This window comes from Malus domestica, chromosome 15 (assembly GCF_042453785.1).
Source record: "Malus domestica chromosome 15, GDT2T_hap1".
NCBI lineage: Eukaryota > Viridiplantae > Streptophyta > Magnoliopsida > Rosales > Rosaceae > Malus > Malus domestica.
Window position 1 is genome coordinate 24,860,323 of NC_091675.1, and position 72,089 is coordinate 24,932,411.

At 37.4% G+C, this 72,089-nt stretch overlaps 2 protein-coding genes, 1 long non-coding RNA gene and 3 pseudogenes across 4 annotated transcripts; 1 reads left to right on the plus strand and 5 right to left on the minus strand.

Annotated features, from left to right (window-relative positions):
* The first annotated feature begins 22,723 nt into the window (after positions 1-22,723).
* On the plus strand, positions 22,724-23,345 carry LOC139192320 (uncharacterized). The gene is made up of 2 exons (XR_011576383.1): positions 22,724-22,864; positions 23,232-23,345. It is a non-coding gene; the product is annotated as an uncharacterized lncRNA (long non-coding RNA).
* Positions 23,346-27,682: 4,337 nt separating this feature from the next.
* Positions 27,683-28,366, minus strand: LOC103401426 (uncharacterized; annotated as a pseudogene).
* Positions 28,367-28,955: 589 nt separating this feature from the next.
* Positions 28,956-33,679, minus strand: LOC103401363 (uncharacterized). 2 transcript variants are annotated; one of them, XM_070813753.1, is made up of 12 exons: positions 33,214-33,679; positions 33,006-33,107; positions 32,682-32,758; positions 32,457-32,566; positions 32,172-32,307; positions 31,869-31,967; positions 31,256-31,361; positions 30,643-31,100; positions 30,392-30,565; positions 30,100-30,297; positions 29,611-29,937; positions 28,956-29,271 (listed from the first exon to the last, which is right to left on the minus strand). In XM_070813753.1, the coding sequence occupies exons 4-12, from the start codon at positions 32,477-32,479 to the stop codon at positions 29,179-29,181; spliced, it is 1,614 nt and encodes a 537-aa protein (XP_070669854.1). In that variant the 5' UTR covers positions 32,480-32,566; positions 32,682-32,758; positions 33,006-33,107; positions 33,214-33,679; the 3' UTR covers positions 28,956-29,178. The 2 variants fall into 2 exon arrangements, with proteins under 2 accessions (XP_070669854.1, XP_070669853.1); XM_070813752.1 differs by having other exon boundaries at positions 32,682-32,762; positions 33,214-33,664.
* A 4,908-nt stretch (positions 33,680-38,587) lies between these two features.
* On the minus strand, positions 38,588-42,988 carry LOC114823271 (patatin-like protein 1). The gene is made up of 7 exons (XM_070814073.1): positions 42,809-42,988; positions 42,473-42,657; positions 42,164-42,338; positions 41,921-42,082; positions 40,313-40,618; positions 38,908-39,083; positions 38,588-38,821 (listed from the first exon to the last, which is right to left on the minus strand). The coding sequence occupies exons 1-7, from the start codon at positions 42,953-42,955 to the stop codon at positions 38,752-38,754; spliced, it is 1,221 nt and encodes a 406-aa protein (XP_070670174.1). The 5' UTR covers positions 42,956-42,988; the 3' UTR covers positions 38,588-38,751.
* Positions 42,989-65,969: 22,981 nt separating this feature from the next.
* LOC103425124 (methionine aminopeptidase 1D, chloroplastic/mitochondrial-like) lies at positions 65,970-69,676 on the minus strand (annotated as a pseudogene).
* A 2,265-nt stretch (positions 69,677-71,941) lies between these two features.
* The window catches only part of LOC103431603 (uncharacterized), a 653-nt pseudogene continuing 505 nt past the window's right edge, over positions 71,942-72,089 (minus strand).

Below are 72,089 nucleotides of genomic sequence, written 5' to 3' on the forward strand. Positions count from 1 at the left end.
TCTTTCATGGTGATCTTAAGGAGGAAGTTTATATAGATCTCCCACTTAGTATTGGAACATCTCCTGGAAAAGGTGTTGTATGCAGGTTACGAAAGACTTTGTATGGTTTGAAACAATCTCCTAGAGCGTGGTTTGGGAGGTTTGCAAGTTCAATGAAGAAGTTTAGGTATATCCAGAGTCATTCAGATCATACTTTATTTCTAAAGCGACAAAATGGTAAGCTAACTGCATTGATTATTTATGTTAATGACATGATAATGATCGGTAATGATCAGAAGGAGATACAACGCCTTCAAAAGTACCTAGCTACTGAATTTGAGATGAAAGAATTGGGTGAATTGAAGTATTTTCTTGGAATCGAGGTTTCACGATCCAAGCATGGTATTTTTCTATCTCAACGGAAGTATGTTCTTGATTTGTTAGCTGAAATAGGTATGTTGGATTGCAAACCTGTTGATACTCCAATTGAGCAAAATCATCATCTGGGCTTATTTCCAGATCAAGTTCTTACTCATAAGGAATGGTATCAGAGGCTTGTGGGGAGATTAATTTATTTGTCTCACACTCGCCCTGACATTGCTTATGCAGTTAGTGTGGTAAGTCAGTTTATGCATTTACCTAGTGAAGCTCATATGGATGTAGTAACCCGTATTTTGGGGTACTTGAAGATGGCTCCTGGCAGAGGCTTGGTTTTCTCCAAGAATGGTCATTTGAATGTTGAAGGGTATACAGATGCAAATTGGGGAGGTTCTATCACTGATCGACGATCTACATCTGGATACTTTACGTTTGTGGGTGGTAATTTAGTGACTTGGAGAAGCAAGAAACAAAAAGTGGTGGCTAGGTCAAGTGCTAAAGTTGAGTTTCGTGGTCTGTCTCATGGTGTATGTGAGTTGTTGTGGTTGAAAAAATTGTTGAGAGATCTTGGGTATAAACCCAAGAGTGCTATGAAACTTCATTGTGATAACAAGGCTGCTATTGAGATTGCTCATAATCCAGTGCAACATGATCGAACAAAACATGTGGAGATTGATCGACATTTCATTAAGGAAAAATTGGATGCTGGAATTATTATGTTTTCGTTTGTGAGATCTGAAGATCAACTTACTGATGTTCTTACTAAGGCTGTGTCTAATAGTGGGTTTTCCAACTTGCTTAACAAGTTGGGCATGCGTGACATCTTTGCACCAACTTGAGGGGGAGTGTTGCGAGTTATATATTACTTAAAGTGTAAATAGTAGTTTATTGTCCCACATTGGTGAAGTACATATGTAATACCAATTGTAACTCCTATATATACTCCACTTTGGAGATTAATGAATATATAAGAAATTCCAAAATATTGTCATATATATTTTTGGTATTTACCATGTTTAGTTTAATATTGGTATTTACCATGTTTAGCTTGATAATGGAAAGTGCAACGTGTACCAAAACTCCATAGAAATCAGATGGCTAAAGTTTTGGTAGACATATTTTTCTCTTCAATGTCAATTAAGTTTGTTTGTACCATACTTGACCAATCCCGAAACTACTGAGCACCGGTCAACGTTATACAGTCAAGGACCCAGAAGAGTTTCCCTCAAACCAGGAGGCCAATCACAGCGCGACACATGTCGACATTAGAAGCCAATCATAGCGCGACACGTGTCAACATCAGAAGCCAATCACAATACGACACGTGTCAATGTTAGAATGAAACTAGAAACTATCTTCTATAAATCGAGATCATTCTCTCACAATATTTCCTAATGTCATTTGTACTAAATCATTCACTAGTACTCACTAAAGGAGAGCTTGAACCTATGTACTTGTGTAAACCCTTCACAATTAATGAAAACTCCTCTACTCCGTGGATGTAGCCAATCTGGGTGAACCATATACATCTTGTGTTTGCTTCCCTATCCCTATCCATTTACATATTTATCCACATTAGTGGCCGAAGCAATCTAGCGAAGGTCACAAACTTAACATTTTCTATTGTACCAAAGTCCCTGCTGATTTTGTGCATCAACATTTGGCGCCGTCTGTGGGAACGACACTTATTCCCACTATCTTCAGCTTTGTTAAGCTGGTTTCCACCATTCGTACACTCTCTTTTGACCAGGCATCCCTTTCCAATATGGGAAGCGAAGGAAGCCATAGCACATAGAATGACACCCTTCTTGCACCTGGTGCGAAGCAACGAAAGAAGGAACAAAAGAAGTTTGCTCTTCAGGCTAAAGTCGATGAGTTGGAGGCTCAGAACAACAAGATAGCGATGAAGAATGAGATCCTCCAATAGTAGCATGAGAAGGTCTTCGATATTCTCCACGAGGCTAGATATACTTAAACACGTGAGCTTATCATCCCTGTAGAAGTCAACCATCAATTGGGTGCCCCCAAACACGGAGGGTCATTTGCCCTTGACATGGGTATTCCTGTTGAGGAACGAGCTACTCATCGAAATGGCGACCAACATGAGACTTCTCTCAACCCAGCTATTTCGACCCGAAGCAGGAGGAGTAGAGGAAGGCACCTCCTTATAAAAGGAGTGGAAAGATCGAAAGCCATCTTTCGCAACTGTCGAGACTTTCTAAAGTAACGTCGAAACAATCTCATCCATGTAAGCTCGAAGATCAATAACCCAAGGGTCTCTAAAAGACTCGGTCCCCTCCCATGTCCCAAGCCAACTACCAATTTGGGGAAGAGGAAACAAGTCCTAGAGAAACACGAAGGTATAGAGGACTCAAAGATGTTCCAACAAACATACCTTGGAAGTCAGTACGGTGAGTCCAGGGAAAAATCACATGCTCTTGATCAAACCTTACTACTTACAAGAGGAGATGGAGATTTACGAAAGAAAGCTTCAATGGTACACGACTCTCTTGCTCTCTTGTCCTACAACTCCTTAAGGAAGTAAACAAGTTGAAGGCCAAACGACAAGCTGTGATACCTGATTGGAACTAACCTAGGCCTGGCCCTCTTACAAAGATAATCCTCGACACCCCCCTCCAAGCAAAGACAAAGCAGAAGCTTGGCTTGCAACTCTATACTAGAAAAGATGACCCGATTGAACACCTTAACCTCTTTGAGTCCACTATGGCATACCGGATGCATACTGATGAAGAGCGATGTTTTCTCTTCCCCTCAACTCTCTCTAGCGGAGCTCTAAACTAGTATTGCCGTCTTCTACCTGAGACGGTAGACTCATTTGAGGAACTGAGGAAACTATTTGTTTCTCAACACATTTTCCAGACCGATCGCTTGCACTCTACGAATGACTTGTACACTATTCGCCAGAAGCCAGACGACTCATTACGTATTATGCTGGCCGCTTCAGCCATGAGTATTCTTGTTGTGCCAAGGCAGACAATAAGACTGCCCTTAAAGACTTCACTGCAGGACTGCGTGACTGTTTCTTTAAGTACATGATCAATGCCAACACTTGGAAGACTTACTGTGAGGTGATGGCATAAGCTTATAACCATGCCTCTGTTGAGGCAAGGACATATCAAGGGAAACCCCTCACAGCCACCCCTTATCAACAAGTATAGAGTGGAAGCCAGATCCAACCAAACAAGAAGACCTCGACCTTCCAAACAGCAACGATGCCTCCCCCTGCCTTACTTAATACTTCACCAAGTCAACAGACATATCAACCTCAGGGCAAAAGGAAAGATTTCCATCTTCACCAGTCTCATTTTAGTAAAAGGAGTAAGGGACACTATCGCGATAACCAAGGGTATCGCCACGATAATGCCCGCCCCCAGGCAGTCAACACAGTGGGCTAAGCACGTGTCAGGACAAGCTCTACTCCAAGGTATGAGACATACATACCTTTGAACGCCACATGCGTGGCCATTTACCCCAGCATAGCACATCTGATACCGAAGCCAATGCTGAGGCAGTCGGGTTACAAGCCCACGAAGAACACGGGCATGTTTTGCTGCTACCACGAGCATAACGGCTATGACGGCGAGAAGTGTATCACCATTTGTGATCATATTGAAGCTTTGGCGCGTGAAGGAAAAATTGATCAATTCCTTTTTCATCCTTCAAGGGATAACCGTAACCAACGCCAAGTGAATGTGATTTATTCCATAAGCGGCGGCACACCCATATCTGAATCTTCCAACAGAGCCATGAAAAATAGCGAACAAGCTTTAAGGCCTGGTCACCAAGTATTTCACGTGGAAGACATCAATGGAGGCCAGTCTCAAAAGCCTAACTGGGATCCAATATGTTTCTACCCTAAGGAAGAAAGAGGTATCATCTACCCTTACAATGACCCACTGATCGTGGAAGCTCACATAGCCAACTTTAAATTATGACGAATCCTAGTAGACATGGGGGCTTCGGTCAAAATCATGTTTGCTAAAACTTTCAGGGCACTTAATGTCGCTGAACACTTGCTCAATCGCTCGATTTCTCCTCTAATAAGCTTCTCCGGTGATATCGTGCAACCTTTAGGGAGCATACATTTACCTTTCACCATTGGTACATGCCCTTACACAGCTACCATTACCACTAATTTCCTAGTGGTTGATTGCCCAACGGCATAGAATGTCATCTTTGGACGCACAGGCATCAATGATCTTAAAGCCATGGTATCCACACATATGTTGTTGATGAAATTTCCAACCCCCTATGGCAATGGTTAATCAGAGGAGATTAACTTAGTGCACGGTCATGTTACAACACTTCGGTCAAGTAACAACACCTGCCTGTGCCCAAGGAAACCCTTTCTATACATGACCAAGTCATGAAGACCAGCCTGAACGAAGCCAACTTGGATCTTCACGGTGGCAACAGTCAACCCGACGATCCTCGAGACAACTCTTTCACCCAGCAAGCACAACCCACTGAAGAGTTGGAAAAGGTTTCTATCTCAAAAAATTATCCAGATCGCATGGTGAAGATTGGCACCACCTTGTCACCACCCATTCGGTTGGCATTGATCTCTTTTTTGCAAGAGAACACTGAGGTCTTCGCCTGGTCATACGAGGACATGCCAGGCATCTCTCCCGATATCATATGTCATCGCTTGAGTATTGACCCCAAGACCAAGCCGGTGAGACAGAAATGAAGATCTTATGACGTTGAACGATACGAAGCAATGAAGGCAGAAGTTGAAAATCTCAAAGGCATAGGCTTCATCCGGGAAGTCAATTACCCAACATGGGTAGCAAATTTGGTCCTTGTTAAGAAAAATCCGATCAAAGAAAGTCTCTTGCTCAAAAAGGTCTTGTGGAGAATGTGTGTCGACTACAATGACCTAAACAAAGGATGCTCGAAGGATAACTTTCCTCTTCTTCTCATTGATAGACTTATAGACTCTACGGCAGGGTGTGAACTCCTGAGCTTCATGGATGCTTACTCAGGATACAATCAAATCCTCATGAACCCTCCGAACCAAGAACACACAGCCTTCACTACTGACAGGGGACTATATTGCTATAAAGTCATGCCTTTCAGCCTAAAGAATGCAGGAGCGACTTATCAGAGACTAGTCAATTCAATGTTCGCCGAACAGATTAGGAAGAGCATAGAAGTTTACTTTGATGATATGCTAGTCAAGAGCAAACATGCTAACCAACACATCGCTAACCTATTTGAAACTTTCACCATTCTGAAGAGGTATCGAATGAGGTTGAATCCCAACAAATGTGCCTTCGGCATAGGCTCGGGCAAATTTTTAAGCTTCATGATAAGTCAACGAGGCATTGAGGCTAATCTCGAGAAGATCAAAGCAATCCTCGACATGAAGGAACCGGTAACTTCAAAAGACATTCAGAGTCTTATTGGCAAGGTGGCAGCCTTAACTAGGTTTATCTCTAAGGCCACAGACAGATATGCTCATTTCTTCAAAGCACTTAAAGGTAAGTAAGAAGTACATTACATAGACTGATGAATGTGCCGAGGCATTCAAGAACCTTAAAGACTACATGAGTAAAGCCCCTCTGCTCTTCAAACCTGAGGTTGGTGACACTTTCATTATCTATCTGTTGGTATCGACTTCAGCAGTAAGTTTCATTCTCATTCGAAATGATGGTAATGTCGAACGGCATGTCTACTATGCTAGCAAGGCCTTACAAGATGCAGAGACACAATACTCCAACATTGAGAAATTGGCTCTAGCATTGGTCATGTTTGCTCGAAAACTTTGCCCTTACTTCCAAGCACACTCTATCATCGTGCTTACCAATCATCATTTTCGACAGATACTCCAAAATCCTTACACTTCGGGGCAAATGATAAAATAGGCGATAGCATTGGGTGAGTTTGACATCTCCTACCAACCAAAGCCAGCTGAGAAGGGCCAAACAGTGGCAGATTTCATCGCTGACTTTATATATCCTGTTAACATTGTTTTTACGCCTAAAGAAGTGGTTTCATTACCCTCGGAAGCTCAGAAAATAAAACCAACAGCCCCAGCATGGAGTCTATATGTTGATGGCTCGTCCAACCAACAGGGTTGTGGAGCAGGACTAGTCGTTACGACCCTTGACAAAGTGGTGATGGAGTATGCTCTTCGTTTCAAATTCAAGGCGTCGAACAATGAGGCTGAATATGAAGTCCTCCTAGCAGGCTTACGTTTGGCCAAACACCTTGGGGTTAAACGAATTGATATATTCAATGACTCCCAATTGGTGGTTAACCAGGTCACCAACAACTTTGACGCTAAGGATAGCTCCATGGCAGCATATCTGGCACAAACACAATTGTTGCTCAAGCACTTCCACTACCAGATAACCTAAATTCCTCGAGCGGCAAACAGTCATGTAGATGTTTTGGCTCGCCTCGCCTCAGCGGTGGAAGACAAGATTGGGGGAAAAATTCAGGTTGAATTGTTGGCAGCACCAAGCACCATGGCTGCGGAAGTGTGCAACTTACAACAGGGGGATGAAGTGTGCAACTTACACCTTACCCTTATTCTCACCAACCAGATGATGAAATATGAAGAAGGAACTCATCTTCATGCCACCAAACAGGTGATGAAATGTACAACCCATACTTTCTTTCATGCCACCAACCAGGTGGTGAAATGTTCAACCCGTACTCTCCCTTATGTCACCAACCAGGTGATGAAATGTACAACCCGTACTCTAATATCATTTGGCAACTTGCCACTCATGCCACCAACCAGGTGAAGAAGAAACTCATCTTCATGCCACCAACCAAGTGATGAAATGTACAACTCGTACTCTAATATCATTTGGCAACTTGCCATTCATGCCACCAACCAGGGGATGAAATGTACAACTCGTACTCTCCTTCATGCCACCAACCAGGTGATGAAATGTACAACCCGTACTATCATTTGGCAACTTGCCACTCATGCCACCAATCAGGTGAAGAATGAATTCATCTTTATGCCACCAGCCAAGTGATGAAATGTACAACATGTACTCTCCTTCATGCCACTAATCAAGTGATGAAATGTACAACCCGTACTCTAATATCATTTGGCAACTTGCCATTCATGCAACCAACCAGGTGAAGAAAGAACTCATCCTCGTGCCACCAACCAGGTGATGAAATGTGATGAAAGGTGATGAAGGAACCCACCTTCGTACCACCAACCAAGTGATGAAAGCAACTCACCATTCATTCCACCTACCAGAAAACGAGCGATACAACTTGTACATGTAAACTCCTAGCATTCACAAATAATCAAAAACCCTCAAGCTTGACAACTTAACTAGGGGAGCACTTATGCCCAACAAGAGTTATAGTCACTAACAAAATCTTATTGCAAGCCAACAACAACTTCAGTGCATGGCATACGAAGATCTAGGTATTCAGCCCTCTTGCATCTGCTCCAGACATTTCTCCTCTGTAACAATGCAAAAGCTACAACTCGTAGAAAGCTTCACACACTCTTGATCAAAACAGTGTGAAGCAAAACTAATTTATGGTGCCAGCAAGAGCTTCATCAAAGGAGTTTAACCACAATTCTCAAAAGCTTCACACACTCTTGATCAAGACAGTGTGAAGCAAAACCAATTTATGGTGCCAACAAGAGCTTAATTAATGGAGGGCAACCATAATTCTCAAAAGCTTCATACACTCTTGATCAAGATAGTGTGAAGCAAAACCAATTTATGGTGCCAACAAAAGCTTCATCAAAGGAGTTTAACCACAATTCTCAAAAGCTTCACACACTCTTGATCAAGACAGTGTGAAGCATAACCAATTTATGGTGCCAACTAGAGCTATGGTGCCAACTAGAGCTTCATCAAAGGAGTTCAACCATAATTCTTAAAAGCTTCACATACTCTTGATCAAGACAGTGTGAAGCAAAACCAATTTATGGTGCCAACAAGAGCTTCATCAATGGAGGGCAACCACAATTCTCAAAAGCTTCACACACTCTTGATCAAGACAGTGTGAAGCAAAACCAATTTATGGTGCCAACAAGAGCTTCATCAAAGGAGTTCATCCACAATTCTTAAAAGCTTCACACACTCTTGATCAAGACAATGTGAAGCAAAACCAATTTATGGTGCCAACAAGAACTTCATCAATGGAGGGCAACCACAATTCTTAAAAGCTTCACACACTCTTGATCAAGACAGTGTGAAGCAAAACTAATTTATGGTGCCAACATGAGCTTAATCAATGGAGGGCAACCATAATTCTCAAAAGCTTCACACACTCTTGATCAAGATAGTGTGAAGAAAAACTAATTTATGGTGCCAACAAGAGCTTCATCAAAGGAGTTCAACCACAACTCTCAAAAGCTTCACACACTCTTAATCAAGATAGTATAAAGCAAAACCAATTTTTGGTGCCAACAAAAGCTTCATCAATTAAGGGCAACTACAACTCATAGAAAGCTTCACACACTCTTGATCAAGACTGCTCGAAGCAAATTCAATTTATATGGTTCTTCCAAACCTTCGACTACTAGAATGTGTGGCTTGCATCACAATCTCTTGCTCAACAGTGTGGAAGCAAAATTTGTATATGTTGTCTCTCCCATATTTTCAAATTTCTAATTTTCCCAAAAAAAAAAAAATGGGAAATTCAACAAAGCTTTATCAATGGAAGACCACTACAAATTCTCAAAAGCTTCACACTATCTTGATTAAGATAGTGTGAAGCAAAATCAATTCATGGTACCCAACAAAGCTTCACCACAAAAGCTTCACCAATAAAAGCTTCACCAACAAAAGTTTTGTTGATGCACAAAACCGGAGGTTTTGGAACAACGTAAATCCGACCGTGGATCTGCAAGTAATGTAAATGACACAAGATGTATCGTGGTTCACCCCAAGGTTTAGGCTAAGTCTATACTGATTGTATTTATCTGAGAGTATTTGTGAGGGAAAGAATGTGATGCGAGAGCTTTGAGAGGATGAAGTAGCCTTAAGAAATGGCATCCCCTAATTGTGAGGGTGAGGGGTTCTTATATAGAATAAGGACTCCTCACTTATTACATATTTGCCCTTTCCTTTACCACATAATTACATATAAGTCCCTCGAGTATTTATACGAGGCCCTAAATATGGTATAAACAGTAGTCCCCCAAGTCTTCAGTCAAGAGAGTCTTTTGGCTAGAGACTTGAAATTCAGTCCATGTGTGGGCCGAAGTAACTAGATGTTGTCTTGAACTAATGCTTGATATAAGGCAGTGCTCAATCTGAAATGACGCTCAGCTAGAAGTAGCACACGCTGCGAGGCTGCTCGGCTCGTAGCTTATGTTTCCTTGGTTGGCTCGGCTTGTGGCGTTTGAAGGTGAGGGAGTCCCTTTTATAGTATAAGGGCTCGCTCCTCAATACATATATATGGGCTAGAGTTGATGCTCGCGGTGAGACGGTTGCTCAGTAGGCAACGATGCTCTCTAATGATGGTGAGGGAGTCCCTTTTATAGAATAAGGGCTCGCTCCTCAATACATAAGTGATGGGTTAGGAGTGATGCTCGTGGCAAGGCGGTTGCTGAGCTGGCGGCATTGCTCTCTAATGAAGGTGAGGGAATCCCTTTTATAAAATAAGGGCTTGCTCATCAATACATAAGTGATGCTTGCGGCGAGGCGGTTGCTCAGTAAGCGGCGATGTTCTGTAATGATAGTCAGGGAGTCCCTTTTATAGAATAAGGGCTCGCTCCCCAATACATAAGTGATGGGCTAGAGTCCCCCAAGTATTTTTTATGAGGCCCAGTTGAGGCCCAATATATGGTACATAATGTAGTCCCCTAAGTCTTCGGTCAATAGAGTCTGTTAGCTGGAGACTTCAAATTGAATCCATGTATGGGCCGAAGTGGCGGTCGTTCGGAGGTGGTATTTGTATACCCTGCACTGAAGCTTTGTAGGTGAAGCTTTGCAAGTGAAGCTTTGAAGCTAGAGCTCTGTAAATGAAGCTTTTGAAGCTAGAGCTCTATAAATGAAGCTTTCAAAGTTGGAGCTTTTGTAAATGAAGCTTTTGAAGCTAGAGCTCTGTAAATGAAGCTTTTGAAGCTAGAGCTCTGTAAATGAAGCTTTCGCAGCTGAAGCTTTTGTAAATGAAGCTTTTGAAGCTAGAGATCTGTAAATGAAGCTTTTGAAGCTGTTTGACATGAGTGATGCTCATGAATGTTTATGTTGATTAACATGAGTGATGCTCATGGATGTTGTCATGAGTGATGCTCATGAATGTTGACATGAATAATGGTTATGAATGTTTATGTATGATTGTCATGAGTGATGCTCATGAATGTTTATATATGAATGACATGAGTAATGCTCATGTAAAATTTGGAGTACTGGGCGTACTTTTGATCACCTGGTTGGTGGCATGAAGGAGAGTACGGGTTGTACATTTCATCACCTGGTTGGTGGCATGAATGGCTAGTTGCCAAATGATATTAGAGTACGGGTTGTACATTTCATCACCTGGTTGGTGGTAATAGCGGCAGGTTGCCGAATAATTTTGGAGTACTGGGCGTACTTTTGATCACTTGGTTGGTGGTAATAGCGGCGGGTTGCCGAATAATTGTGGAGTACTGGGCGTACTTTTGATGACCTGGTTAGTGCTATTTCAGGCTTATGGGCCTTCGCACTCCACAACATGCCAGCCCATTTGTTTTAGGCTTTGCCGTTTTGTTTTTTTTATTTATTTATTATTATTATTATTACCCTCTAATGGGGTTTATACATATTACCATCTGATGGGGTTTATACAGATGTCTCCAAAAGATAATAAAAATAAATCACATCATTCTGGTGGGATGTTTATTTCTTACTTTTGCTTTCTGCTTTCCGTCGTACTCTCTCTATCTCTTCACCTGATAGACAAAAGGAATCGTAATAATAGGAACCTTATAATTTTGCCCCGTTTCTTCTTTTCTCTTTTCCTTTTCTGCTTTACTTTCTCTTTTTCTTTTGCGTTGTCTGCCATGTGCTCTCTTCTCTGATTTTTCTGTCGACAAGGTCCTCTTTACCACCTTGGGTCCCGTCTTCAACTGCTCCAAACTCCATGTGCTATCTTCTTTTTGCTTTTTCTTTCTACTGCGTCTGAACACTAGCTTGTGTACTCCAACTGTAAAATCTGTGAGATCTGGAGAAAGCTATCTGGAGAAATGTAATAGCTGATGCACAAATGTTAATGAACCATATTTTGGGATTCGAATGACCACCATGTTTCGAGGTTCAGTTAGTGGAGATGAGGGGCTGGTGGTTGAACTCTGTGAGGGGGGGTCGACCCAGGTGGTAAGGTCGGAGGGATTGTAGAGAACGACGTCGGAGGCGAGGAGAGGTATGGCGAGGTCAGATTTGGCGGTGGAAGAAAGATGAGGCTGCTGGGGAGATGCGGTCAACCCAGCTCCTTGCATTTAATGACTTCCTTTGCACTTAAGGAATTCTTCGTCTAGCTGTTTCAAAAACTGTTGGATCTTCTCAACTTCTTCCACTTCAAACCCCAACAATAACAAAGCAGGTGGACTAAATATCATTTCATCTGCATTTAGATGAACGAATTTTGAATCTTCAATCAACTCACTAGAAACTCCTTCTCCTTCATAAGAGGCTCTTGGGGTGCTCTTGAGGAGCTTCGACTAATGGCTTATTGGAGCCATTGGAGGTTTAACACTGTAATCCTCCAAAAGTTTGATCACATCATCGTTTTTGTAATAAATTGCATCTGCAAGAGGTGTGCTGCCCCAACAATCACACAAGTCGACCTCGGCGCCTCTTTAGAGCAAGAGCTGGACAACGTCGGTTTGGCTCTGGCAAGCGGCGACATGAAGGGCGGTGTGGCCGTCGATGTCAGTGAAATCGGCATTGGTGCTGGAGTCGATGAGCTCTTGGATGGCGTCCAAGTCGCCCTCCTGCTGATTGCTGCTGTTGCTATGTCATGGGTTCCATGTGTGGAAAATGATAATTGGAATTGGGTGTGAATGAGAGTAAGGTTGAACCTGTGCTTGCTTGGGTTTTGTCTTTTTCCACATTATGCAACTCCTTTTCGGGCACCCAAAGGTATGGCTTCCCTCTTTTGCAGATGTACTTAACCTTTGATGTGTATATGTCCTCCTTGCTTCCTTTAGCATCAGGTTTGATGGCATTGAGTTGCCCTTGCTAATTGGAAGATAGTAAACTCTTGCATTTCTCGGCAAATGTTAAGACGGTTGCCTTGTTGGCCTTCGTGGGTTTCGTAGTATTGCACCCCAAGTGCTCGACGAAATTACTCAGGGAAAGAAAGTGTTCGCGAGAAAAAGAGAGAAAGACAGAATATGAGCTCTGGTCAGGGTCTTTTGCAGATTTTTCAGATTCACGGTGGTGGTGAAAAAATGAAAGAGAACCGACATAGTTTTTTGTATCGTTTCCCACTGACTGCGCCAAATGTTGATGCACAAAATCGGAGGTCTTGGAACAACATAAATCCGATCGTGAATCTGCAAGTAATGTAAATGACACAAGATGTATCGTGGTTCACCCCAAGGTTTGGGCTACGTCCACACTAATTGTATTTATCTGAGAGTATTTGTGAGGGAGAGAATGTGATGTGAAAGCTTTGAGAGGATGAAATAGCCTTAAGAAATGGCCTCCCCTAATTGTGAGGGTGAGGGGTTCTTTTATAGAATAAGGACTCTTTACTTATTACATATTTGCCCTTTCCTTTACCACATAATTACATTTAAGTCCATCGAGTATTTATATGAGATCTAAATACGAGGCCCTAAATATGGTATAAACAAGCTTCAATAATGGAGGACAACTACAAATTCTCAAAAGCTTCACACTACCTTGATTAAGATAGTGTGAAGCAAAATCAATTCATGCTACCTAACAAAAGCTTCAACTCCAAAGCTTCACCTACAAAGCTTCAACTCCAAAGCTTCACCTACAAAAGCTTCAACACAAAAGCTTCACCTACGAAGCTTCAACTCCAAAGCTTCACCTACAAAAGCTTCAACACAAAAGCTTCACCTATAAAGCTTCAACTCCAAAGCTTCACCTACAAAAGCTTCAACACAAAAGCTTCACCTACAAAGCTTCAACTCCAAAGCTTCACCAACAAAGCTTCACCACAAAAGCTTCACTAACAAAAGCTTCACCACAAAAGCTTCACCAACAAAACCTTCATCAATGGAGGACAATTACAAATTCTTAAAAGCTTCACACTATCTTGATCAAGATAGTGTGAAGAAAAATCAATTCATGCTACCCAACAAAAGCTTCAACTCCAAAGCTTCACCTACAAAGCTTCAACATAAAAGCTTCACCCACAAAAACTTCACCAACAATAGCTTCACCCATAAAAGTTTCACCAACAAAAGCTTCATCCACAAAAGCTTCACCCACCACAAAAGCTTCACCCACAATAGCTTCACCCATAAAAGTTTCACCAACAAAAGCTTCATCCACAAAAGCTTCACTCACCACAAAAGCTTCACTCACCACAAAAGCTTCACTTACAAAAGCTTCACCCACCACAAAAGCTTCACCAATAAAAGCTTCACCAACAAAAGCTTCACCCACAAAAGCTTCACCTACAAAAGCTTCACCCACCACAAAAACTTCACCTACAAAAGCTTCACCAACAAAAGCTTCACCCACCACAAAAGTTTCACCTACAAAAGCTTCATCAACAAAAGCTTCATCAACAAAAGCTTCACCCATCATAAAAGCTTCACCCATAAAAGCTTCACCTACAAAAGTTTCAACACAAAAGCTTCACCTACAAAAGCTTCACACTATCTTGATCAAGAAAGTGTGAAGCAAAATCAATTCATGGTACCCAATAAAGCTTCAACCTCAAAGCTTCAACTACAAAGCTTAAATATATATATATATATATATTTTTTTTTTTCGGAAATTCGAAATTTCAAAAATTCGGAAATTCGGAAATTCGGAAGAAAAAAAATCGCCTAGGCCTCCTCTTCTTTGGGCCTAACAACTTTCATAACAAATGTATATGAAAAAGGAGTTTTGGGCTACCACTTAGAAAGGAAATGCCTCATTCGTCAACTCCCTCGACTGGAGACTTGGGGGACTCCTACCATATGCAACTGCACCTTGATACTCGGAAGTCTCACGACCACTCAGTGACTTGGATTTTTCAAGTCTTTAACCAAGAAGTTTTCCTCACTCGGGAAATTAAAGGAGCACTACCTCAACATACATGCTACACTTACAAAGCTTCAACATACAAACTTCAACAAAAGAAAAAACTTAAAGAACTTAATGAAGAAAGCCTTGGTGTATTTAACACAATACGTTGAAATGAAGCAAAGCTTGTTTATTGATATCTCAGCTAAGTTACAAATATGTACATATATATGAATCAAAATAAACAAACAAGAGGGAGCCTTCACAAAGTTTGCTCAGAAGAAGTCTCAGCAGTCTGCAGAGCCCCAGAAAGAGAAGGCACCGGAGGGTGATTATTCGGAGCCTTAGTACTAGGTAGAACCCTAGAAGGAGGAGGCACCGAAGGTTGATCATTTGGAGCTTCATTACACGGTACAACCCCAGAAGGCGAAGGCAATAAATGCCTTTGGAACAAACCCACAAACCTCTGATGATCAAGTAAAATCTGACCATCATTTGGAACAAACCCACAAACCTCTGATGATCAAGTAAAATCTAACCATTAGATTCCTGCAGCTGGTTGAGCTTCCTCTTCATGTTTGTAGCATAGTCATGTGCGAGCATGTGCAACTGTTTATTCTCATGCTTGAGACCTCTGATCTCCTGTTTGAGACTTATCACTTCAGTCGCCAATGATTCAACTTGGCGGGTTTAAGCAAATATGCGTTGGGCTATATTAGACACAGAACCTACACACTGAACACTGAGAGCCAGAGAATCCTTAACAGCCAACTCATCAGACCGTTTGGAAAGTAGTCTGTTATCTTTGGGAGTGAGAAGGTTCCTGGCCACCACCGCAGTGGTCATATCATTCTTCATCACAGAGTCTCCAACGGTAAGAGGACCAGTAAGGGATAAGAAGGATGGGCATCATATGTTGTCTTGAGAAAGCATGGCTGCCTCTTCATCAAAGTTCAAGTCAAAACAACGGTCGGATGGGCTAGACATTCTCAAAAATGATGAAGGAGAAATGAGGTGCAATAAATCTTTGAAGTAAAGGGAAAATTCCTACAAGCAATGACTCTCTGAACATACTTCTTGCACATAATTGGTGCCCTTATAAAAGAAAGGGCAACAGGGTCGTTGGTTCAAAAATCGAAGAGACACCACTCTCCGGATTTCGAGAAACAGATTTTCCTGAGTAAAATATGTCGACAATCCTCACACGCAACATCAGCTCCTCGGGTACCACAGATAACTTTGCCAAAGATCTCTGACAAAGTTTAGACACATAAATTTTGAAGGTCCAGCTACCCTACTATTACCCATAAAGGTAAAGGAACAGCACCACTGCTTGATAACTGGAAAGTCCCTATGTGTGTCAACCTCCGTGCTCCGTGGCAAGGAAAACTGGCAAAAATGCCCAACCTTTACTCACATTTGAGAAAACACTCCCAACAAGATTGCTTTCTCAAAAATCAAAGAGGCATAGCTCTCTGAATCTCGAGAGCCAGACTCCCGACAGGATTACTTGCTCAAAAATTGAAGAGGCACCGCCCTCTGAATCTTGAGAGCTAGACTCTCAACAGGATTACTTGCTCAAAAATCGAAGAGGCACATCTCTCCGAATCTCAAGAGCCAGATTCCCAACATGATTACTTGCTAAAAAATCGAAGAGGCACCGCTCTTCGAATCTCAAGAGCCAAACTTCCAACAGGATTGGTTTCTCAAAAATTGAAAAGGCACTGTTCTCCGAATCTCGAGAACCAGATCCCCGACAGGATTGCTTGTTCGAAAACTGAAGAGGCACCGCTCTCCGAACTTCAAGAGCTAGATTTCCTTAGATAAAGCTTGTCTGTAATCTTCACACATAACATCAGCTTTCCAGATACCACAGACCACTTTTTCAAAGTGCTCTGACAAAGTTAAAACACGTGAATCTTGCAGCTCCCACTACATTGCTATGACCGAGAAGGGTATAGGAACAGCATTACCACTCACTGTTGGGACAATTCTTATATATGTCGACCTTCATCTTCCATAGCCTGGCAGACTTGCAAATAAAAAAAATGCTCAACTTTTCTTCACATCCGAGAAGGCACTCTCAGCAAAGTCTCTCGAAATACTCAGTTTTTTTCCCCCCGATAATACCTCTACAAACAAGCCACACCAGAGTAAGAGTATCTCATATCATCAGGGTTAAAAGCAAGAGTATCCCATATCATGCTTTTTCCTTGTCTTTTCCTTTGGCCTTATTCTTACTTGCAAGACAAGGAGAAAGTGAACAATCAGTCAGCACTTGGAATCAAGCTTCCAGTCATGAACTGACTGCCTGGAACCCCTTGGCTAATTACTTACCTGGCATTACTCTCAAGTACTCATCTTCAACATCTTATGCTTCTAGAGAAGATACCACATCTGCCTAAGGAATAGATAGGGCAAGTGAGAAGGATACAAGGAAGCATGTGGAGACAAGCGTAATAGAACACGTGTCAATACATCCACTACTTTGTCAACAACAAAAGTATCTCATATCATCAAGGTCAAACGTACTCTAGATTTGATGGACTTGTTTTGACCCTCAAATTCTTGAGTCGGCCTTATACTCTAGAGGAAACCAGAAAACCCTCCAGCCCAGTTCAAGAATAAGCCTGTGGAAAGTTACTTCTTTAAAAACAAAAGTATCTCTTCTCCATTTGCTTCTTCTTATCCTTGTTGTTGTTTATGACACAAGGAGAAGAAGAACAATCAACCGGAAGTCGAAGTCGAACCTCTGATCCAGGTTGCTTGCTTGGAAGTCTGATGGCTTACCTTGTCTGTTACCTCCTTCAGAAAATCTCCTAGCTCGGCGACTTGGGGGACTCCTACTATAGGGTTTGTATCGCACTTGACCAAGCCTGAAACTACAAGTAAGCTTCAAGTGAAATTGATACATTACCTTGTGCATCTTCATCGGTTAAAGATACCACCCTTGGATGGAGCAAAAGTACTTCCAGAGAAGATGCCACATCTACATATGAGACAGATAAGGTAAGTGAAAATGATACCACACTTCGGTACTTAGAAGTTTTTTTATTACTCAATGGCTTGGATCTTCCAAGTCCTCAACCGAGGAGCTTCCCTCACACGGGAACTTAGGGGAGCACTGTTTGTACCATACTTGACCAATCTTGAAACTACTGAGCACCGATCAACGTTATACAGTCAAGGACCCAGAAGAGTTTCCCTCAAACTAGAAGGCCAATCACAATGCGACATGTGTCGACATCAGAAGCCAATCATAGTGCGACACGTGTCAACATCAGAAGCCAATCATAACACGACACGTGTCAATGTCAGAATGAAACTAGAAACTCTCTTCTATAAATAGAGATCATTCTCTCATAATATTTCCTAATGTCATTTGTACTAAATCATTCACTAGAACTCACTAAAAGAGAGCTTGAACCTATGTACTTGTGTAAACCCTTCACAATTAATGAGAACTCCTCTACTCCGTGGATATAGCCAATCTGGGTGAACCACGTACATCTTGTGTTTGCTTCCCTATCCCTATCCATTTACATACTTATCCACACTAGTGGCCGGAGCAATCTAGCGAAGGTCACAAACTTAACACTTTATGTTGTACCAAAGTCCCTACTGATTTTGTGCATCAACAAAATCCATCAAAATCTACAATTTAATATATGAGAAATGTTACTAACACTCCTTTTTTTTAACAAATGATAGCGTTAGTAGGTTAAAATGTTAAATATATAGGGAGATGGAGATCGGTGGGAATCAAATCCGCACTGAGATACATAAATGTTATTGTTTTTCACCACTGAAATAAAGCGTCATCTGTCATGCATTGCACCTCCTTCATTTTCTTTATTTTGTTTAGTTGAAAATCTTCGAAATGCAATAAAAATCCTTAATGAAATGCTTAATTGAATTAATAGTCCTCATGGTAACAGGATAGTTGGAAGATAGCCCATGTGGTAAAAAAAAACTAGGATTTAAGCCCATGTGGTGAAGTTTGTTAGGATTTATGCCTAAAATTAAAATTTTTGTGAACTTTCAGTTAATTATTAACACGTAAGCCAGCCCCACATGCTAACAATTAACAGAGAGTTTCGTTTTAGCCTAATATGTATATAGAGAGTTTCGTTTTAGCCTAATATGTGTGGCTCACGTGCTAATAATGAACAAAAAGTTTATAGAATTTTTAACTTTGGGCATAAATTCTAACAAACTTCACCACTGAGGCTTAAATCCTAGTTTTTTTTTTTTTACCACAAAGGCTATTTTCCAACTAACATGTCACCACGGGGAATAACAATCCAATTAGGCCTTAATGAAATCATCAAAATGCAATAACTTGTGAATAGTACATAACTTTCATGAACTCTATTAAGTCATGGTTAATACCTTAAGGGCCCGTTTGTTTGACCGGATTAGGGATGACTAGACTGGACTAGACTATAGTCCCTTGTTTAGTCTGCACCAGGATTGGGTTTAATGACCTTAGCACGGACTCGCTCAGATTATACGCCTCCTTAGCAGTTCTTAACGAGGATCCCCAATTTTGGGCGGACTCGTAAGCCAGAGAAAACCACGAGAGATTCAGTCGTCCAAGAACCCCCCAACGTCGCTCGTTCTGCTCGTCCTCATCTCTGCGTCTTCCCTCATCGTTGTCCTTGCCTTGCTCCCTCATCGTCGTCCTCCTCAGCCTCATCTCTGCGTCTTCCCTCATCTGCTCCGAGTTGTTCGGTAAACTTCAAATCTTCGATTTATTTCATCGATTTGTTTTGCAGATCGTGATATGACAGAGCTTTATTTGATTTTGTTGTTTTGGGTTTGAGAAATTTTCAATCATAGAACTCTGTACTTGAACAAATTAGGGTTTTGATTTTTAGGACAAATTGAGATTAGAATTTGGGGTTTTTTCATATTTCAACTTTTCTTTCAAATCCAAACTCAGAAACATGGGTGACTTTACCTGTTTTGTAGCCCTTCACATTGTGGTTAAAGTCATATATGTTTTGTAACATGAAGTACCACAGATGACTGGTCTTGCAATCATGCTTGTTTATATTGATTATCTATTTCTTGCTTCACTAAGTTTATGTTACGTCTTTAAGGTATGTCAAAAGGGAATTGCAATGAAGTATTTGATGGCTTTATAATGTTTTAGGATTGTATATAGACTATAGAGCAATAATCTCTAGTTATATCATATGTTTGGCATGTTGTGCCTCGAGATGTTGAATTAGGTCTGGATTGATAGTCTAGTGAGAAAAAATTACTTGGTAAAGTAGGCAGGGCACAGTAAGTGAAGCGAAATATCTACAATTTATGTATGCCTTAGGCATTATCTCCTATATTCCAGAACAATTTAGTAAGAGTAAACTAGGCAGGGCTTATAGGGTGAAACAACTAGAAAAAAAATCATTTTAAAGAAAAATGGTTAACAGTTAACTGGAATGTAGTGAGAAGGATACCCCTTTGAGAAGTAACCAAGAAATGGCTATCAGATTTGCTAGCACCTCTCCTTAAAGTAGTTTTGCCGGGTTTAAAGAGACTGGTCTCCAGTGCATCTATGGCTTACTTTTCAATATGATCCCAAGGCTACATATAGATAAACACCATAAAAACCCTCATATATGCTATTGATATGATTAATACAGTAAAAAACCTGAACAACTGGTTCACTCAGAGGGTTTAGACAGTGTAGAACATATTCTTCATACTGCTCAGTATTCACATTCTACTACATCTGCTACGTGGTGCTTGTTTCAGTTGAATATAGGATTAGCATCATTAGTAATAAGGTTTGGGTGCTTACTCATGTCTAGTTCTAACCTTCTTGATTATGTTAGTATACAGTAATTATGCATGTACTTTGTAGTCCTGCTGCTGTTTGAGCTTTGTCATTGTAATTTTCATTTTAAGCTTCGTAGTTGGCTTTTCAATTTGAAGTATTGAAACTCTACACAAGCGGAAAGCCGCATTTCATTTCAGATTTAGTCTTTTGAGCTATGGCTTTTATCTTGAAGCTCTGTTTGTCAGTATGCAATAGTTGAGACCATTCATGCTGGTTTTTCTATTGCATCATAGTTCTTAGCTATAACTGTTAAGACTAGAGGAAGACAATGATCTTTGCATATGCTATAGTTTCAAGTTTTTGTTTTTGGCTTATGAACTAGTCTTTGCATATACTTACTTTTTGGTATCAGGTTGGACCAGCCATTTAGGAAACTTGAAACTCTAGTGGGAAAGTTGCCTGTGGTAAGAGAGATTTACACTCACTTCTACGACAAGATAGAGTGCAACTGCTACCCAAAATGCAGGCCAGATGAAATGAAATGTAGCTAAAAAAGTATGCAAATGCAAAGCCAAAAGGACCCAACTACTGAGCCTATATCCATGATGTTCCATTCCCTGATAAGCTAAGCTTGCCGAAACTAAATTCAAATGGTTCTCTTATCTCATCCAATCCATGCAATAGAATGTTTCAACTTAGTTTGAAAGAGTCAACGATCTTGGAAGTATGAATTTTGTAATTTATGTATTTAGTTCTTAGTTATCTGTTATGTTTTAATTTGAAGAGTTTGGTTTCATCTCAAACTCTCTGTCAACTCTATATATATAATGAAAATAAACAGATGGCTAATTCATCTAGCCTAATTATACTTGAACAGAGATTTCTATCTTGGCATCATCCCTTTCTGCGTCTAACGACAAACCTCTCAACTTTTACCATAGATCTTGTTAATCATACAACCTTAGGATATGGGTGTATTTTGTTCATCCAATGCTACTCTTGAATCATTTATGTTTCCTTCATTGGAAAGAAAATTTGGTTTTTGTGTTTTTATTGAATCTCACTCTCATCCAATATTATTAATTTTAATAATATCTTTAATAAAAAAAAAAGCAATTACAATAGAACAATAATGTAGTCCTAGTCTGAGCAAACACCAAACTGGTGACATTACTGTTTTCATTATCCTGCTTCTTAATCCGACACTACACCAAACACTTCACTAAGCTAGTCCATCTTAGTCTAGTCTAAACCAATCCAGCTTAGTCCCTGAAACTAGTCCAGTCCGAGACAGTCTGGTGCAACAAACGCACCTTAAGAACTTCATGGAATGTTTAGAAGTCATTAGAATTTATCCTAATTAAACACCACAACGCTTTTATAGACTCTTTAAAAATCTACATTGAACGCACATAAATTTTCAAACTCCACCAAATTCTTTTAAGGGAGACATTGGATGTGGTCTCTAACTATGAATATTCTTTAACTGAAATCTTGTTGGTTTTCAATTTTTGATCGAGGTCTCTGAAATTAATGTGATAATTTATTTCTATGTATGTTACTATATTTTTTAAATTAGAAATTGAAATTTATAGTTGTTTATATTAATGAGATTTTAAATAAAAAATCATAATTTGTGGGATTAAAAATATTAAAATATAAATATACTATTGTGTATGTGTGTGTATAAACATGGGTACATTCATCAAAATTAACCAAAAAATTATTGTACCAAAACATAGGTACATTCTTCAAAATCACAACAAAAAAAAAAAGATATTAGGCTTAATAACATTAGTAAATTTCTTCAATTAAACTTGACATAGATACATTTTCAAATCAAAGAAAAAAGAATGTACACATATAAGTTTAAAAATGGATTAGAAAAAAAAATGAATAGATTTTATATAAGAAAAAAAAAGGGGGTGGTACATTTTACATATAATAAATTGGTATATTTAAGAATGAGTACATGGATTCATAGTACGTTTCTCAAATGATATAATTAGGGGTGGAATTTTTTCCCGAAAATCCCGAACCGTCCCGATCCCGTCCCGAAATTTGACCGAAAAATTCCCGAACCGAATTTCCCGAAACATTCGGTACCCGAAACCGAACCCGTCCCGAAAGTTTCGGGTTGGGATTCGGCCACAGCTTTGAAAGCTTTCGGTAATCCCGAACCGAACCGATTATTATATATATATATATATTTATTTATTTATTTATTTTCAATTTTTAATTAGAAATTACTTGAACCGTTGGATTTGTTAAAATCTAATTCAACCATCCATTAGTTAGGTCATTTTATTAGGTTGGTGATCAGATCTCTCGGACTCACTCACTCTCGGTCTCTCCGCTCCGCTCTCGCTCACTCTCTGCGCTCCGCTCTCACTCACTCTCTCCGCTCTCACTTGCTCACAGTCTCAGTCTCCCTCACACACACTCTCACAAACAGTCTCACCGCCCGTGCTCCTGCCGCTCTACTCCTCCGTCGAATCCACGCTGCTCCTCATCCTCCACGACTCACGCAGACGCAGGAAGGAACCAATTGAGTCCCAAAATCCAGGTTAGGGTTTTTAATTTTCACTGGGGTTTTGTCCTTCTCTCTCTTTAACTCTTCAGATAGCATTTCATAGAAACCCAATTAAACATATGAAAATATACAAGCAACAACCTATAAAATTTAACATAAATAAACAATGGTAAACTACAATTAACATAAAAATTGCTCACAAAGAGAGAGAGAGAGAGAGAGAGAGTTCTTACATGAGGTGCTGCAATTGCTTGAGAGAGTTCTTACATGTGGCTTTGTAGCTAGTGTGGATTGTGACCTACTTATTTGTGTGTTTAGATACGCAAGCTAAGTGTAGCTGCTTGGTTTCGTATCTGTTTGAGATTTTTATTTTATTTTATTTTGCTGTCATGATGTGCAGGACAATCCCAATTTCGAGGGTGAAACATGTAGGATATGCATGAATGCAATAATTGACAAGGGTGTTCTCAATTGCTGCCAGCATTGGTATGCGCTTTAGTGTGGCTTTGTGAAATTGAAACAAGTGGGCTGGGCAGTGGCTGTGTAACCTTAATTTTTTTTGTTTTTTGGGCAGTGACTAGCTGCAATCTTAAAAGCCCAACATTTTGGGCTTCAAGGCCCAATCCCGAAGTATCCCGAAAATCCCGAAACACTTTCGAGAATCCCGAATTTCGGGAAATGCACATATTCGGTTCGGTTTCGGGATATAAAATTCCATCCCGAAATGTTTTGGTTTGGGATTCGGGAAAGGAGTTTTGGTTCAGGATCCCGACCCGAACCAACCCTAGATATAATGTAACAAGTTGAGGCAAAATATTATATACATCAAGCAACCGAGAGACAGGCTGAGGACAATTTGCTCTAATTCTCCACCATTCACGTTCTGGAAAATATTTTTTTTCATATTACAATTCTTTTTTTTTAATATAGAGTAATCATTGGTAGATTAAATTTGTATATTAAATTTACAAACTAAATGATGTATCATCAATAAGAAATAAACATATTAATTAACACTTAAGTAATAATCTAATCATCAACTTTCATGTCATTTAATTTATACAACTTTGTCTCTAAATTCACTCTTAAATACATTTTGTACTTCACCAACACAAAATGTTAAATCTTTTCAGTGAGACAAGCTCATCTGCTTTACAACCGAAACCCCCTGACATTGCTGGAAAAAACTACTATATATATTATTCGTATCTTACCTGCAGCCAGCCATTTGGTTTCATTTGTTTGCGGAGGAGTGAAAGTTTTAGTGGAGGATTCTTTTTTTTCTTAATTTTTTTTTTATCTTCTTATTTGAACCGTTATAATTAAGTTACATTAACAATTTATATTATTTTTTAATAAAAATAAAAAACAAAATGTGAGACGAGAAGAAAAAGATAAGAGTAAAAGTGAAGAGAATCCTACTCCAAGTTTTAACGGCTAGCTATAACCATGCACGCTGCCAAAAGTTTCTTAGTACTTTACAGTCGGCCTCTCCCATGTGTTATAAAAGGTACACCCCTTCACACTTCGAAAAGGCCGACCTCCGCATGCCTGCCATGATGAAGTATCTGCACAAGCCGTCGTACAACGATTGTGCTTATACATGTCTCATTTTCTCACAAGAAACATGACAAGTTGCAGTACTCTGCCATCATGTGTTGAGTTTATATTTGGAATTGCAAAGTCTCGGGGGAATTAAACAAGTATGAAATCCAAAGATTCTTAGGGTTGGTTTTGGTTTAATATTTAAGTGAGTTTATATAGGTTCCGGAGTGCATTATACTCCATATTTGAGTCCATGTGCAAAACACATTGTTAAACTAATTTGGCTATGAACCAAATCCCGTATTAAGTCTACGTAGCTAGTAACTTCCACACCACATATATATGTTATGTATGTGAAAAAGAAAGTTATTGTTGTAATAGTAGGTAAGTGAAAATTTTGCGTGCGTGGGAAAGTAGGTCAATGAAAAATTATTGTTTCACTCTTAGCTATGGATTTTTTATTTTTTGTCAAACGATAGATTTTATTATATTAGGTGTTAAAATAGCTAACGATATGGTTTAAACCCACGCCGTCATGCAATAACTCAATACTTTTCCATCATTGTGATAAAAGGTCACTTGCATGAAAATTATTATTAAACTCATTTAACTAAAAGTGGTATATGTTGAGTCCCATATCGGCCATTGAAAAAAAGAAATAATAGTTTAAATATCTTAACCCCACTCCAACTAATACTGAGACATTTTGTGATAAAACCTCACACATGTCGGATTATGCAGGTGGTAATTACCAAGTTGAGGACAATATTAGTGTTGTTGAAAGTGGGCCCTTAGCCCACCTCTCTAATAATTCTACATGTTATCAGAGATAGGGAGCGGGCCCATATTATACTTCCAAGTGATGGGTAATGACCCATACATTAATATTTGGAAGCAAATACTAAGATAGACCCAAAATTATTTCGGAAGATAATCACCAAATTCCTTTGCTTAGACAATTTCCATGATAAGATTAATCTCAATTATTTTATTTTGGCTGCATCTAACATCTTCGCTAGACTGCCTACGTACCCTACGAAGAGATCAAGCCATTTATAGTTCACAAATTCAATTTCTAACTCATTTCCAAAATCATTCAAGTGACTAACAATCACTAAGTTCAAACAAGTGATTCACACCAATTGCATATCAAATCTAGATTCAGAATATCAAAATTAGCTTAGAAAGGCACCATCGGCTCACTATCCGCGTGTGGCGGTTTCCGGCAAACGGAAACCTCAAATTTCGACGAACTCTAAAAATTACCAAATTTTATAGGGTTGTAGAGTTAAATGAGAGGAACAACTTTCATACCTAGGCCGAAATCCAATTCAGCCGGGAAACACCTCAAATCAGCTTCAAACCACCGGAAACCCTTAAATTGTGTGTTCTTGATTCGACTCCAAAACCACTCTGACATCCCAACCAATGCTTGGGCTTTGTTCAGGGGCTCAAGGGGAGTCTAATGGTGGTATTAATTGGATAAAATCATTTCAAAATTTGTGGATCTTGGGCAAGAACTGCCGCACCCATCAATGCTGTTTTCCCAAATTCAAAGTCAAATCTCTTGCTTTTTTGGGTGTAATAGGAAGAGGAGATGATGTTGAGTTGGTTCCAAGTGGTGGGTGGCTGCAACTCACCGGAAATTGGCTAGGAGACTACCAGATTTCATGGCTGCCGCTGGTCCCCCCCCTCCAAATTTTTTTTCCTCCCTTCCCTCCTTGTTCTCTCATCCGATTGGGCATCACCCTCATTTTCCCTCTTTTCCTTTCCATCCCAGTCACACACATGGCTTCAACTCAAAGCTCCAGATTATTTGGAGTTTTCCAGATTCAAGGCACAATGACAATTTCGTCCTTATATTTACTCACCTATAACTTCTTCGTTATAACTCCATTTCACGAACGGTTTTGGTCCACATGCTCGTGGTATCATCCTCCATCCAAATATGTCAAAAAACTTGACAAAATATTTGAGGATAAAATACGTCCCCATAAAATTACGTTTAGTCAACAAGGGGCATTTTTGTTTTTTCCCTTTGTCGATAAATTTTTCCACACAATCATATATTTTAAAATTTTCAAGGCATTACAGGTGGGTTCCCTTGGCCCCATGTGATGATGGTGGGTTCCTTGGCCCCGCATGTAGGGTGAGTCTCCTTGGCTCCACATGATTGTCGATTTATGGATCTCCCACTTGTGACCCACTAATTGGGTCCCACGTGAGGAGGCGTGTTGAGTCTCACATCGACCATAGAAAAAAAGAAATAATAGTTTAAATATCTTAACCTCATTCCAACTAATACTGATGTTTTTTATAATAAAACCTCACACCTGACATATTATGTAGATGGTAATTACTAAGTTGGGGACATTATTGATGTTTTTAGAAGTGGGACCTTGGCCCGCATCTCTGATAATTCTATAGTATAATGGCCAATTTATCCTCCTTGGTTGAAAGAGAAATTTATAATAGTACATGTTGGAACCAAATTTATGCACCATCGTGGATGGACGAGTGCAAGAACGACTACCTACAAAAGAGAACATATAACCATGAAGTCTTAGGTACCAGTGTGGTATCAGCCAAATGGTCTCCCAAGTTCAAGTCAATAAAAGTTTTAGAAATCAAGCAGTGGGCTAGAGAGCGAGAGAGTGACATGCAATGCAGAGAGCACAATATCAAAATACCTTTTATGAATTCCAGATGGGTGTTATATACTAATCAAGAGAGAACCCTTTTAGGATAGTGAATCCGTATAAAGCCGGGAGAATCCTAAATAATATCTAGCATAAGATATTATTTTCTTTCAGGAGTATGATTACTTGTGACTCAAGACAATCCTTAGATTTTAGGAATCTCCAAAGATATAGGAAACTAATCTGATCCCAATTGGATTAGGTTTGAGTATCTTGCGGAACTAGCATGATCGTTCTCGGCATGGCCTGTGAGCCTTGCCTACTATTCTGGAATCAGAGAGGGTGCGGTGGCATCGTTCACCCGTTTATGCGGCTCGACTCAATCAGAATTGTCTAGTCCATGCATGACCAGACTATGGAGGCACTTATATTCCAATCCGCCTACTTGGGCTGAGGAAAATTCATGGTCCCACAATACTAATGGTTGGAGCAATGATAATCCAAATTTCCAGTTTTTTAGGGTCACAATGGACAACCCCTTAGGTAGCAATATGGTTCACACTGCTTCACATTTGCTACTAGTTGTCACTAAAAGAATAAGCTTTCTGCTAATCACATAACAGATTACTTCATAATAGAATACACCTATCGGCAAGGAGTAATAGACCTATACCTGATTAAGCATCCACTTGAAGCCAGTTGCGGCAAATCACTCATTCTTCGAAGCACTACTGTACCAGTCCAAACTGTAAACTTTATTCAGAGTCTGTACAATTGAAGAAATATTTTCCCTCCTTTGCCTAACCGAGAATATCTCCTCGTTAGAGCTAACATTTTACGACTATTTAACAAGCTCTCAAACCATCCACTCACCGATCTCTGCATCGACAAGATTGCAAAGAATATTACAGGATTGCGTGCACATTCGGCCCTACAAATAGACCAAAACAGATACTTAACAGAGGAGATCTCTTGGGCATTGCTGAAGATGCCCTTATCCAAAAGAACAATGCTGCCCGAATTCAAATCTAAAGGGTACTAGATTTCAATTACCTGCTAAAAGTTTTGGGCATTTCTGGTAGTTTGATGTCGTGCAAAGGCCTTTCGATGACTTTGATGCTTTGAAATATAGTCATGGTTCGGATACTGATCTGCTTTAGAGTTTAAGACATTGAGCAGATATAAACGCCGAATACCATCTCAAACACTAGGACTGTCATCCTCGATAACAAAGGAGATTTCTTGGGAGGCTTTATGATCAAACTTTCCTGTGAACCAAAATTTCGCAAATAAGCACCTTAAAATTCTATTTCGCAATTGCAAATATTAGCCCCGTTTCAAAAATGAAAAATAAAATACCTTGGTGATGCCTTTTCTATAATTTGATTCTTTTAAGTGTTTTCTCACCGACTTTATTTGTTGTCAGCTAAAGTAGAATCCAATATTTTTACTTAATTTTTAAGTCATGGATTCATTACATAAAGAAACTTCCGAAGTCAAAATCACCAAAGTAAACTGTATATTCCACTTGGAATTATATTTCCTGAAAATATTTGGTATTTCAGAATAATAATAACCACAGCAGCCTATATCACATAAACAAGGTTTGAGGTTCCAATTGTGTCTTCACTGGATGGAAGATAATTGTATTTTAGCTATTTGTTTTAGTGAAATTTCATAATACTAATCTTTTCCGGACACGACAAAAAATAAAAAACAAGCGAAAATTTTATTGTGCCTGAGTATAAAATATTCCAGATATTTTCACTGTTAGATATTAGTTTTATGATTTTGACCAAAGATGTGACGATTAAAACGTCCAGAATACCCGAGACAACAAGGCACCATAGAAAATTCTGAAAACAAGACCTTTCCCTTTCCTGCGCATCTACGTACCTCAAAACTTACAAACAATAAAATAGAGAAAAAATTCCATGAAATAAAATCAATCCAACCATCCAACAAGCACCTCTTCCTCTTTAGATCAACCAAGTGTTTTAATAATGTACAAGAACAGCCTGTGTAAGTGTTAACAATAAATGCTACTCTGTTTCAACAACTACGCGTATGTGTCTACCTAAATTAGAAACTCTATGCACAAATTGAATCAAATAATAAGCAAAAATTAATTATACGTAGCTGCAAAACCGGCTACAATACAAACTATGCGAATATCTGTTGAATGACGGTCTCGGCATTTCCGTTGTATTGTGCAAGAAGATGGATAGCATCGGCCCTGGGCAAAGCTAGAAATTCCTGCAACCACCCACACAGTGAGATTAGTTGAAGTGAACGAACCAGTGTTTGAACTTAGAAGATGTGGTTTATATTAAAACAGACAAATATCATTGTCTAGTTGCAGTCAAATTATATTTATACAAGTGCAAATAGTCGAATTGGATTAAAAGAAATCTTATGCCGTACGGCTGACTGAACATGCTAATGACCATAAAGTGCACATGTTTATTTTTGACGAGGCCAAGTGAAACTGTCGCGTTCGTCGAAAGGGAAAATTCACTACAAATAATTGAATATGCTTCCACATGGAACAATTTAGAAAGATATAGATATGCAAGTTCAGTTCATAAAACTCACCATTACTTTTAGTATGGCAGTTTCATCACACACAACATCTCTAGACGACACTTGAGTCAGGCTGCTACCATCTTCCACCATCCTCGTGCTTGAAGATACTGTTACTTGGGAAGACCCATTAGAGCAACTATCTGCATTTGACTTAGAAGCAGCGGCAGCAGCAAGCGAAGGAGTATTAACTTCTTTCAAGGAATCAATCTTTAATAGGCTTTCGAAGTGGTCTTTACACATTTGAAGTTTAAACCACTCATTATGGGTGTGAAGGGTTGCTCTCATTATTTTCATAAGCTGGGGCTCGTCAATGCCAAGCCTCCTACCAATTGCAACCTATCACAGACAGAAGCAAATGTTTAGTTCGCACTTATGGCATGGTACATTGTATAAATCACATTTAAGACTCATATCCAGATAGAAAAACGATTTAATGGTGGTTATGTTAAGCATCGGCAGTTCCTATTAATTTTAGTATGACAGCAAGTCATGGCATACCTGGAGTGAAGTTGCAAGAGCATGTAAGGGCAAGCCTTTCCCAAGTGCATCTTCATTAGGTTGGAGCAGTGCTAACAAAGTCTCCTTCAAGGGCTTCAGTAAAACTGGATCACTTGCAGCTAAAGGACCTAAATGAGAGCATGCAACCCTCAGAGCACTAGAATGATCACCTGAGCTGACAAGCTTAAGGAATTCAACCTACAGTTTGTGAAATTATCAGAATGTAAAATTTTGTATATTATAGTATGATTTAAAAACAATTCAAGCTATTTACAATACATGAGCTAAGTACCTGCTTAAGTTGGAAGAGTAAAACAGGATTTTGTACAAAAAAATTTGGGTCCATAGAATTAACTTCTTCCACAACCTCCGCAGCCATTCCTTTGCTAGCTAGTTCCTTCATCCCAATCACAATCTCATACTTGTCCTCCACGTTGTCAAGGCCTAAACTTAAGCATTCTGAAGCCTGCAGAGCAACAACATTGTCAAATAACAACCAATACTACCACTACTACATGACAAATAATTCGAACAATACAGAACCTGCTGTTCCCTTGATGAATACGTATCAGAAACTGGGTCAATTATGCTAAGCTCTTTAGAGTCTTTACTCATCTCCTTACAGGAAATGCCAGGAGTAAAATCAAGATCATCTTGTCTTCCCCTCCATCGCTTGCGTTTACTTCTTTCTGCAGGTGCACTGGGTCTTCTTTGTAAAACTCTGAGTTTATCAGGCTGATGTGATCCACTGGTGCTACAATCTTCATTAGTGCTCGATGGCTCACAAACGTAACGCATTTCAATATCCATTCCTTGCATGCTCGTCACATCAGAATTCTTTCCAGGGGAACCACCAAGATTATCATTACTAACGGAAATCTCACCATCAGAATGTTTGCTGGCTCCATAATCGACCTCATGAGAACAGTCTCTTGACGGAGAATGCCCAATCACCGGTTGATCAACTTTCAAAGATTTGGAAAGGCTTTGCACCCCAGACACTGCATTGGATAAGTAGATCAGTAGTAGTCAGAGTCTGACAAGTTAAAATATAAAAAATAATAATAATTAAAATAAAATTAAAAAAACAAGCTCACAGGCTCACTCAACAAAACATTAGAAAATAAGGAAGAAAGAAAAAGTTCACAAGTTTCACCAGAAGAAGTTGCAAAACCGGAATCCACAATGCCCCTGTAAACGCAATACTCATGCACCAGCTCGTCAAGCATGGCAACATCAAATCTCATTCTGCATAATTCATTCTGCAGTATAAGCAGAAGTTTTAATGTTAGTGGACTCAAAAATATCCAAGCCAACCATTTATAACATTTCAATGAACCTCTTAAACAAGTTACATGATATATGAGCAGGAAGATAATGTGCATTGGCATCATTAGGTGCATTCTCCCAGGGAAGCACTAGCATGCAAGCATAACAAGGCCAAAATCATGTTTCTAGGGTTGGGTAAAAAGTAGTCGAGTAACAGTACTATAACTTCTATATTTTAAAATCAGATCAGTCCCTACTCTTTAAATATGCATTTTTCATTCATCCAAACAACTAACAGTATGCTTCTTGTTCTTTTACTAGTATGTATGAATGTATGTCTTGCATGAAAATTAAGAGCTATGAATCAGGGTGGCAAAAGAAAAAGCCTGCATGCATGGCCACTTTCCCACGAATTGTGAATAAATGATGTAATAAAATTAAAAATTAAAAACAAATTTGAGGTAATTATAATAATAAGTACATCATATGTAATTATTAACCTGAAACGCCTGAAATAAATCACCCTTAGCAAATCTCAAACTATCTACAGCTCCCTGTCTCGTGAGCTCTACAGCATGTGCAAGGGCTTGTATATCAACCTGGTTTTCCAATACAAACATGATTATATAAAGACATGGTTAGTAGTGTAATTGATGGTTTTAGTACTTAATTGTCAAACACATGAAGATAAGAAAAAAATATGTGGATATATGTATCACCCGCAAGATGCTGACCTATATGATAATTCAATTTTTACCTCCTGTAATGTCTATGAAAAATGTTCGCATTTTAGATAATCTCACCTCATCAAATGGAGGTGCTTCAAACAAGCTCTCCTGGGGTGTTGCAGGGGGGTCACGCTCCTCAAGAAGTAATCTATGTGTAAGATCTGAAATAGGCGACGAAATTCCTTGACGAAAACAAAATCCCTTGTGGATGCTGCATAAGACAGGAATAACTTTAAAAGACAACAACAATGAATCTAATGCCTGTGCTGCATCCCCACACACAGGCACTCAATCACCCACGCCCAATGAACATAATAATATTTATAGCAAGTAACTAAACCAAAGTCAAAGAGGCAACACCTTATCAAATATCTCAAGGTCATCGAGAAGATCGGATCATAAGCATGTAAATAAGCTCTCAAGACAGTGGAAACTAATCCGGCAATGTCAAACCTCCTCTTTTCAGACCACTGAAAAGCATAATGCAAACACCCCTTTTACCTTTAGTCTAAATGTATGGTATGGGAGTAAATTAAAAAATAATCTTTGCTCACAGGTGCGTATACATTACAAATAGTATCACACCTCAGTTGCTACCGGAGAAGATTGGTCTTCTTTGTCATATATAAAAGCAAGCAGTACATGCTTGAATTCCTCATAAGCTTCCTTAAAATGCAATAAAACCATCCATCAGAATCCATAATCAAACCGACAGAAGCAACAGGCGTCAAACATTTAGTAAAACAGCACAAGCCCAGTTTCTATAATTGCTAAATTTTGAGATAAACGTTATATAGAGCTATAGCTAACCCCTCTAGTCTCTAGTAATAAATTCCAATACAAGCTTAATGAAAGCAACAAACCATACAAGCATCAATACAAAGAAGAAAGAACTAAGTTTTTAAGTACCGGATAAGCGTCGAGGGCACACGGAGCAAGAGCATTCCTCAAGCAATTGATTGCAGAATCACGATCCTCTGCGGTCCCTCTCCTCAATAGCTCAATAAACCTCTTCAAAAGAAATAGCCAAATGTTAATAATTCCACAAATTAAACCCTAGAAATTGCAATTGACAACACTTTCCAGCGTTTTCTCGGCAGCCAAACAGCTGGAGTACCTGTTTCTGTAAGCGGAAGAGGAGCCTGTGATCGTCGAGAATGAAAGGGGCGTGGGAGCGGAGGAGACCGATGGCGGCGTCAATGTGACCGGCCTCCAAAGACCGTCTGATCTGACGAATGATCAATCTCGAGTGGTACGACGAGGAGGAGATAGAGGAGGGGGAAGAGGAAGACGGAGGGGAAGAGGGCGGGGAAGACGACGTCGTAAAAGTGGAGGAGGAGTCTTCGACTAGCTTCTCCGATTTGGCGAAATCGATGATGAGAGCGTCTAGGGCTTCCCAGTTAATTGGCGTCGAGTCCATTTTTGGAATTTTCCGGGAAAAATTTAGGCTGTTTGGTTCGAAGGAAAATGTCTAGAGAGGGAGAGGGAGAGAGAGGTGGTGGAGGCGCGGAGGGGAAAATCTTCCCTGAAATTAAGGAGGACACGATGTAGAAAAAATGTGGATGAACTGGAGGTCTTTCTTTATGGTTTTGCCACGTGGATGCTAATTAGAGGACAGAGGGTTCGGAAATGCTAGTGTTACCCATGATAGCAAGTCCACCCCTTACCCGATAATTGCCAGACAATCAGATAATAGGTAATTATCACGATCAGGAGCCGTAATTGATCAAATGCATTTACAAACCCTAAAATAAATTGTTCAGATATTTGTGATTAAAAAAATTAATAAAACTGTAATATTAGTTTGTTATTATTTTTATCTTTTTCACCTTTTCCTTGCCATCGAAGCTTCTCCCCTCCTTTTGTCTCTCCTTTTCCCCCAATCTTTATGCAACCCACACTCCCTCCAAATTTGGACCCAATCGCCATCATCATCACCAGTAGCACCAGCAGTTGCTAATCACAAGGCACCCGCCATCATCATCACAAGTAGCTCAGTAGCACACTGTTGTCGTTGCTGGAGGCAAACCGGCAATCACTGTGGCCAACGTAGGTGATGCGTACCCATTTGAGCGCCTTCTCAATTTCCATCCGTATCAGTCCCTGTTGTTAAAGTTGATGATGAAATGGTAGTTTGGCTGGGAGCTGTTGTGGGACCATGATTTTATGGATCCATGATTGATGGCAAAAAGGATCGGAATACACGAAGCCCATTGAGCGTAGTCCGACAAGTTAGGGTTAAAACCTATTAAAAATATTACTTGTCCCTCAAGTAAGGGCAATCCTAATTATGGTCAAATTAGGTAACATGATCATGATTCTAAGAAGATTGGATATCTTATCCTAGATTTCCTCCTAAATAGTAATACGGATTTGATGAAGATTACTTTCTCTGCAAGAACTCTCAAGATCCCTATTAAGACACTACCATGGGTATTTATCGGGGGAAATCTACTTCTCCCTAAGTCTGATATTCTCTACAACACACATATTCTCTCAATGCCTAGCAGAGGCTCTTACGTCGCCATGTACACGTAGACACGTCAATGGAGAACTCATCTCCTTAACACCCTGCCATAAGCTACTCGTCAGGATAGTTCCTTCCATTCTTTCATAGAACTACATGCATGGTTTGATTCTCCTTCCCGGAAATATGTAAGCAGTCTTATTCAGATTCAACCACACCCCTCAAATCAACCCCATTCTCCCTTCATCGGAGATCATGGGCTAGTCCGATTAAATTTTTCCAATTGATGGATGTGCGCGAATTTGGTTCCAACAATTGGTGCTTTCATTGAGAGAACTCATATTCCCCCAACCAAATCACTCTACCATGTACAAACGAAGGGAATTGAAACGGACGTCTACGCTAAATTGAAGCAATCCCTTTGCACGGCGACTAGCTCATGATTAATACATTACAAATACGCATGATATTAATTATCACACTCAGATGAGTTGATTTGTCTTTTTCTACCAATTTAATCGCGTCCCTTGCATAAAATTGTACATGAATTTGATTCAAGAGATAGCCAGCGGTCTCTTAGCGGCAACTAGGACACTTAGAAAATCAAAGTTGGGAAAACCCATAGGAAGGCTGCGATCTGCACAAAATAGGAAGCAACTGTAATTCAGACCCAGTAAGTGTCGCGCAAGTTGAGACGATGTACCCGACTCACATCAAAGCAATTCCACTTCTTGATCCATAGATTCTGAACCGACATGACTCATTCCATCATCCATTCGTTGTGACTTGAAGTATCTAGGTACATCCCTGCAACAAACTCGCCTAACCTACATTATTTATCCGACCCACAATTCCAATTTAATCTGTTTCTTCAATTCATTTTGCGTTATCACAACACTTCATGCCTGAATTATAATAAAATACCAGTGACCAACGAATATTGTTCTGTCAAATAAAGCTACGAATTTGAAGAATATGCCCTCTATATAAGCTAGAAGATAAGATTTACAACAGTAGCAAAAACAAAAAGAATGAAGAGTAAATGGAAAGTTGGCAGTGAATGGAAAGACGAAAGTTGTTTTCTTCTTTCTTTTTTAATTCTTCGTGGTGGAAGGTAGCAAGACTAGTGAGAATACTTAAAGGAAGGAAAAGTTACAATGAAGATTCACATGGACAACATGCCCATTAATCATATGTGGGATCGCAAAAAGGGAAGACATGAATCATCCCATCTAAACAGTGGGAGTTATTTTCCAAGAAGTTCCGACATGTTTGCAGACCTCTGAGAGACAACATGAGCGATCAAGGTTTACATAACAAGAGCATCTGGTGAAGCCAGTAACTTCGACAACAAGATGATCCTAGGATTCATGGAGAGTGTATCTATGTGAATTCACCAAACCTGGACCTAGTTCATAAAGAGCTTTAAGCTAGAAAGCAAAGACATGTTTGGCTCCACATGGACCAACGCCACCTCGCAAGGTTCGACTCGTAAACCTCTCACCTGAAGTCTACGTGCAACTCAGTTCAAGTCCATCAACAATCCAACTGAGCAAGTGCTCGCATAATCGAACGACCATGAACACTATTTAGGATACACACATTCAAAGAGGGTTTGTTTAACTTTACCTTATAAGTTACCTCTTACATATGTATATAACCGTTATCTATGGACTCATTAATGAGATTAAATTGGTAATTTACCTATAGTGATCTTGCCCCATGATTAGATCATGGACTAATCCTTGTATTACCTTAAGCAATCCACTAATCTTTATTGCTTTTAGGCATACATCCAATATTAGCAACAAAAGCATTAGAACATTGAAGTCAAGCATATCTGATCTCAAGACACTCTTGTTAATCTCTTCACGAAGTTATTATCAAAGTTTACTTTTCAGAAGCTTGTTCAAAAATTTGAAATGCCTAAAATTTTAGATTTGCATCACTAATAGTTCTCATAGGGAGTTTTGTCGAACTTAGGGGAAGTATATTGAAGCATGTTTGCATGGTCTTAATGAGCAATTTTTCCTACGATCATGAGCAATTTTTCCTACTGGGTTTTTGCTAACTTTATGAGGTTTTAACGAGGCACCTCTTATGGGCTGGTCGTACCCTTGTGTGTATTAATGATCATCATGAAGATGTGAAACATCAACATACTGCATTGACTCACCTTTTCTCCTTAGACTATGAGTTTGCTCTATTGGGTTTACCATAGCTAGGTTTTTGTGAGATTCTTCTAATATGCACCCCACAAACAGACTCGTTATAAGCAATTATTGTACCTGCCAAAAACTAACGACAACAACCATCATCTCCTAATCATAAAGACTTGATGCAACTACTTCTTAAGTTGTACACACTTAAGGGGGAGTTTTGTAAACCGTGTGTTTAGTTAGGGATGTGATTGTGTAAACTTAAAGTAGAATCCCAATAGAATTTGGTGATCGAATCCTCGTAGACTTTGTATTACTTGTAAGGCAAGAAAGCTCATCATGATAGTATAAATAAAGGTACAAGGCCAGGGGCAAAGACATAATTGTCATACACTTGAAGCCTTCTCTCTGTGTGTGTTGACCCTCTCTTTTTCACACTTCTCTCAAAGTTAGTTTTACAACAATTAAGAGTAATTAAAATTGTCATATCTATAAACTTACATAGATTTATCTATTAGTCCGGCTACAGGAGAGACATTCATTCTTTATACAACAATGGTTATTAATATATTATTGATAATGTGTTGATATTAATATTATTGTTGCCAACAAAATATACCAACATGTTTTCAATATATTTCAATAAAAACGACACCTTAAACATAAAATTCTATTATTCTCAATATCTTCTACAAAAGAGAACTATTACTAATAGGGGTGGGTTCGGTTTAAATCGGTTCGGTTTTTTGCCAAAACCGAAACCAAACCGAAATTTCGGTTCGGTTTTTTTTCGGTTCGGTTTCGGTTTTTTGTTTTTTTTTTCAAAAAATGAAAAACATTGAAATTTTAAATTTTAACATATCCAACACAATCATAACATAAGCATTCTAACTAGAATCAAATACAATGAAAATAAACATTTAAAGTTGAAGTAAAATCATCAATCAAGTCTTCCAAAGTCCAAACTAATAACCTCACAACACAAAAATCGTATAAATGACTTAGAAAAGTTAAAGTGTATGATGTTGTTCAAAGATCAAGGTTGTTTGCTTGTAACTGGATGTTGACAACTTGATTAGTAAAAAAGTAATGCGTGGGTGGATTTATTTAGTGTGTGTTGGATTCTCTTCCATCACAAATTACCCAAGTAATCTACCCGAAATAAATGTTTATGGATTCTGTTACATGTTATATGAGAGTAGATTTGGAAAAGAAAGTTGGGGCAGAAGTAGACAGTGCTATGGAGATGGATGTAGGTACTTCAGGAGGAGGTTTGGTTCCGGAACCTTATATGGGGAATAAATAATAGGTTAGGGTTTAGAGTTTTTATAGGCTTTTTTTTTTAATATTTTGAGCTTAAAGTTTGGCAACACATTGGGTTTAGCACATTTTAACTTACAAATTGGGTTTAGAAAATAATACCCAAAACAAATAATCAAATAAAAAAAATTAATTTGGTTCGGTTTGGTTCGGTTTCTAGATCACTAAAACCGAACCGAACCAAAAGAATTCGATTTGGTCGGTTTTTTCAATTCGGTTCGGTTTTTTCATTCGGTTCGGTTTTTTCGGTTTCGGTTCGGTTTGGTTTTCGGTTTTTTTCGATTTTCAGTTTTTTGAACCCACCCCTAATTACTAACACTCTAAAATAGTCATTCGACGTTCATTTCTCTTTTATTTTATTCACTAAAGATAAGTGCAGAATGACTTTTTCTTACTGAAAGTAATAGCTCCCTTTCAAATATCTTCCTCTGTATGACATGCATCCTCAAATAAAATGGAGATTTGTTGATCTTTATAAGCTAGCGAAAGAAGGGTAGTTGAACGTGAACTCACAACATTTTCAAATAAAATGGAGATTTGATGAGTAAGAACAAATGGAGGATATAAGAATTAGGTTAATAAACTTGCACCAGAAGTATGAAGTCACAATATATATGATTCTGCTTGGATTTGGGCTTTAAATATTGCAGTTGAGTTCTAATATAACAAGTTGTTTGACATAAACACAAATAATTAATATCTGTTTTAATCAATTGGAGGACCACCGTTGTAATCTTTCCTTGCGCAGTCTTCGCTCCTCTGATAGTAAGTTTGCAAATCTGCCATGTCAAGTAGGGAATGTTGCATTGGAAAAATTAAGGTCTAATTGTTAAAGATTATAAGAAATTAAATAATACTAATATACCTAGTGAGGGCTTGCTCATTGGTGCCTTGATGTTGCGCTGGTTCAAAAATCCCTGTATCAAGATTCATCCTTGAAACAGGTTTATGCAAGAGCCTCTCACCAATCCTCACAAGCTCCTTCATGTTCTTCTTTGTTGCCTTGTCTGTCGATGGTGTGTGCCCACTTAATGTGTCATCCTACACAGGAACCCAATTTTTTTTTTCCAATTTTGGTCCGACTCGTTAATTTGCATAAAGTACAAAATAGTTGGAAAATAAAAAAATGGGGTCCGTAGCTTTTGTTTCGTGATTTTTTTTGTATTACATTATTGATCACATGTCCAATTGAGACACCTGCATCTTTCTTATTATGTGAGTAAGTAAGTGACATATAGTAAAGATCTCTCTAGCTAGGGTTTAAGCAAATATATATATGGGAAAATTAGGTTCACATCCTTCTTTTTGTTACTCTATTGATTAAAATCCTATTCATTTTCACTTTTTGATCAAGATCCTTGGGTATTAATAACATCATTAATTATTTGAATAATAAAATATTTTTATTTTTAAATATATTCCTTTAATGTTAAAAATGTTACAATTAGTATATTTATATTTATGGCTAATTTTTTTATCATATATTTTTATTTTTAGTTTGTACATATTTTTAATTTGCAAATATTTTTCATTTGTACCAATTTTCTTTTCATTTTTAATTTGTACCCATATATTAGTTTCTTTTTGTGCCGCTATTTTTTTAAAGTTTTATTTGTGTTTGTACCCATATGTATACCGTCAAGTGACATTGTATATTTAATCAATGATAGAAAAATTACATATTGTATATTTATGTTTTATGCCTAAACTTTGTATCATATATTTATATTTTTAGTTTGTACCCACTTTTAATTTGCAACATTTTTTTTTAATTTTTAGTTATATTTTGTACTCATGTATTAATTTCTTTTAGCGCCTATATTTTTAAAAATTCATTTGTATTCATAAGTTTTAATCTTTTATTTGTACCCTAATTTATTTCTAATGTACACATTCTTCTTTATTATTATACCATTTTGTTATATTTGAAATGTACCAATTTTTTTAACACTATGGATACATTCTTTTGCCATTTATTATTTCTTATTTTTACATAGTTTTTATCCATTTATTCAATCAAAATGTTTGAATTTTTTTATTGTAACCGTTTCTAATAGAATTATAATGAGAAATTTTAAATTTATAGGATTATAAATCTTATAAAATATCAAACAATTAATGTCAAAACTATAAAAATATAAAAATTAATAGTAATATAATGAGGTGTACAAAGTCAAGGGACCTTGATTAAACTTTGAATACTATTAAGGTTTTAATCAAAGAATGTTAAGGATTAGGGACCGCATCCAAAATATCCCATATATATATACCTGAATACAAAGGTAGTTCTGCTCACATTTAATGGACCTGAAAATCATGGACATATGGAGATCTACCGTGTCTCCACTAGCAAATGTAAAAGCATCAACCAAAGGGGAATGACCATTATCCCTGTAAAGCCAGCCCAAAATCCCCCACTTTGAGGCCACTTTAGCATCGTACTTCTTCTCTATTTTTGAAGTCCCACTGCCTAGTGAAAGCATGATGTATTTCTGATAATCTAGACTTTGTGGTGCTGCAAGAGCATCTGGACTCCCCGGGAACACTGTCCCTGTTGGCTTCATTGCTAGCAATGCCTACACCACAATATTCCAAATGATTATAATACTTTTTGCATTTTGTAAGCTATATATATAATATCGTATGCATGCAATCACGCATCGGTACAACTTCAGCGTTAAACTATTTGTACCATATTTTTTTTTTTAAATCCGAATATTTGTACCATATTTACTATCCTATTGTTGACCATGCATATATCTCGAGCATCGCACATCTATGACGAGAGATTCTCACATGTATGATGAGAGATGATATGTAAGTTAATCCTAGAAAATTTGTTTTAGAAGCCAAAGGCAATATGCGGGCAACAAAGAGGGCAAGATTAAATTAGGTTCACATTCTTTTTTTTGTTACTCCATTGATTAAAATCCTATTCATTTTCAATTTTTGATCAAGGTCCTTGGGTATTAATAACATCATTAATTATTTGAATAATAAAATATTTTTATTTTTAAATATATTCCTTTAGTGTTAAAAATGTTACAATTAGTATATTTATATTTATGGCTAAATTTTTTTATCATATATTTTTATTTTTAGTTTGCACCTATTTTTAATTTGTACCAATTTTTTTTTCATTTTTAATTTGTACCCATATATTAGTTTCTTTTTGTGCCCATATTTTTTAAAGTTTTATTTGTATTTGTACCCATGCGTATACCGTCACGTGACATTGTATATTTAATCAATGATAGAAAAATTACATATGGTATATTTATGTTTTATGCCTAAACTTTGTATCATATATTTATATTTTTAGTTTGTACCTACTTTTAATTTGCAACATTTTTTTTTAATTTGTAGTATTTTCTTTTTAGTTTTATTTTGTACCCACGTATTAATTTCTTTTAGCGCCTATATTTTAAAAAAAAATCATTTGTACTCATAATTTTTTAATCTTTTATCTTTACCCTAATTTATTTATAATTACCCATTCTTCTTTATTAATGTACCACTTTGTTATATGTGAAATGTACCAATTTTTTTAACAATATGGACACATTCTTTTGCCATTTATTATTTCTTATTTTTACATAGTTTTTATCCATTTATTCAATCAAAATGTTTGAATTTTTTTATTGTAACCGTTTCTAATAATATTATAATGAGGGATTTTAAATTTATAGGATTATAAATCTCATAAAATATCAAACAATTAATGTCAAAACTATGAAAATATAAATATTAATTGTAATATAATGAAGTGGACAAAGTTAAAGGACCTTGATCAAACTTTGAATACCATTAAGGTTTTAGTCAAAGAATGTTAAGGATTAGGGACCGCATCTAAAGTATCCCATTAATTTATTTCTTACAGGATTGTTTGCTGCCACCCCACCATCAACAAGGTGAAATTCCCTATCATTTCCTCTTGAGTCCTTAGTTTTGAAATAATGAGCTGGAAGATAAGTTGGAGCTGAGGAAGTACCGATGCAAACATCTGATAGCAAAGCATCCTCAGAAGTATCAATCTCTGCCTGCATATAAAGATCATAATTTTATATTAAAAAATGAACATTTTCGATCATACATATATACTTAATCAAATGATTATGTACCTCAAAGGTTGAGAAGACATGGGGTTGTAGCAATTTGATGTCAAATGTTGGTACAACAATTCGTGTCACAGTTTCATGCAGTCTTCGATATCCAAGTATCTTTCTAAGTAACTTTCTGAGATACTTGCCATCATATTTTGGTCCCCTTAAGGCATTCATTCTCATGATTATTCCTCTATATTGTCGCAAAGAAAAAGTATTAGTGCCCATCTATATGTTAAATGGAAATATGTTCTCTTGCGAGACAGTAAATTAGCCGGAATAAAAACTGTCAAGTATGCATTAATATCAACTCTATGTATAAATAACCTGGATTGAGGGAATATTTTGGGACAATGTTTGAGATAGAATGGAACAATAATATCTTTGGCCTCAAAAAGAGGTCGCTTGTTTTGATCAGGTGCTGTCATCATGGCTGTTATAAGGCCTCCTGTGCTAGTTCCTGCAATCACGTCGAAGTAATCTGCAATTCGGACTTCTTCTCCATCCAGCTCCTAAAATGAACAATAAAATTTTACTACTACTACTACCACTACTACTCCCACTACTACTCCCACTACTACTCCCACTACTACTCGGAGTTGTGCATGGAGAGCGACATAGAGACTGAGAATCATGCATGGCATGAAGTATTTGTATACGTACTTGTAGTTTGGATTCAAGGAAAATTAATACGGTTGCAGGGAGAATGCCTCTAATTCCTCCACCATCAATGCTTAGAACAGTGATCCTATCACCATAGCTTGATGGGTTTATTTCATCACGGAGAGAATGTTCCTGCCTCATCATCATTTGTTGAATTCTAAACCGAACAATGGATTATGGAGGACGATATAAATAGGTTAAGTTTCAAACTTTCAACCCAAACCCCATGCTTTATACTTTTAAAGAGGATTAGAAATTAGGTCAAGAGGTTTGGACTTGCCAAACAATCATAAATGTACATTTCCTCAAACGTTGAGTAATACATAACATGTGTTTAAAGTATATGCGTATATGGTCTACAATCTACTTGGACAATTGTACACACAAAACAAGTGTATTGAATTGAACATTATCTGTGCACTTGAGGTTTGGTGTTCGAATCTCCTTTTTTAGATATCGTTTGTATCAAGAAATAAATAGTAAAAGTTAATGAAAAATACTTGGTTACTTACTCGGAGGAGGAAGGCATTTCTCCTTACATAGGCAAATCACATCTTTTTACATGTACATATACTCTTTTTCTTTGTGCTTCTAATGAATTATTTTTGTATATATTTGTCTAAGTATGATTTGCAGTTTTGCACAGTAAATCCTTAAAGAAAAAGAACCAAATCGTATTCTACTTAAATTCAACGTCACGATAGACTTAGAGATTCTGGTCAAAATCTAAAGTTTTATGGTCAAGGCTTAGAGAGATTTTTCAATGTGCTGGGAACATTGCCCGATACACTAAGTATCATAATGCAAGTGGTTGGAAATTTTTTTTTCAAGTATCCAACTACTTGCATTATGATACTTCGACACACTAAAAAATTTCTCCATGGCTTAAGGGTGTGTTATAACCAAGGTATTAAATATCGGTAATATCGGAAATATCGGTAGTCTGAAAACACGGAAATATCGATGGAAATATCGGGATAATATCGATATCGATAAAAATTACATGGAAACCACGGAAATTGTAAGAAAAACTTGGAAATTTTTATTGAAACTTTGCAGGATGTTTATTTAGTCAATTATCTATTAGTTTATCACAAAAAATTGGAAGGAAATGCATTGCATGATGGATTTAACATTATCAAGTTGATTATATAGCGAGCTGACAAACATTGTGAGTGTAGAAAATATGTAGTAATTAATGAAAGAAGTCTAAACACACCATAATCATTTATATATAATGAATTAGTACAATATTTTACACTTTATACATTGCATGGTAAGATACATGAGTGACTTAGTACCACATAGAGTTCCTATGAGGTTTAAATTTTTCACTATCTTCATCATCTCTATGTCCATACCTAAATGTTTCTCTATCATAAATAACTAATGTAGCACACATAAATCATCACCAACCATCAAGGCATGACTACATCATAAATCATAATATATTAACATATGAGTATACTATGTTAGGCATACCATTGTTGAAATTAAGTAAAACCAAACGATGAAGATAATTGGATTTTTTTTTAAGAGATTAAACAAGCATCGGTTATCAAACCATATTATAATATCCTTTTCAATTTCACACCAAGCACAAAAGCATATAAGTTCCAAAACTTACTCTATGTAACAAACTCAAATATCAATTTTACACCAGCCATATTGGAGCCTTCACACGTTCCAAATTATTTAGAAGACTTAAATTGTTTTATCAACAAGATAATGAGCATTCAAATGTAAATACCTAATGTAGCAAATTAACATAACTACGTAGATAAAACTTGGATAAAATCAACTACCTAAATCATAAAACACGCCTCACAAAAATATAAAATTCATCCTATATATTTTGATCACCCTCTAATCTTATTTAATTAAAAAAAAACTACTCCCCCAAAACTCACACTGCCATTTGCACCAAACCACATTATCCATCATTCGAAGAAAACAAATTAAAACACACAAACCAACAAAAGGTCGATGACATATCACTGAACACTCCAGCTCCTCTCTCACCATGCAGACTCTCACTCTCCACGCATCCAACAGGTGTCCCTGACTCCCTCCACGTGTCCCCTCCACCGATGTCTTTCTTTTCCTTTAAACCCAAACCCTCATCCTCATCTTCTTCTCACTCTCATTTCTCGACCTCCGCCGACAACAAGCACAGATCTCCCACGTCTCTCGATCATTCTCCCACACACACATACACACACGCACAGAGACCCAAGGTCTCTCGATCCTTCTCCCACTCCCACACACACGCACAGAGACCCACATTAGCAGATCGGCTTCTGCTTCTCCCTCGTCGCCGCCGCCGTCGTCTCTCTCCTTTCTCTCTGCGCCGATGGTCCAAGACCCACATACACACATGCACACCCATCATCATCAGCATCCTTCTTCTCCATCTCCTTCTCATCTCTGCAACTCGGCGAACTCCGGCGAGGCCGTGCGTGTCGACTCAATTTCCGAACACCTCCGATGGTTTCACGGCAAATTTCATATATACAAATGTTCATCTCGTCTTCTTTTTCATTTTCATACCTAGATCGGAGTCTAGGGTCCTGTTTTACAGTCGGCCGGAGCTTCTACAGCTCCGGCGTTCTTCTTCGAGCGGTCAGCCATCGATATTATCGATAAATTCGATAATATCGCGATATTATCGATAATATCGATAATATCGCGATATTATCCCGAAAACCAGTTGGATATAGAAAAAAAAATTGGTATTCCTCAAAACCGATAATATCGGCGATATATCGCCGATATTATCGGCATTTCGGACCATGGTTATAACTTTATATCCATAAACATAAATAATTATTGGAATCCAATTAAAGGTCTCATTCCCAAGACTACAAGAAAAATTTATGTGTGACTTGACTTGCCACTAGACTTTGTTAAATAGCACTACAAATCCATTCAAATTCGCCACGTGGCAAATCTTAAATAATCATTCATTTGAACCACATTATTGTTAGTCCATTATGAAACTTAGCCGACTCCTCCATTTTCTTAGTGTAGATAATATTATTTTTCAAACAAAAAATCTCATAATTATTTTTCCTAATAATTATCATACACTACTATGAGATCAATCTAATAGTTCATTTTTTTACTTCTTTTGCCACTCTTTTTTCTTCCCAAATACTCCCTACAGTGTATGTTTTGGCGGACACTTTCTTCTCTCTCTCACTTCCTTCGCTTGCTTTTCTTAAAAACAAAACAAAAAAAGGTACATAAAAACCTTCTCCTGCTTTTATCATGGGATACAATCAAGGTAAGTTTTTTTTTTCGTTATTTATGCAATAGTTGATTTGATCATGTGAATTTGACATGAATAACCCACATATATATATAGGCGTAATAGGGTTAACATGTTAGTCTACTATTTGTTTTTTTGTTTGTTAATACATTAGTCTAATGTTGGGTTAATATGTTAATACGAATAATCGACATACACTACTACAAAATTATCTATAATTGGCGGTTCAAAAATCGACAAAAAATGTATATTACTGTCAGATTTTAAGCAAAATCCGACAGAAAATGGATGCAGTGGTGGATATAATAAGCGATAGAATTGACTGCGTCAGGAAATGAATTTTTCGACAGAAAATACTTTAAAACCTACAGAAATTATGTCGGATATAACCGACTGAAATTGTGTCGGATATAACCGACAGATAATAAATTAATAATAAATAAATAATAGCATTTTCTGTCGGATAAAACCGACAGGAAATATATTATAATAAATAAGACCGTTTTCTTTCGGTTAAACCGACAGAAAATAGATGAATAATAAAAAAAAAATATAACAGCATTATCCCTTCTTCTTCTCGTCATTCTTCTTCTGCTCGGAATGACCCAACAAGCTTGAACCAGATTCTGCAGTTCATCCTCGATCTCATCTGCAGAAACCGTAGGAGGTAAATTTCTTACATAGACAAATTTCAGAAAGCGTAAAATATGGCTCAAAAGCTACCTTCTTCCTCCAGTGCATAACCTTCCTCTGTTGCTTCTGCCCCAGACTCGGGCACAAATGGCTGAGCAGAGTTGGATTGTTCAACAGCAGGCTGAGGTGTGTAACTCCACTCTGATGAAGTTTGAGCACTTCTATTATAAGGTTGTGGAGCTGCTATTGGTGCAGACGGTTATTTAGCAACCCGCAACTATTATTTTTCAGTCATATACAACCAAATATATAGCACAAGTTACAAAAGCATATTCAACAAAATAGAGCTTAACGGAATGTAAGATTGCTGTGCAACTGCAGTATAGTCGAAGCAGTTTCCAGCTGATGCACAAAAGAAAAAGTCACTCACGCAAAGATGTAGAGAAGGCCATAAAGACATGATCACACAACAATGGGTTTAGGCACATACAATAAAAGCATAAGTTTTCTAAAATAACAGGACAACGTGAACAAGAAAAACAACAAAGGAAAATTAGGTAGCCTAACCAATAAGTTTACAGACAAATCCTATCCGGTGTCTGATATATACGCAATTATTCTAAAAATTCTAGCAAAAATACCAAATCCCATTCAACCAATGGCATCATGTCACAAGGTTGACATAGCTTTGAGACCACGCAGTGAATTCCAGAGAGGCACCAAGAAACGTAAACAAATGGCAGGATTTATAGACCACAGAAGAACAAAGTAAAATGCTAGAAAAAGAATGAGCACACTACGATTACACTGCAGTACTGCAACGTCATTAATAGTACTCAACTGTGAATCAAGAAACAAAACGAACATAGTATGTTTCTCACTACTTGTAACAAATATTCCTACTTTGATAATTACTAGAACCAAAAGAAAGAGAAAAACTTGAAACCCCTTGGGCGGGAAAAATGAAACAAACCTTCAGTTTTGGGTGCATTCTTGTAGTCGTCTAGGGTCAAGATGGGCTGTATCTCTTTTTTAACTAGATGCTGCCTTCTTTTAGTCTTCACCTGCAAGCGCAATACGAAAACCAGCTATCACATTACGCATACCCTTCAAAAGGCAAGAAAGAGAACTTAGGATATAATTCAGATCACCAAAAAAACATGTATATCTTCAGCTATACCTTCCTATCAACGTATGCTACATAGGGACAAGTTGGACAGAAGAATCTCGCATCGTGCATATTCAGCAGTTCATACTGCAGCATGTTACCACAACCTGGGCAGAACTCCATTTCCTAAAGCCTCTAATCACAAATCTCCCCCTTTCTCTGAAATTATTTTCGATTTCGAGATGTCATTACATTGTGCATGCTTATAAACTACCATCAACAAGCGAGAAAGAGAAGGAAATGAGGAGAAGAGAAAAGGGGGAAGGGAGAAGCACCGGCGCAAGGAAAAAGATGGAGGGGTTTTATTTTGGAATATTGTCATTAATGTCGGTTAAAACCGACAGAAAAAAATTGTAAAATAAAAATGGATATAAAAGTTTCATTACTGTCGGTTATAACCGACAGAAACAAAATGGCTGCAAAAATCCCTCCAAAATTCCCTCCGAAAATTTTAAATTCACCCCCCCCCAAAATTTTGTTACGATTTTAAAAAATAAAATTATAATTGTTTGGTTTAATAAATAAATAAATAATATGTATTTAAATAGAATACGTTTTTAAAAATTAAATAAATAATTGTTTGGTTTAATAGATAATTTTTACACTTTTGGTTTAATAGATAATTGACACACCCCGATCCTAAAATCAAGGCGTGCTGGCCGTTACGTGGGCGTGACATAACCAAAAGTGCGACACGGAAGCAATAGATAAGAGAAATACGAATAAACAAAAACCAAATACTAGTAATAATAACCAAGTAACGCTGCTAGAGTAAGTTTAAGTGTGAAACACACATATTCAGAGCCTAAGTACAAGGTGCAGTCAAGTAGGTACATTACTGAATTACAACACCTGAAGGTGAGTCCTACATGAGTAGTCTGTCAGAATGCCGTGGGAATCCTCGTGGGCCACCAACGCTGCTAACTAGAACCTAGAGGGACGCAAAACAAAGTTGAATAGGTCAATAAAACAAAGCTTTTCGAAAATCATTTCATTTAAAACATTTCTAACCCCTCGCTGTAAAACCTGTATACTTTCCCAGAAAATAACATAATATGCATATAAACCTTCAAATATCACAAATCACAATTCTTTATCAAAACTCAGAAAGTATGCCATGCATAAATGTCAATAACAGAATAAGGATGCATCAACATAATAGGTGAAATAATGAATCAACCGGAAACCCTGCAGTTGGTCCTGTACGGTTAATTCCATAACTCAATATCCAAACCAACCGGAGTCACCACAGTGACCTGTACGGCACTACTCTGCACATAAATCGAAACTACCTAAAGTAGTCTATACCATAAGAATGGTGTAAGAATACGCTCTAGTGCTTCTCTCATCAACAGCTGTATAATAATCTAAAATCGCCTACAGTCGGAACCACTCTATGGTCTGTACGACATGTCGGAACCCTCTAATGGTCTGTACGACATGCACCTACTTGGATCCAAGGTGAGCGTGTGGTGCGGGGTGAATAATATAAGCACTAACACTAGGGTGCAGGTTATGAGCTCTCAACACAATTCACATCATCAATAAATCATATAAACAATATAACTCACCTGATATTCACATGTGCGTCCACAGCACCATTTCACATATATATGCCTCAATTACTAATTCATATAATTCATAATATGCATGCTTGGCATTTTAAAAACATACTCTTATTTAAATTCAATTTTTGGGAAAATTGATAGTATATAGGTAATAACAGAAAATAACTGCCCACTCACTGGTAAGTCGAAGGGTCGTAACCCCTGTGATGTCCTTGGATGCGCTCGTCCTCGGGATAGGTATCACCTATATGCGAAACAACTATAAAAACGTTAATTAAAGCACATAACCGACAATTCGTAATAACTTCTCATACGATGCTCAATTTGGGTATATGAATATACCACAGTGACCTACTTGACGTCACGGACGTCGAGGTATTTTTAGAAATTTTTTTCGAGGTTGCACGCGCCCCCACGCACATCACCTTCTTTGTCCAGTCACCGGACTGGTTTCGCCGGCGACGGAAAAGTCGCCGGTTTCTGGGGAATTTTTAAATCGCCATAACTTCCTCATTTCTTCACTATTTTCAACGCTCTTTATATCAAAATGAAGATCTTGACGAGATAAACACATCCATACCTGCCTCGACCCCTAACTCGCCGGGGATTCACCGAAAAAAGCTTCGAAAGTTCCGGCCAAAATTGAAAAGTTCCGTTCTCAGTCCTCCGATGTCCAAATCTTACCAACGACGTACCCCGAAGCTCGTGAGGACCTCCTTAAGCTCACTATGAGCTTGAAATTCCCTGAAACACAATATTTTACGTGTGCATGAATAGTGCCCATTTTCGGAGTTATGATTTCACAATGATATCGAAGATTTTAAGTTCTAAAATTAGTATATTTGAACTCAGGGACTCAAGAGGAGTTCGATTCTTACCTTAGAACCTTCAATCTGTGAAGATTTGAGGGTCCTTGGTTTTGTCCGTACGGTTTTGAGAGAGAGAGAGAGAGAGAGAGAGAGAGAGAGAGAGAGAGAGTGAACTGAGAGGGAAGAGAGAGAGAGGGTACGGGGAAGAGAGGGAGGAGGTGTCCCGTGTGTGGTCCAACCAAAACATCACAATCCAATTTTCTTAAGTCCCTAACCACACAAAATACATACAACCTTAAATCCAACGTAAATTTTCCAAACTTAGGAAAATATGCATTATTCACAACATGCCACACACATACCTTAGTAACCGTCAAGGGTACTTTCGTCATTTCACAACCTCGATAAATAGAATCTTGGGACGGGCTGTGACAATAATAACCCATGTAAAATATGCGATAAAGAAACAAAAGAGAATTATACAATGTAAATGTCATCACACAAACTAAATATTGTCTGATCAATACTTGAAAAACATAAATAAAAATTTAGCAAAAATTACTTTTCCCACTTCAAAATTTAGGCAAATTTAACGGAGATATGCATTATATGAAACTAGTTTCCATGATCTAACCGTCAAACTTGTTTGTAGATACTACAAGATCGCTTACGTAAAAAATTGCAAAAAAAAATTCAGAGATTAGGTAACAAAACAAAAGTTTTCGACGGTTGTGAACGAAAAATCACAATTTAACGGTTATTTTAGCTCCGATTTAATGATTTTTTACAGCAACACTACTCGACCCTATAAATTCGCATTGAACGAATTTGATCTTCAATTTAAAATATTTACACTAGTGGATACCACAAATCTTATTTTATACTTAATGGAAGTATAATATTAACTCTAAGTGTTTGTTTAATCTACCGTTTTGACGCGATATGCATCCTACAAAACTTTTTTCAACGATCCAACCGTCAAACTTATTTGTACACACTCTGAGATCGTATACGTAAAAAATCACAAAAAGCAAACATTTAGAGATTAGGTAACATAACAAAAGTTTTCGACGGTTATAAACAAAAAATCACAATTTAACGGTTATTTTAGCTCCGATTTTGATGATTTTTTACAGCTACACTCCTCGACCCTATAAGAATGCATTGAACAAATTTGATCTTCAATTTAAAATATTTACACTAGTGGATACCACAAAATCTTATTTTATACTTAATGGAAGTATAATATTAACTCTAAATGTTTATTTAATCTACTGTTTTGATGCGATATGCATCCTACCAAACTTTTTTCAACAATCCAACCGTCAAACTTATTTGTACATAGTCTGAGATCACATATGTAAAAAATCACAAAAAACAAACATTCAAATATTAGGTAACATAACAAAAGTTTTCGACGGTTATAAACGAAAAATCACAATTTAACGGTTATTTTAGCTCCGATTTTAATTATTTTTTACAGCTACACTCCTCGACCTTATAAGAATGCAATGAATAAATTTGATCTTCAATTTAAAATATTTACACTAAATATTTTATACTTAATGGAAGTATAACATTAACTCTTAAGTGTTTATTGAATCTACCGTTTTGACGCGATATACATTCTACGAAATTTTTTTCAATGATCTAACCGTCAAACTTGTTTGTACAAACTCCGAGATCGCATACCTTAAAAATCACAAAAAACAAACATTTAGAGATTAGGTAACAGAACAAAAGTTTTCGACAGTTATAAACAAAAAATCACAATTTAACGGTTATTTTAGGTCTGATTTTGTTGATTTTTTACAGCTACACTCCTCGACCCTATAAGAATGCATTGAATGAATTTGATCTTCAATTTAAAATATTAACACTAGTGGATAATTTTTTATACTTAATGGAAGTATAACATTAACTCTTAAGTGTTTGTTAAATCTATCAATTTGATAGGATATGCATTCTACGAAACTAGTTTCAACGAACCGTCAAATATGTTTGTATATACTCGGAGATAGTATGTGTAAAAAATCACAAAAAAAAAAAAACATTCAGAGATTAGGTAACGGGACCGTGAGTGAAAAAAAAAAATATTTAAACCATTTATTTATTTATTTTTAATCAATATAACATTTTAAAATATGAAGCAAAAGAATTGAAAAACTTACAAAATGAGGGGAGAAGAAGAGAAAGATTGAAGATGAAGAGAAAACAAGTAAAATGAAGATGAGGAAGAAAACGAAATCTGAAAGAACAAGAAGTTGAAAAGCTTTTGGTGTAAAGTGAATTTTTATTTGTTATAACCGACACAATACTAAAATAATAACCGCCAGAATACTAAAATAATAAATTTCTATCAGTTATAACCGTCACCATTATCCTAAAAACCGCCACTAGTAACTTAAAAACCGCCAGAATATGTCAAAATAATTTTTTTTTTAAATTCAAAAATATTGTCGGTTATAACCGACAAGAGTTTTAAAATATTCGTCAGTAATTATCTGCCAGGAATTTATGTCGGATATAACCAACAAGATTTTTCTAATATCCGCCACTAATTAAATGATGTGTCGGATACAATTTATCCGACAGTATTTTTCTAAATCCGCCACCTAAAGCTAATATTGTAGTAGTGATATTTATGCAATAGTTTTTTTTCGTTCTTTATTATGAGTCTTTAATTAATATGTAAGTCTATTTTTAACTCAACAATTAATATGTTAGTCTTGTTTTTTTTCATAGATAGGTTGCTACCGAATTTGCTTCTTTTATCTCAAAACAATCTAAGTTTGGTATTCTTTCATCGAGCATCTTGATAAATATCATGTACCTCTCCGACAACTCCGATGCATCACCCTTAAAAAATAGGACACTCTGAATATCCTTAGCTCAATGGGATAATGGTCACTGCTTCAACATCACCGTGTCAAATTCAATGCTTTAGAAAATTAGAATTTGTGTAAAAGAGTTTTCCAATTGATATCTACATGTGGTTCAATATCATAGTGGATAGGTTGTTGGGTTTCTATTCATGCACGCTGGTTTGAGCTTCCCCTTCCTAAATTATTGTAATAGTTTCGAACTCTTCCCCCTCTGTTACTAATAATAATTTTTTTTTTTTAATTTCCAACTGATATCAATTCAACTACATTGATGTGAACAAATAACAACAACAAAATCTTAACTCACTGATGCAAACAAACAATTTAAAAAAACAAATGAGCACACAGGAAGTACTACCAATTATTTCATGAAAACAGAAAACAGTTTTCGAAAAATAAAAAATTGAAATCATGTGTGAGTGGAGATGCTAATCAGAACTTCTTTCGTGCTTTTGAGAAGAAAAATGAGAAAGACGAGAAGAAGAAAAAAAAAGAAGAACAACCATTAGATTGATCTCATGGTATATATTAATTAGTTGTAAAAGTTATTATGATAATTTTAAATATAAAAAATAATAGGATTAATCTCAATTTAAAGTTTCATTGTTTTCAACATTTAATACATGAAGTTTTTTTCATGCCAGAGTGGTGGTACATAAAGTCATAATTTTGGGACACTTTCATACATCCGTTAAGCTTGCTATTAAATCAGCCATTAACTGGTGACATTATGCTCACGTGAACAATGATTGGCGCCATCAAAATAGGCCCACGTGGAAATTTAAAAAAAAAAGAAAAAAAAATCATCATCTCCTACATCTTTCCCCCACCCCCAATCCCAGCCAACCTTCCTTCATTCTCTCCTACCTTACCCCCTCCCATCGTGAGAATCATAGCCACACATCCCTTAATCAACAAACCAAACCTCCAATTTCTTGTAGGATAATATAAATGATTATGATCATAATACACATGTAAATTCAATCAATTAGATAATACCCAAATGCATCAAACACATATATCAATAAATAAAGCAATAAAAAGGAAAAGGTAAAGAATGATCTGGTTTGTGATATCAAGAGAGGCGTGTTGTCACTGTCCTAAAGCCGTAGACGCCTCCCTACGTGCCAGTTATAACGACTATCTACAACTCCAAGATACAACCCTTGAATTTCACAGAGTGTCTAATCCATAAGCACGATTACGGTAGACAAGATGCTAAGTAGTGATCAATTGCCCATTGATGATCAAGATGAGTAGGAAGATAATAAGAATTATATATGAGTACTGTAGTAGAGAGAGAATGAAGACATTTTAATCCATGTTAATGTCTTTGTTTTGTTTGAGGAGTTCGCTATTTATTAAACTCTACATACCCCTTAATAAAAGACATGACTTCTCTAATAAATGTGACTCTTCATATTTTTTATTTAAAATAATAATAAATAAAGTTTTGAATCTTTAAGAAAATAAAATAAATAACCAACAATCCCCCACAAGATTCAAAACTCCATAGAAATGTAGAAGAAGTAAATATATAGATATGAATGGAAGAAATTTGGGCAACTTGTATACCATGCAATAGGTGTAGGTGTCTTTTGGACTTGAACCTACACTTAGTGTTAACAACTTTCATCTGAATGAATCATAGTGAACTATGTCTTGAACTAGACTCCTTTTGACCAGAATACTAAATGTAACACACATGGTATCGATAAAAAACTTGGCACGGGTTAGTGCTATTTATGGCCATGTGCTTAATCTTGATTCTCATGAGAGTTATTAAAGAACAGCCCAATCCTCACAGTTGCGGCCTCACAACTACTCTCACTTAGGTGAATTCTCCAAGAGTACATGTGACATGTACCCTGTGGGAGATCGCCCGCCTCGAAACTCATTCAAGGTTAATACCCTTCCTAACGTCACATAAAATTGCACTAATGTCATAGGGATGAGCAAAGATATCTCATGGATATCTTCATTATAATATGAGTGCTATAATGAGTCACGCAATATGGATTGTTTCTACCACATTGAACTTCCTTCATGGGATCTCCAATCACAGAAGTTGGGTTTCTTCCTTAGGTGACTCCCTTATGGGCTTAAGTACATCCCCCTCGACAATTTTGCATTTAGCCTCCGCGAGGCATGCAGATAAATGACTAACAAGTCATTTTATTAATTATGATTGCCTTCACAAGGCATATATAAGTTTTATGGTCATATATTTGCTCGTCAGCGCTCTTAAACCTGCATGTTATAACTAACTGCAAGCTAAAAAATATTTTAGTCATAATTTCACATATAAGTTGTTTAAGGTGCATAATTAATCATTGCCTTCACAAGGCATATATAAGTTTTCTGGTCATATATTTGCTCGTCATCGCTTTTAAACCTACAAGTTATAACTAACTGCAAGATAAAAAATATTTTAGTCATAATTTCACATATAAGTTGTATAAGGTGCATAATTAATCATTCATAACTTCACTAGAATAAACATGGGTACGAGCAATGAAACATACCCCCACATTATGGCACTTATTAGAAAATTAATTTCATGAAAATCTCAAATCAATTTCATTATATATAAGATATCAAAAGTAAGAGTAATTATATGCACATTGAAGAAAAATTCAATATTATTTGTTTGTTCTAGTGAGCATTGACATAAAAGAATTAGTAAATATTTTTAAATAACCAAGAGAGCATCAAACAGTATCTATATTTCCATAGTATGCTTCAACATTAAGTATAGAATAGTATACACACATAACTATTTTATAATTGACAACAGATTCAATCTCATGATAAATCTCACAGCCACATATATAAATATGAACATCAACCGTAAAGAAACTGCACGTACCTGCATAGAAGTTTAACATGTTCGCCATTTTGTCTCATGCTAAAAATCTCAATAATTTCACATGTGTAATCTCTAAGATGAAAACAAAATAACCCATGTTACTTAAAAATGATATACACGGCCCTTTATTTTTTTTCGCTTTTCTTCTTGTTTCTTTTCTTCTTCCTTTACTTATTATATATATATATATATATATATATATATATATATATATATATATATATATATATATATATATATATTGCACATAATGCATATCAGATCAAACTAATGGAAGTCAAAAGTATAAAGTGGTGAAAATACAATAATTCAAGAGAGATATGCAGTCTACAAACTATTGTCAGGCATGAGACTAAAGTACTTACATGAAATAAATAATATGCAAATGCAAGTAATGTAATGTGATAGTCTAGGAATGGAACCATTTCTTGATTAAGAGAAAAGATCAAATTGAATAATCCCGCCTCTCTTCTAGAGAGAATTATCAATAAACCCATATCTTAAATAATCAAATAACTCATTAGTTTTCCAGTAAGAAATTCTTATGCAAACACAGTCAATATATTATAAGTTAAATCACAAAATGCATAACAACTCATATACCGACAATCTCATTTGAAATTTTGACAACTACTTAACAATGAAATTTGTTCCCTTTGCCTCAACAATGTTGAGATAACATGCATATACATGATGATGAACCGATATTTCAATTGCCAAATGAAAACAAAATTCAGTTTCTGGGTCAAACTTCATTTACCCTTTTATACATTTGTAAATTATACTCTGCAAGAATATGATAAGGTGCAATCAAACTGAAACTGAACTTTCGGTCAATAGCAAACAGGTCTAGTTTTATACTGCAATTTCAAGAATGAGATATTTAAGTGACATTTTTTTTCAGTTTCTATTTTTTTTTTTCCAAAACACAATGCACATTTAATTTGTTTCAAGACAAAATTATATATGCAGACTCATGCATATTCGGTTTTTATTCGAAGAATAATGAGAATGTGTAGAGACAATGTCTGCAAACACATATAATCGTAACAAGAATTAATATTGAAAACCTATCTTCAGAAGATCGTTGAAAGAAGAAGCAATCACATCAATTGGTTATTGTGTGCTATACAAATATATACATTATTTCCTCATAGAATTCAAGCCATACAAATGCAAATTGGAAAATTAAACAAGTAAGGTGTTTATAAAATGTACAGTAAACAAATCCATGCAATTAAAACGTTTTCTGCGTTTGTAGATATGCATATAGGTACCAATTAACAACGCATTTATTCAAAAAATTGTGACTGTAATGATAATATTTATGGAAAAAATGCAGAGATTCAAATATGCAATATATGCATATAGGTAAACCAATATGCATATATAGAAAACTGCATAGAGCAAAACTTTTCCCTTTTGACGATATAGAATCTGAAACCCAAATTAACCCAAATTAACATGTTTTCGTCCAGAATTTTCAGATTCTAAGTCATTGTTTAACATGATCATAACTCAATCAATTCACAACGAAATTTAGCAAATAATATATGGATTTTATAGTACTAGGAAGGATCTGCAAGACTACATTATTCTTGTTGGCATTTGATGCCTATATTTACCAGGCAAGAAAACTGATGAGTTCAAAAAAAAATTTTTCCCAGATAATTCTAGAGCAAACCCCTAATCTCAATCGTTTAAACCACAATGCTAAGTGAGAGAGAAATAAGATTGCTACAACAGTGTAGAAATTAAAACAAGTTTGTCACTCAAAAGTTTTAACAAATATAGGATAAACTATACCACTATATAATAACCACATATCAATTAATAATGAAAGGTATGGTTGACCTATGCGTAAATAAATGGTTTGGACGGGTCAAAATATCCGAATGGATAAAGATGGGCGTGCACACACAGTTCACGAATTGTATAAAACGTTTCAGATCACGCTGGTTTTTTGTGGGTTATAAACTGGTATTTTAAATTGATCAGATGTGTCCTTTAGAAACTGTATCCAAAAGTGTTTTGGTATTGAATAAAATAAAAATTCATAAAGTAAAAAAATAATGAAAGAAGGGCATGATCATGAACAGAAGGGAAAGGTTAGCCTTCCCAGGCTTTCAGTGACACGACCCAAATAATAAAACATAAAAATAAAAACGCAGAGAGGCAAATTATTAACAACATAAGTAAAAGGAATATATTGCAGAGAATCAAAGATGCAATCAACGAAGGGTATGGTTAGCCTTTCCCAGAAAATTCAACGGCATGAAAACTACAATTATTGGACTTTCAAAGCACTATGAAAACAGATTATAAAAATTTGCAATTATATTATCACACTTATACGGCTTTAGTTGTAGGATAATATAAATGATTATGATCATAATACACATGTAAATTCAATCAATTAGATAATATCCAAATGCATCAAACACATATATCAATAAATAAAGCAGTAAAAAGGAAAAGGTAAAGAATGATCTGGTCTGTGATATCAAGAGAGGCGTGTTGTCACTGTCCTAAAGCCGTAGACGCCTCCCTACGTGCCGGTTATAACGGCTATCTACAACTCCAAGATACAACCCTTGAATTTCACAGAGTGTCTAATCCATAAGCATGATTACGGTAGACGAGATGCCAAGTAGTGATCAATTGCCCATTGATGATCAAGTTAAGTAGGAAGATAATAAGAATTATATATGAGTACTGTAGTATAGAGAGAAGGAAGACATTTTAATCTATGTTAACGTCTTTGTTCTGTTTGAGGAGTTCGCTATTTATTAAACTCTACATACCCCTTATTAAAAGACATGACTTGTCTGATGAATATGACTCTTCATATTTTTTATTTAAAATAATAATAAATAAAGTTTTGAATCTTTAAGAAAATAAAATAAATAACCAACATTTCTCTGATACAAAACCTAGCCATGCCGCTAAAAGAGCTCTGATTGAAGTTCCAACCTTCACACTTTGGTTTTAAGAAGACAAAACCCAGAAACTTCAAAGCTAGCCCCAAATTTGCTAAAAATGTCGTTGTTCTAGCGGTTCAGGAACTCGGCGTTGTCTAACAGCCTAGCAACGACCGCCATGGAAATGCAGCTGTGTAATTCTGGGCACCGCTCACCGCGATCCTGTTCATCTTCGCTGGTCCAAGAGGGTTCTAGATCCTACACGTTTTAAGGAGGGAGGTTTGGGTGAGCGCAGAGGAGAGAAGAGGGATGGTTAGGGGGGAATAGGGGGCGGTGAAGACGATGGGTTTTGGAAGAGGGAATTGAGGGTGGGTGTGCGGAAAGGGTGTGCAGATGAGAGAAGAGAGGGAGGGGGTTGAGGTAGGGGACAACCTATAATTTTTTTTTTTAATTTTTAATTTTTTTTTAATATTTATGTGGGCCTCTATGACACATGGCGTCTAGTCACTGCCAACGTGAGCACCAAGTTACCAGTTAACAACTGATTTAACAACAAACTTAGCAGATGTATGAAAGTGTCTCAAAATTATGACTTTATGTACCACTCTAGAATGAATAAAACTTCATGTATTAAATGTTGAAAACCAATAAATTTCAAGATAATAAATTGAGATTAACCCAAAATAATAAATGATATTGAAGATTTTCTACGTGGCATATTTTGAATGAATTGTAATGCCTTTCAACAAAATCCAACGACAAACGAAGCACCACACAAGTTTTCTCCAAAACTACAAGTAAATTATCCATATTAAACTAATTGCCCAAATCGGCAAATCAAAGACCAACTAATTTCCCATTTTAGTAGATCCAATTACTTACACGTTAAGAACAGTATAACAGTACGAGAGAGAGAGAGAGAGAGAGAGAGAGAGAGAAGAGTTTGATGTTAATATGAGCCAACCTAGGCCATGCGTTGGAAACAAAAATAGTCCTACAGAGTTTCTTGTAATAAAAGGCACTCCTCTCTACTTCATTGACTTCTTTTCACACTCTAAAATTCTCTTGTGATCGTTTGATAGTAAGTATGGTCCCGTTTGGTGGCCGGCTTGAAGTCTGATGTAATATGGCCACCAAACGAGACCTATGGGAGTAAAGTGAAACTGAAATTAAGGTAATTGATGCCCAAGTTACCCCAACACTACAAGCATCATGGTATAAAGTGCATGCCAATTGTCTAGCCAATACCCTTGTAATTAAGATGTTGTAGATCATTTGTTCAACATTGTGATTGCGTTGGGTATACAATCTTTATGAGAAATAGAAAATTACTTGGGCCACACGTTATGCCAGGAAGAACTTCCAAGCTTTCAAGATGATTCTCACAATGTACGTTTGGAAAACTTACTATTCAATGTGCATTCGAGCGGGTCTTTTTGGATGGAATGTTTGTTGCCGCAGTTGAACTAACGTCTGTCCGCCATCACACGCAGAAGAGAAAACTCGAACAGACATTAAAGCGTCCATTTGGACATGCCCCTGATGTTGCAGATACATCTTAATCTGTTGGAAAAGAAATATCATCTCACCACTAAAATAGCTGTACAGTAATTGTTGGAAGCTAACCAGCTCTTGGAGTCGAGGAGTCGAAGGCAGCAAGGGGCTCCCGAGCAAAGGGTGATGTCTGCATCGAAGAAGAAGAAATAAGATGAAGGGTTTTAGTCTCCAACGGCTAGTTTTTTTTTAAATGTGTGTGTAAGTGTGTGAGTGACAAGTGTACACTCTAGATTAAATCACTTAACCCCAAATGAAGGGTTAGGATGTAATCTAGAGTAGTAAGGCTTAATGGTTGTTAAAGTCTCTTGTCAATCACCTTTTTAGATAAGTATGAGTGATGGCAATGCACCATACTCTTATGTAATGTTCACCTTACTTAATCAATCAGTGCTGCTGCATTATTGGCACAGCTGATATCCAAAATCTCCAAGTTCTCTCAATTCTCTACCATTCTACCAAAGAAACCAATTCAAACACTCAATCAAAAAAACACAAAACTAACAAACTTTATCATGGCTTCAGAGCTTTGTTACTGATCTTATAACTTTCTGGGCGTAATCTGTGCAAGATAAGATCCTTAGGAGCACCAACGTAATGTCTTCTATAACAACAATCAACAAACAATTTTGGAAATGAAAGGATCCAGCAGTAGCAGTGAGCTAAAAGCTCCAGTCTTTGATGGGGAAAATTATGATTTTTGGAGAATAAAAATGACAACCATTTTCAAATCCTATGATCTATGGGATATGGTTCAACATGGGTATGAACTACCTGAGATGGAGATCGTTGCTCTAGAGGAGGATCTCACAGAAACACAACTCAAAACACTGAAGCAGAATCGGATGGAGGATGCTAGAGCACTTGGAATCATTCAAGGTGTTGTCTCTGACACCATTTTTTCGAGGATAGCAAATGAAGAGACTGCAAAGGGAGCTTGGGAAGTTTTACAGCAAGAGTATAGAGGAGACACTAAAGTTAGAAAGGTAAAACTTCAGTCCCTTAGAAGAGATTTTGAGTATACAAGAATGAGGGAAAATGAGCTGTTAAAAGACTACTTCACTAGGCTGTTTGATGTTGTAAACAAGATGAAAACATATGGTGAGGAACTGCCTAATGAAAGAATTGTCCAAAATCTGTTGATTAGTTTGACTAAACCCTATGATTCAATAGTGAGTGTTATAGAAGAAACCAAGGACACTAAAACTCTCAGTGTACAAGATGTGATGGCATCCTTAAGAGCTTTTGATCAAAGGCTCGAGAGGCATGCTGACTCTGCATCTGAGAAAGCCTTTCAATCACTCAATGTTGGATCTAGTAGTCAAGCCAGTGCAAGCAATAAAAAACCACAGTGGAAGGGCAAGAATAAGAAATGGGAAGGAAAAAGGTATCACAACCCAAGACCTAACCAAGGCACCAACATCAATGCAAGTCCAAGAACCAAGCAACAATGCAAGCACTGTGATAAATTCCATCTTGGGGAGTGTTGGTTCAAGGACAAGCCTAGATGCCACAAATGCAATAGGTTTGGGCACATTATGAAGGGCTGCAGATCAAAGAATGTGCAACAAGTGAACTGTGCAAATCAAGTGGAAGAAGAAGCAAATGTGTTATGTGCTTTCAATGCAAAAGTGGAGAGAAACAATGAAGTGTGGTACATTGACAGTGGCTGCAGTAACCACATGACTGCACATGAGTCATTACTCATTGACATCGACATAAACTTCACTGGAAAAGTGAAAATAGGAGATGGAAACATTATCAAAGCCACTGGAAAAGGAACTCTGGTTATCAACACTAAGAAAGGAAGAAGATGCATAAGGGAGGTGATGCTAGTGCCTGGATTGGATGAGAATCTACTTAGTGTGGGTCAAATGATGGAGCATGGCTATTTCCTACTCTTTGGGGGAACTGTGGTTGAGATCTATGATGATAGATCCCTATCAAACTTAGTGACCAAAGTGGAAGTGAAAAACAAAAGCTTTCCACTTGTGCTGAAGTACTTAGAAGAAGTAGCAAAGAAAGTAAGTGTGACAAGTTCTATGAAGCTATGGCACAAGAGACTCGGTCATTTAAACATGACAAGCTTACAAAATCTGCAAAAGGATGAAATGGTGCAAGGTATACCAAAGATGGATCAATGCAATGAAACCTGTGAAGGGTGTGTGTTTGGCAAGCATCACAGAGATTCATTTGAAGCTGGAAAGGCTTGGAGGGCAACAAAGCCACTCGAATTGATTCACTCAGATGTGTGTGGACCAATGAAAACAACAACAATCAGTGGAAACAGGTATTTCCTAACTTTCATTGATGACTATTCACGGATGTGTTGGGTGTATTTCATGAGGTTCAAGTTTGAGGTATTCACAATATTCAAGAAGTTCAAGGCAATGGTGGAATTGCAAAGTGGATACCAAATCAAAAGACTGAGAAATGATAGGGGAGGTGAGTACACCTCACATGAGTTCAATCCATTCTGTGAAGATGTGGGGTTGGAGAAGCAACTCACTGTGGCATATTCACCACAACAGAATGGGATTGCAGAAATGAAGAATAGGACTATAGTCGAAATGGCTAAGTCTATGATGCATGAGAAGAACATGCCTTATAAATTTTGGGGTGAAGCTGTGAATACCTCAGTATACCTATTGAATAGGTGTCCTACTAAAGCCTTGGAGAAGAAAACTCCATTTGAAGTGTTCAGTGGAAGGAAGCCTTCTGTGAAGCATCTGAAAGTGTTTGGCTCAGTGTGCTACACTCTTATCCCTCACCAACTAAGGCATAAGTTGGAGAAATCAAGTAACAAGGGTGTTTTTGTAGGCTATGGTACCAGTGAGAAAAGATACAGAGTTTATAATGTGTTGACTCAGAAAATAATCCTATTAAGGGATGTTATCTTTGATGAAGACTCAATGTGGAACTGGGATACAATGGTAGAGGAAAAGGACAGTGTCTCTCTACAAATTGACCTAAACAAAAGGCAACCAAGGGAGCCTATGGAGACCTCAGTTCAAGAAGAAGTCACAGATAATGGTGACATACAAGGGACTCCACAACAAGCTACTATGAGTCCACAATCAAGTCAATCACAGACAACAACTCCTAGCTCAACTCCAGTAAGATTGAGAAATCTGGATGAGATTTATGCTACATGTAATTACTATGTAGTAGAACCAGAAACATATGAAGAAGCTGAGAAAGACAAAGCTTGGAAGAAAGCAATGAAGGAAGAGCTTGAAATGATAGAAAAGAATGACACTTGGGAACTTGTAAATCGACCAAGTGAGAAGCCTGTGATTGGTGTAAAATGGGTGTACAAAGTGAAACTAAATCTAGATGGTTCTGTGCAAAATAATAAGGCCAGGTTAGTGGCCAAAGGTTACTCACAGAAGCCTGGTGTAGACTTCAATGAAACCTTTGCTCTAGTAGCAAAGTTAGACACCATAAGGACCTTGATAGCCCTAGCAGCTAAGAAGGGTTGGAAGCTGCATCAATTGGATGTTAAATCTGCATTTCTAAATGGAGTGTTAGAGGATGAGGTGTTTGTGGAACAACCTCAAGGATTCACAAGTCAAGAGTTTCCAGAAAAAGTGTACAAGTTAATGAAGGCTCTTTATGGCCTAAAACAAGCTCCAAGAGCTTGGTACAGTGAGATTGATTCCTATTTCACTGAGAAAGGATTTCAGAAAAGTCCTAGTGAAGCTACACTCTACACCAAGACAGAAAGCAACAACAAGACACTCATTGTCTCAATATATGTGGATGATGTTGTCTACACTGGAAATGATGCTGCAATGATGGAAGAGTTCAAGGAAGAGATGATGGAGAGGTATGAAATGACTGACCTAGGCCTCTTGCATCATTTTCTTGGCATTAGGGTAATTCAAGAAGCAAGTAGCATCTTTATTCATCAAAAGAAGTATGCTGAAACTTTGCTTGAGAAATTTGGTTTGAAGGGTTGCAAACCAGTTTCTACACCCCTAATTGCAAATGAGAAGCTTAAAAAGGAGGATGGAAGTGAACCTGCAGATGCTAGTCTCTATAAAAGCATTGTTGGCAGTCTATTGTATCTAACTGCAACAAGGCCGGATCTAATGTTCTCAGCAAGCCTACTTTCTAGGTTTATGCAGAATCCTAGCAAGATACATATGGCACAGCTAAGAGAGTGCTAAGATATGTACAAGGAACTCTTAATTATGGGATCAAATATGAGATGGGAAAGTCATCTATTTTAATTGGATTCTGTGATAGTGACTGGGGTGGCAGTGAGGATGATAGCAGAAGCACATCTGGCTATGCTTTCACTTTCGGATCAGGGGTATTTTCATGGGCCTCTGTGAAGCAACAAAGTGTTGCACTGTCCACAGCCGAGGCAGAGTATGTGAGTGCATCAGAAGCTACAGCTCAAGCTATTTGGCTAAGGTTCATACTTAAAGATTTTGGCAAATTGCAGGTTGAAGCCACACCACTTTTGTGTGACAACACCTCTGCAATTGCCATGACTAAAAACCCAGTATTTCATCAGAGAACAAAACACATCAAGAGAAGATATCATTTCATCAGAGAAGCATTGTAGGACAACACAATCAAGCTAATCTATTGCAGCACAGAAGATCAGATCGCAGACATATTCACAAAAGCACTACCGAAGGAGAGATTCAATTACCTGAGGGGTTTGCTCGGATTGACTCCCAGAAGCAGTTTAGAAGGGAGTGTTGGAAGCTAACCAGCTCCTGGAGTCGAGGAGTCGAAGGCAGCAAAGGGCTCCCGAGCAAAGGGTGATGTCTGCATCGAAGAAGAAGAAAGAAGATGAAGGGTTTTAGTCTCCAACGGCTAGTTTTGTTTTAAATGTGTGTGTAAGTGTGTGAGTGACAAGTGTACACTCCAGATTAAATCACTTAACCCCAAATGAAGGGTTAGGATGTAATCTGGAGTAGTAAGGCTTAATGGTTGTTAAAGTCTCTTGTCAATCACCTTTTTAGATAAGTATGGGTGATGGCAATGCACCATACTCTTATGTAATGTTCACCTTACTTAATCAATCAGTGCTGCTGCATTATTGGCACAGTTGATATCCAAAATCTCCAAGTTCTCTCAATTCTCTACCATTCTACCAAAGAAACCGATTCAAACACTCAATCAAAAAAACACAAAACTAACAAACTTTATCAGTAATGGCTTTGTAGGCATAAATTGGTGAAGTATCGCTTTCACGAGTCACGACATTGAAAAATTATCCCTAACAGAAGTTTAATACGCTGAGTAAAACAATTTCGATAAATTATCATGTTACTATATGAAAGAAACAATCAAATGCATAAACAGGTTGTAAAGATCCTTGTCGTATAATATACTACAGCTGTGAGAAATAACGTTAATATATTTGGTATGTGTAGTAATAGGAATCACCTAACATGGTGGTAAAAGCGAAATAGAAAAATTTACTTGGAAGATGCAGATCCAATCGAGTATAATTCCCAGAACTCGGAATCTATAGGTTCTCTCGTATGAGGTCGAGCACCACCGCTAAAACCTAGTTAGTATCTCAGCCCCATTCTCGGTTATTATAATTGTATGTTCGAACTGCACTGACAAGCTTCCATCTTCTGTGACTACCGTCCAGTTATCGTCCCACATTACAGCATTATAGCTACCCATTGTCAGCATCGGTTCTGTGCACCAAGTACATGATAAATAAGCAAGAACTTTTTACAAATCCAGGGGGTCCTTCCATGACCTAGTAGATAAGTATAGATTGTAGATAATTCTATGGCAGCATAGCTAATTACTTGTAGGTCTAAGGGCACAGTAATTTCAATTGTCACTATAATTAGTCTAAATAATATTGCTAGACCGTAAGTCCTCAATAAATAATTTGTATGACTTGCTTCAAGAGCAGCAGAAAGTTCAGAATGATTGCTGAAGTGTAGAATAACTGGATCAGCATGAAAGACGCGTCCAACCCCATGATCAACCAACTGTCGAACAACACCATAGCGATTTTTATCTGCATGGTTCCTAATTGAGGGAGAAAACCGGTGATTATTAGAAAAAAGTTAATTAGCAATCCATATGTGACTTATGTATGCAAGCAAGTGAGAAGTTAGAGCCTCCAAACAAGAGACATTTAAAATTTACTGCACCAATGCTACTGCTGAGTCCTAAATATAAGAAACAGAGAACTACAGCATACGGGGAAGGAGGTGGGGTAAAAAATGCCTTACTGGATTGTGTTGCCAATTTTCTTATACTCTAATCCCGGTGCACATACTGAGATGGCCTTGTCGAGACATTCTTTAGTTACCTAAAGCAATACTTCAAAAATAAATCTCGTAAGCGTAGCTATAATAGAAGAACATCTCAAGAAGTTTAAAAAGTTATTCTTCACTCTAAGTCATACAACTGACAATTTGCCTGAAAAGGTTCTTATACAAGATGTCTCACTACAGATATATAGCTTTAGCAGTGGGAGATAGAATTACCAAGATTCATAAACTTTCACGCCAACAATAAGTAACAATGAATAAGTTGAAATCATACGTACAAGAACAAACAAAGGAAATCCAAAAGCGCGAAAACAGGGGTAGCTGTGAATAACATTTTTAAACGAGCAACAGATTTTAAGAGATGGCATTCAAGAAGATATTGGCAACACACGGTAAGCAAAGTTTCACACGAGAATTACATTTTGCAAATAAAAAGTGAAATATTTTTATCACATTTGTTGCTCACTGTAACAAATATGTAGAAAAACAACAGAAGTCCCCAAATTTAAAAGAAAGGTAATGCCACCTGAACAACATTCTGGCTCCATTATCACCATCTCCTCAAAAGAAAGTTGTTGATGTATCACCATGATACCCCTGTAAAATACAAACCCATCAATGGATATAGATACTAAAGCTTGAACTTGGAAAGTCGTTGAAGATGCATGAGATCGAACAATTGGGCATGGTCAAACAGGTAAAAAAATGTACTTATCCAGATCAAAGAATGACAATCATGCAAACAATTCCAGCAAGAAAATATCATTAGTTTGGAACCCAGCCTATAAAGGAGCAAGAGGCTGGTTGCGCAAGGTACACAGATAATCCACAAATATTGCAATCGGAAACAAAAAACTGTAATATGAACCCATTACAACCCTAGAGCATTAAAAGATTAACAAACCAAACAAAACAATATTCCTCTTAAGACATAACTAATGCATGATTTGATTATTTAATTTGCTTTGGTAATTCTCATAACAAATCTGTTTTGAATATTGTATACAAATGAAAAAGGTGATGAACCTTGTAATAGGCGTATAGCTAATAAACTGAAACCAATTATTATAGAAATGCAAGAAAAAGTCAGAGTCACCGAGAGACAGTGCCACCAGTTATGCAATTTGATCTTCGCTCATGTTTGGCATTCTTTTTCTAGCTTTACTAGTTCACATAAAACACGCATACTATCAGAAACGTAGGTTCGTAGCAAGTAATATAAGCATAATTTATTATACAAAAAAAAGTTGATCTGTGCCAACCATTTAATTAATGTAGATAACAACGTCAAAACTCAAGTCTAGAAATGTATATCTTATGTGATTTCATTCAAATTGCTTTGGATTAATCATACTCACATTTAAATAGACGGTAACATCAGTGTTAACTATATCACCATCCTGCCAAAAAACAAAAATATGTGAAAGTCATCGGAAATTATTGATCACTTAGAAGGATATGATTTTGTAGCTAAGAACTTAAATCAAAGGGACCTCAAGTCCTCGGGAATCTGGTATTCCATGGCAAGTACATTCATTCACTGATGTGCTTAACTCTTTGGAAACCCACCATAGCCAAGCGGCGAAGGGTAGGCACCCTTATCAACTATTATTTGATGAACAGCTTGGTCAATTTCATCCGTCTTTATTCCTGGCTGCCATCAGAAGCTACAATTAAAACTTTCACACAAAGCAAGACACCCACCTCTCTAGCATCATGCAATCACAGTCAAGAATCCATCCCCAATCATACTAAATAAAAATGAGAATTAACATATAGATATAGCAAAATCTTAAATGCATCATGTAAGTAGCCTGAGCTTAACAACTGTAAAAGTTCATAACAATGACTAAAAGAATAACGAAAAGACCAGCTCAGAAACCATTATAGAGATTGAACACTCCAACTTTTTCCAAATCTAAATCTGTAATCTCAAATTGAAGAAACCTTGGGTTGGGTTGAGCTGGGAATTCTGGGAAATAAGCAGGCCGAATCTGCATTACTGTAAAGCCACCTAATCACAACCTTGGGCTTTCAAGAATTTAAGGGCCTGTTTGGTATCCTTCTCGGATCCCATTTTTTGTTTTACAAAATGATAAATGTAGCTAAATCACTTAATACTCATTAGTTTCAAAAACAAAAAACTTGATCCAAGAAGGATACCAAACGGGAGGACCAAAAGGAAAACAGAGGGCCATAAATTTATTTTACAGAGCAAGTGCAAGAATAGATGATTAACTAGCCAGAAGCAGAAGTCACCTTGACCAAAGTTCCAGCAGATTCAAGAACCTGTGCTGCAAGCCTTCCAGAGGCTCTCATGCACTCTATCCCCTTCTCATCATGCACTTCAGGTCCACTCGCAATCCCAGGTGGTTTTTTAGATTTTACATAAGGAGGCCTTGGTATATGATCTGCAACACAGCGCTTAGATGAAATTTTTCCAGGTCTTAGACGTTTGCACTTGTTTAGCACTGTATCTACATTTCTAATTTCAATACAATAGTTGTCACTTAAGAGTTTACAAAAAAGTGTCTGCATGTGTATGTTCTCCTAGAATAAACTGTGCAATTGAAAATCATGAAGGGGTTCATAATTCCAATCCAGAAACATCATTCATCAAATAAAAACTCAGAAAAAGTGCCACGAGGAGGTCAGAAAATAGATCAAGCAAGGTAAAGGCTAACACATGATACTACCATATAATATGCACTCATTTGAACTTCTAAAGACAACAAATGTACAAAAATGGGAGAATCAACATCAATCATTTAAATGAAGCTTAAGAGTAAAAGTGCATAAAAAATGTATGCCTAAGTTGTGTGTGCTTGTGTATATGATACATGTGAGTTTGCAGAATGTTTCCTGCCATACCTTCCATTGAACAAGAGGTTGGTCAAGCCAGAAAATTTTCAGGGTAACTGCATTGACACATGCTTGCTTCATGTGTGTGGGAATTAGGAACAAGGGAAGAAAATGATCATCACTACAAATTACATCTGTTGATGCACAAAACCGGAGATCTTGGAACAACGTAAATCCAACCGTGAATCTGCAAGAAATGTAAATAACACAAGATGTATCGTGGTTCACCCTAAGGTTTGGGCTACGTCCACACTGATTATTGTATTTCTGAGGGAGAGAGATTGTGAGGGAGAGAGATTGTGAGGGAGAGAACCTCTGTAATGTGAGAGGGGATGTGAGAGGGTGAGGGGGCTTCAGGCCTAAGAGTTGGCCTCTCTTAATGAGGAAGGTGAGGAGTCATTTTATAAAATAAAGGCTCCTCACTTATTACATATTTGCCCCTTCCTCTATTACATAATTACATTTAAGTCCCTCGAGTATTTATACGAGATCTAAATACGGAGGCCCTAAGTATGGTACAAACAGTAGTCCCCAAGTCTTCAATCAAGAGTCTTTTGGCTGAAAACTTGAAATTCAGTCCATGTGTGGGCCGAAGTAACTAGATGTCGTCTAGGACTGATACTTGATATGAGGCGGTGCCCAATCTGAAATGATGCTCAACTAGAAGTAGCACATGTTGCGAGGCTGCTCTGCTTGTGTTGCCTTAGTTGGCTCGACTTGTGACGTTGAAGGTGAGGGAGTCCCTTTTATAGAATAAGGGCTTGCTCCTCATTACAAAAATTATGGGTTAAAGTTGGTGCTCGCGGCGAGGCGGTTGCTCAGTTGGCGGTGATGCTCTCTAATGAAGGTAAGGGAGTCCCTTTTATAGAATAAAGGCTCGCTCCTCAATACATAAGTGATGGGCTAGATCCCCCAAGTATTTTGTATTTTTCATGAGGCCTAGTTGAGGCCCAATATATGGTACATACTGTAGTCCTCCAAGTCTTCGATCAATAGAGTCTGTTAGCTGGAGACTTCAAATTGAACCCATGTATAGGCCGAAGTGGCGGTTGTTCAGAGACGGTATTTGTATACCCTACACTGAAGCTTTATAGGTGAAGCTTTGCAAGTGAAGCTTTGAAGTTAGAGCTCTGTAAATAAAGCTTTTGAAGCTAGAGCTCTGTAAATGAAGCTTTTGAAGTTGATTGACATGAGTGATGCTCATGAATGTTAATGTTGATTGACATAAGTGATGCTTATGGATGTTGTCATGAGTGATGCTCATGAATGTTGACATGAGTGATGCTCATGAATGTTTATGTATGATTGATATGAGTGATGCTCATGAATGTTTATGTATGATTGACATGAGTAGTGCTCATGTATAATTTTGGAGTACTGGACGTACTTTTGATCACCTGGTTTATGGTAATAGCAGCATGCTGCTAAATAAATTTGGAGTACTGGGCGTACTTTTGATCACCTGGTTGGTGATAATAGCGGTAAGCTGCCGAATAAATTTGGAGTATTGGGCGTACTTTTGATCACCTGGTTGGTGGTAATAGCGGCAGGCTGCCGAATAAATTTGGAGCCTGGTTGGTGATAATAGCGGTAGGCTGCCGAATAATTTTGGAGCCATAGGGCCTGGCTCTTTTGGGCATATAGGCCTTGGCCCTCCACATATCAGTCCAGCCCATTATTTTGGGTTGCCATTTTTTATTTATTTATTATTATTATTACCCTCTGATGGGGTATATACATATGTCTGCAGAAGATAAGAAAAGTAAATTACATCATTCAAAGATAAGGAAGGTAAATCACATCATTCTGGTAGGGTGTTTATTCCTTGCTTTTGCAATGTCGCCATGTGCTCTCGCAGAGGAAAGCCTCTATTTTGCTTTCTACTTTTTCTCGGTTTTTTATGCTTTGCTTTCGCTTTTGTTTCTGTTTTTCTGCTTTGTTTCCGATTACTTTTCTGCTTTTCTTTCTGATTTGCTTTTGCTTTCGTTTTTCTCAGCTTTCTGCAATTATCTCCGAGACTGATCGAGTAGTGGGCTGTCTGCTGGCACCGCTTTGATTTGATTCCCAAAATTCATTGTTCCCACTATCTATATCAAATATTGGATGGCAAAATGGGACCTAGGAAGTTAGTGAGGTTGAAGCTTACTCTGTCAACATGATGGGATGATTTTTGCAGAAAAAGATAGATGTGAGCTTCGCACAGTACTCTTCCCACGTCACAGACGCCCCATTGTCACCATATCTCCGGGATGCCGTGGAGGAGAAACCATAGATGTAACTTTTCGTGTATTTAAGCAGGAAGAAAACAATTTAGGAGAGGAGAAGCGTCATCCAAGCTCTGCAAATACTGATCTCATACCTGGATCCATGGTTCCAAGCCTTGTGTTGTCAACTCCCAATTGCTTCAAATACTCCACCTTCTCAGCTCCCCTAGCTACGGCGATAACAATGGCTCCCACAACCTTGCCAATCTGT

Excerpts from the sequence above, each read along its gene's own strand:
- LOC103401363 (XM_070813752.1), bottom strand. The coding sequence starts at position 33,516 with ATGGACTCGACGCCAATTAACTGGGAAGCCCTAGACGCTCTCATCATC. Across the intron at positions 32,763-33,005 it reads GTGCCCTCGACGCTTATCCG|GAAGCTTATGAGGAATTCAA; the intron begins GTACTTAAAAAC and ends TTGCATTTTAAG. Across the intron at positions 32,308-32,456 it reads ACCTTGAGATATTTGATAAG|CATCCACAAGGGATTTTGTT; the intron begins GTGTTGCCTCTT and ends TGTCTTATGCAG.
- LOC114823271 (XM_070814073.1), bottom strand. The coding sequence starts at position 42,955 with ATGATGATGAGGCAGGAACATTCTCTCCGTGATGAAATAAACCCATCA. Across the intron at positions 42,339-42,472 it reads AAAATATTCCCTCAATCCAG|AGGAATAATCATGAGAATGA; the intron begins GTTATTTATACA and ends GCGACAATATAG. Across the intron at positions 42,083-42,163 it reads ATGTCTTCTCAACCTTTGAG|GCAGAGATTGATACTTCTGA; the intron begins GTACATAATCAT and ends CTTTATATGCAG.